The sequence below is a fragment of the Arachis ipaensis genome, chromosome B7 (assembly GCF_059453495.1).
Source record: "Arachis ipaensis isolate K30076 ecotype BB chromosome B7, ASM5945349v1, whole genome shotgun sequence".
Classification (NCBI taxonomy): domain Eukaryota; kingdom Viridiplantae; phylum Streptophyta; class Magnoliopsida; order Fabales; family Fabaceae; genus Arachis; species Arachis ipaensis.
Window position 1 is genome coordinate 123497415 of NC_142442.1, and position 72089 is coordinate 123569503.

At 34.9% G+C, this 72089-nt stretch overlaps 4 protein-coding genes, 2 non-coding genes and 1 pseudogene across 7 annotated transcripts; 1 reads left to right on the top strand and 6 right to left on the bottom strand.

The window, feature by feature from the left end:
* Positions 1-5369: 5369 nt before the first annotated feature.
* LOC148553984 (small nucleolar RNA R71) lies at positions 5370-5477 on the bottom strand. The gene has a single exon (XR_015892845.1). It is a non-coding gene; the product is annotated as a small nucleolar RNA R71 (small nucleolar RNA).
* A 5836-nt stretch (positions 5478-11313) lies between these two features.
* LOC148553985 (uncharacterized) lies at positions 11314-13659 on the bottom strand. Its single transcript, XM_088494937.1, has one exon. It carries the CDS (start codon positions 13657-13659, stop codon positions 11314-11316), a length of 2346 nt encoding a protein of 781 aa, XP_088351063.1.
* A 12585-nt stretch (positions 13660-26244) lies between these two features.
* On the bottom strand, positions 26245-27928 carry LOC148553986 (uncharacterized; annotated as a pseudogene).
* Positions 27929-29054: 1126 nt separating this feature from the next.
* On the top strand, positions 29055-31958 carry LOC107610128 (plasma membrane fusion protein). Of its 2 annotated transcripts, XM_016312209.3 has the most exons (6): positions 29055-29384; positions 29460-29567; positions 29669-29799; positions 30199-30299; positions 31205-31264; positions 31667-31958. In XM_016312209.3, exons 1-6 carry the CDS (start codon positions 29183-29185, stop codon positions 31749-31751), a joined length of 687 nt encoding a protein of 228 aa, XP_016167695.1. In that variant the 5' UTR covers positions 29055-29182; the 3' UTR covers positions 31752-31958. The 2 variants fall into 2 exon arrangements, with proteins under 2 accessions (XP_016167695.1, XP_088350132.1); XM_088494006.1 differs by lacking the exon at positions 31667-31958 and having other exon boundaries at positions 31205-31497.
* An 8409-nt stretch (positions 31959-40367) lies between these two features.
* Positions 40368-42475, bottom strand: LOC107608038 (Leucine carboxyl methyltransferase). Its single transcript, XM_016309930.3, has 2 exons — positions 41935-42475; positions 40368-41304 (listed from the first exon to the last, which is right to left on the bottom strand). The coding sequence occupies exons 1-2, from the start codon at positions 42326-42328 to the stop codon at positions 40652-40654; spliced, it is 1047 nt and encodes a 348-aa protein (XP_016165416.1). The 5' UTR covers positions 42329-42475; the 3' UTR covers positions 40368-40651.
* A 3699-nt stretch (positions 42476-46174) lies between these two features.
* LOC148553987 (uncharacterized) lies at positions 46175-47284 on the bottom strand. Its single transcript, XM_088494939.1, has one exon. It carries the CDS (start codon positions 47282-47284, stop codon positions 46175-46177), a length of 1110 nt encoding a protein of 369 aa, XP_088351065.1.
* A 22138-nt stretch (positions 47285-69422) lies between these two features.
* Positions 69423-69530, bottom strand: LOC148553988 (small nucleolar RNA R71). The gene has a single exon (XR_015892506.1). It is a non-coding gene; the product is annotated as a small nucleolar RNA R71 (small nucleolar RNA).
* Positions 69531-72089: the final 2559 nt, after the last annotated feature.

Below are 72089 nucleotides of genomic sequence, written 5' to 3' on the forward strand. Positions count from 1 at the left end.
TTGTTCATACCCACCCTGACAAGATCAGGGAGATCTTAAAGCTACCTTAGCTGAAAGATGATCCAGACTCCTTCAATAGAAGAATGATGATAACAGACAAGGGCCTGGATAAGATTCTAGAGGATATATGTATCCCTGGAGCCAGGTGGACCACCAGCACGAAGGGTGTCCCAAATCAACTCAAAAGAGAAGATCTCAAACCAGTCACCAGAGGATGGCTAGACTTCATTGGGCATTCTCTGCTGCCTACTAGCAACCATTCTGAAGTCACTATTAGAAGAGCAGTGATGATCCATTGCGTTATGATGGGAAAAGAAGTGGAAGTTCATCAACTGATTTCAACTGAATTTTACAAAATTGCAAACAAAACTTCCAAAGATGCCAGGTTGGCTTATCCAAGCTTGATTTCTATGCTCTACAAGGACGCTGGAGTAAGGATGGGAATAACTGAGTATATCTCAGTTGAGCGGCCAATCACCAAAGCATCAATGGAAAAACAACAAGCACAGGATGACCCCATCAAGAAGAGAACACAGGAAATTCTCCCAGAAATCCCTCAATCTGAATATTGGGCGTATCTTGAAACATCTATTACCAAGATGCAAGAAGCTATGGAACAAATAAAGAAAGAACAGAAGGAACAAAGTAGCATTCTTTGCTATTTGCTTAACGAACAGGAGGAGCAAGGGCGTGATTTAAGGGAATTGAAGCGCCAGAAATTATCTCTTGAAGGACCAAGCACCCCGCAGATTAGAGGAACATCCACTTCCCAGAACACAGGTTGTTAAATTCCAATCTTAGCCTTAACTCTGTGATAACTGTTTTTATTTTAGTTTTACCTTAGGAGTCATATAGTAGTAATTAGTATCTATATTTTTGATTTTATCTCCAATTAAGCTATAATTTAATTTTATCATCATCATTAAACATGAATAAAATAGAAGAATTTCTTTAGAATAAGAGGCAATAAATTTCGAGTTTTTTTTACAAGAAAAATTCTAATTATTTACATGTGGTGGCAATGCTTTCTGTCTCCTAAATGAATGCTTGAACAGTGCATATGTCTTTTGAATTTGATGTTTAAGACTATTAAATATGTTGGCTCTTGAAAGAATGATGAACATGAAACATGTTATTGATAATCTGAAAAATCATAAAAATGATTCTTGAAGCAAGAAAAAGCAGTGAATACAAAAGCTTGCAGAAAAAAAAATTTAGAGAAAGAAAAAGAAAAAGCAAGCAGAAAAAGCCAAAGCTCTTAAAACCAAAAGGCAAGAGCAAAAAGCCAATAGCCCTTAAAACCAAAAGGCAAGGGTAAAAAGGATCCAAGGCTTTGAGCATCAGTGGATAGGAGGGCCTAAAGGAATAAAATCCTGGCCTAAGTGGCTAAACCAAGCTGTCCTTTACCATGTGCTTGTGACGTGAAGGTGTCAAGTGAAAACTTGAGACTAAGCGGTTAAAGTCAAGGTCCAAAGCAAAAAGAAGAGTGTGCTTAAGAACTTTGGACACCTCTAATTGGGGACTTTAGAAAAGCTGAGTCACAATCTGAAAAAGTTCACCCAATTATGTGTCTGTGGCATTTATGTATCTGGTGGTAATACTGGAAAACAAAGTGCTTAGGGCCACGGCCAAGACTCATAAAGTAGCTGTGTTCAAGAATCATCATACTGAAATAGGAGAATCAATAACACTATCTGCATTCTAAGTTCCTATAGATGCCAATCACTCTGAGCTTCAATGGATAAAGTGACATGCCAAAACTATTCGGAAGCAAAAAGCTACTAGTCCCGCTCATCTATTAGAATTTGAGCTTCACTCAAAAACTCTGAGATATTATTGCTTCTTGACTTATTAGTAGTCTATTTTATTTATCTAGTTGCTTGGGGGCAAGCAACAGTTTAAGTTTGGTGTTGTGATGAGCGGATATTTTATAAACTTTTTGGGGTTAATTTCATATAGATTTTAGTATGTTTTAGTTAGTTTTTAGTTTATTTTCATTAGTTTCTAGGCAAAATTCATATTTCTGGACTTTACTATGAGTTTGTGTGTTTTTCTGTAATTTCAGGTATTTTCTGGCTGAAATTGAGGGAGCTGAGCCAAAAATCTTATTCGGCTGAAAAAGGACTGCTGATGCTGTTGGATTATGACCTCTCTGCACTCGGAATGGAATTTCTAGAGCTACAAGAGTCCAAATGGCGCGTTTCCAATTGCGTTGGAAAGTAGACATCCATGGCTTTCCAGCAATATATAATAGTCCATACTTTGCTCAAGGATAGACGATGTAAACTGGCATTCAACGCCAGTTCCATGTTGTAGTCTGGCGTCCAGCGCTAGAAACAAGTTACAAGTTGGAGTTCAACGCCAGAAACAGGTTACAACCTGGCGTTGAACGCCCAAAACAGCCCATGCACGTGAGAAGCTTAATTCTCAGCCCCAGCACACACCAAGTGGGCCCCAGAAGTGGATTTCTGCACCATCTATCATAGTTTACTCATTTTCTGTAAACCTAGGTTACTAGTTTAGTATTTAAACAACTTTTAGAGATTTATTTTGTATCTCATGACATTTTAGATCTAAACTTTGTACCTTTTGACGGCATGAGTCTCTAAACTCCATTGTTGGGGGTGAGGAGCTCTGCTGTGTCTCGATGAATTAATGCAAGTATTTCTGTTTTTCATTCAAACATGCGTGTTCCTATCTAAGATATCCATTCGCACTTCAATATGAATGTGATGAACGTGACAATCATCATCATTCCTCCACGAACGCGTGCCTGACAACCACTTACGTTCCACCGTAGAATGAATGAATATCTCTTAGATCTCTTAATCGAAATCTTCGTGGCATAAGCTAGATTGATGGCAGCATTCAAGAGAATCCGGAAAGTCTAAACCTTGTCTGTGGTATTTCGAGTAGGATTCAGGGATTGAATGACTGTGACGAGCTTCAAAATCGCGAGTGCTGGGCGTAGTGACAGACGCAAAAGGATAGTAAATCCTATTCTGGTACGATTGAGAACCTGCAGATGATTAGCCGTGCGGTGACAGCGCACCTGGACCCTTTTCACTGGAAGGATGGATGGTAGCCATTGACAACGGTGATCCACCAACACATAGCTTGCCATAGGAGGACATGCATGCGTGAATCAGAAACAGAGGAAAGGAGAATTTCAGAAGACAAAGCATCTCCAAAACTTCAACATATTCTCCATCATTACATACAAGTATAATTTGTGTTCTGCCCTTTTATTCCTTGCAATCAAATTTGATAAGTGAATTATTTTATTGTTTTCCTAACTAAGAGTTACAAGATAACCATAGATTGCTTCAAGCCAACAATCTCCGTGGGATCGACTCTTACTCACGTAAGGTATTACTTGGACGACCTAGTGCACTTGCTGGTTAGTTGTGCGAATTTGTGAAGAACTGTGATTTCCAATTTCGTGCACCAGCTAGTAAGCCATGTCTAATTCCTGGACCGGAGTTTTAGACTAACATTGCATGATTCCTGGAATTCTTATTAAAAATTTTGAATCTCTTTATTTTCTTTTCCTTATAATTTTCGAAAAATCACAAAAAAATTTATAAAATCTTAAAATCAAAAATATTTTATGTTTCTTGTTTGAGTCTAGTGTCTAATCTTAAGTTTGGTGTCAATTGCATTCTTCTAATTTTTGAAAAATACATGCATTATGTTCTTCATTGATCTTCAAGTTGTTCTTAATGATTTCCTTACTCTGATCTTTAAATTCTCTTGTTTTGTGTCTTTTGTTGTTTCTCATATGTATTTTCAAATTGTTATAGTCCTTAGTATACAAACTTCTAAGTTTGGTGTCTTGCATGCATTGTTTGTTTGATCTTAGTTTTCATGATTAGTTGCATTTTGATTATTTCTCATCATTAAAAATTTCAAAAAAATTTTAAATTATGTCTTCTCAAGTCAATAATACAGAGATTTGAAGATTCAGAACATACAGCAGAGGAATTACACAGAAAAAGCTGGGCGTTCAAAACGCCCAGTGAGGAAGGAAAACTGGCATTTAAACGCCAGCCAGGGTACCTGGATGGGTGTTAAACGCCCAAAAAGGTAGCATTTTGGGCGTTTAACGCCAGGAGGACGCTAGAGGGAAGATTTTGTTTTTAATTCAACTCTTTTTCAAATTTTCATAATTTTTCAAAATCAAATCTTTTTCAAATCATATCTTTTCAATCATATCTTTTCAAAATCAATTTCTTTCCATGTTTTTAAATTATTATTATTTTCGAAAATCCTTGCTACAATTAATGATTTAACTCAAAATTTTCAAGTTGTTACTTGCCTATTAAGAAAGGATCAAATTTTAACTCTAGAATCATATCTTTTAATTTCCTGTTAGTCAAGTAATCAACTTTAATTTTAAAAAAATTTCTCTTTTTAATTTGATTCTCAATCATATCTTCTCAATCATATCTTTTCAATCACATCTTTTTCAAAATTAATTTTCAATCATATCTTTTTGAGTTCTAATTCCAAAATCTTTTTCAAAAATCACTTAATTTCTTTCCCAATCTTAGTTTTCGAAAATCATTTACCAAATTTTCAAAATTCTTTTAATTATTTCAAAATCTTTTTACTTTAATTTCGAAAATTCTTCCCCTCTTCTCAAATCCTTCTATTTAAAGGACTAACACTTCTCCATTTTTAGCAATTCGAACTCTGTCCCTCTTGATAAGTTCGAATTCTCTCTTCTCTACCTTATCCTTCTATTTTTATTTTCCTCTGACACCTCAAGGAATCTCTATATTGTGACATAGAGGATTCCATATTTTCTTTTCCCCCCTTTTCATATGAGCAGGAGTAAGGACAAAGACATTCTTGTTGAGGCTGATCTTGAACCTGAAAGGACCTTGAAGAGAAAGCTGAGAGAAGCTAAAGTACAACTCTCTGTAGAGGACCTAACAGAGCTTTTCAAACAAGAAGAAGCCATGGCAGCCGAAAACAACAACAATGCCAACAATGCAAGGAAGGTGCTTGGTGACTTTACTGCACCTACTCCCGACTTCTATGGGAGAAGCATCTCAATTCCTGCCATTGGAGCAAATAAATTTAAGCTTAAGCCTCAATTAGTTTCTCTGATGTAACAGAATTGCAAGTTTCATGGACTTCCATTAGAGGATCCTCATCAATTCTTAGCTGAATTCTTGCAAATCTGTGACACTGTCAAGACCAATGGGGTTGATCCCGAGGTCTACAAGCTTATGCTCTTTCCCTTTGCTGTAAGAGACAGAGCTAGAACATGGTTGGATTCACAACCTAAAGAAAGCCTGAACTCTTGGGAAAAGCTAGTCAATGCCTTCTTGGCAAAGTTCTTTCCACCTCAAAAATTGAGCAAGCTTAGAATGGAAGTCCAAACCTTCAGACAGAAGGAAGGTGAATCCTTCTATGAAGCTTGGGAAAGATACAAGCAATTAATCAGAAGGTGTCCTTCTGACATGCTTTCAGAATGGAGCATCATAGGTATCTTCTATGATGTTCTGTCTGAACTGTCCAAGATGTCATTGGAAAGCTCTGCTGGAGGATCTCTTCATCTGAAGAAGATGCTTGCAGAAGCTCAGGAACTCATTGAAATGGTTGCAAATAACCAATTCATGTACACTTCTGAAAGGAATCCTGTGAATAATGGGACGAATCAGAAGAAATGAGTTCTTGAAAATTGATACTCTGAATGCCATATTGGCTCAGAACAAAATATTGACTCAGCAAGTCAATATGATTTCTCAGAGTCTGTCTAGAATGCAAGCAGCAACAGGCAGTACCAAAGAAGCTTCATCTGAAGAAGAAGCTTATGATCCTGAGAACCCAACAATGGAAGAGGTGAATTACATGGGAGAATCCTATGGAAAAACCTATAATCCTTCATGAAAAAATCATCCAAACCTCTCATGGAAGGATCAACAGAGGTCTCAACAAGGCTTCAACAATAATAATGGTGGAAGAAATAGGTTTAGCAATGGCAAACCTTTTCCATCATCTTCTCAGCAACAGACAGAGAATTCTAAGCAGAGCCATTCTGACTTAGCAACTGTAGTCTCTGATTTAATTAAAACCACTCAAAGTTTCATGACTGAAACAAGGTCCTCCATTAGAAATTTGGAGGCACAGGTGGGTCAGCTGAGTAAGAAAGTTACTAAACTCCCTCCTAGTACTCTTCCAAGCAATACAGAAGAGAATCTAAAAGGAGAATGCAAGGCCATCAACATAACCCACACGGCCGAACCGGGAGAGGAGGAAGAGGCAGTGATCTCTACTGAGGAAGACCTCAATGGACGACTGGCCTCCAAGGAGTTCCCTAATGAGGAACCATGGGAATCTGATGCTCACACTGAGACCATAGAGATTCCATTGAACTTACTTTTGCCATTCATGAGCTCTGACGAGTATTCTTCCTCTGAAGAGGATGAAGATGTTACTGAAGAGCAAGTTACTAAGTACCTTGGAGCAATCATGAAGTTAAATATCAAGTTATTTGGTAATGAGACTTGGGAGGATGAACCCCCCTTGCTCACCAAAGAACTGGATGACTTGACTAGGCAGAAATTACCTCTGAAGAAACAGGATCCTGGAAAGTTCTCAATACCTTGCACTATAGGCACCATGACCTTTGAGAAGGCTCTGTGTGACCTACGGTCAAGCATAAACCTCATGCCTCTCTCTGTAATGGAGAAGCTAGGGATCATTGAGGTACAAGCTGCAAGACTTTTACTAAAGATGGCAGACAACTCAAGGAAACAGGCTTATGGACTTGTAGAGGATGTCTGGGTAAAGGTTGAAGACCACTACATCCCTGCTGATTTCATAATCCTAGATATTCGAAAGTGTATGGATGAATCCATCATCCTTGGTAGACCCTTCCTAGCCACAGCAAAAGCTGTGATTGATGTTGACAGAGGAGAATTGGTCCTTCAAGTGAATGAGGACTCCCTTGTATTTAAAGCTCAAGGATCTCCCTCTGTAACCATAGAGAGGAAGCATGAAAAGCTTCTCTCAATATAGAGTCAAGCAAAATCCCCACATTCAAACTCTAAGTTTGGTGTTGGGAGGCCACAACCAAACTCTAAGTTTGGTGTTGAGAAGCCATCATCATGCTCTGAGTATCTGTGAGGCTCCATGAGAGCCCACTGTCAAGCTAATGACATTAAAGAAGCGCTTGTTGGGAGGCAACCCAATTTTACTTATCTATGTTAAATTTCTATTTTCCATTGTTTTTTTATATTTTCTGTAGGTTGATGATCATGTGAAGTCACAAAAATAATTGAAAAAGCAAAAACAAACTGAAAAACAGAATGAAAAACAGCACACCCTGGAGGAGAAGCCTACTGGCGTTTAAACGCCAGTAAGGGCAGCAGAATGGGCGTTAAACGCCCAGTCTGGCACTATTCTGGGCGTTTAACGCCAGAAATGGGCACCAGACTGGCATTTAACGCCAGAAAAGGGCAAGAAGCTGGCGTTAAACGCCAAAAATGGGCAGCAACCTGGCGTTTAACGCCAGGATTGGCAGCAAAGGGCGTTTTGCAAGCCTAATTGGTGCAAGGATGAGAAATCCTTGACACCTCAGGATCTGTGGACCCCACAGGATCCCCACCAACCTTAACTCACTCTCTCTCTTCTTCACACCTTTTCATAAAACTTTTCCCCAAATACCCTTCACCAATCACCTCAATACCTCTTCCCCAAAAACCCCTCACCTATCAAATCCTACCCTCTTCTCCATAAACCCTTCACCAATCCATATCCATCCATCATAAACCCCACCTACCTCACCATTCAAATTCAAACCACTTTCCCTCCCAAACCCACCCATACATGGCCGAACCTTACCCTCTCCCCACTCCTATATAAACCCATCTTCACCCCTTCATTTTCACACATCTTAAACACTACTTCACCCCCTTGGCCGAAACACTACCCCCCTCCATCTCCTCTATTTCTTCTTCCTCTACTCTCTTCTTTCTTCTTTTTCTCGAGGACGAGGAAACCTTCTAAGTTTGGTGTGGTGAAAGCGTTGCTTTTTATTTTTCCATAACCATTTATGGCACCTAAGGCCGGAGAAATCTCTAGAAAGAGGAAAGGGAAGGCAAAAGCTTCCACCTTCGAGTCATGAGAGATGGAGAGATTCATCTCAAGGGTACATCAAGACCACTTCTATGAAGTTGTGGCCAAGAGGAAGGTGATCCCCAAGGTCCCTTTCAAGCTCAAAAAGGGTGAATATCCGGAGATCCGACATCAGATCCGAAGAAGAGGTTGGGAAGTTCTCACCAACCCCATTCAACAAGTCGGAATCTTAATTGTTCAAGAGTTCTATGCCAATGCATGGATCACCAAGAACCATGATCAAAGTGTGAACCCGAACCCAAAGAATTGGCTTACAATGGTTCGGGGGAAATACTTAAATTTCAGTCCGGAAAATGTAAGGTTGGCATTCAACTTGCCCATGATGCAAGGAGATGCACATCCCTACACTAGAAGGGTCAACTTTGATCAAAGGTTGGACCAAGTCCTCATAGACATTTATGAAGAGGGCGCTCAATGGAAGAGAGATTCAAGAGGGAAGCCAGTTCAACTAAGAAGGCATGACCTCAAGCCCGTGGCTAGGGGATGGTTGGAGTTCATCCAATGCTCAATCATTCCCACTAGCAACCGGTCTGAAGTTACTATAGACCAGGCCATCATGATCTATAGCATCATGATTGGAGAGGAAGTAGAAGTTCATGAGGTTATATCCCTAGAACTCTACAAGGTGGCGGACAAGTCCTCTACTTTGTCAAGGTTAGCCTTCCCTCATCTTATTTGTCACCTTTGCAATTCAGTTGGAATTGACATAGAGGAAGACATCCTCATTGATGAGAACAAGCCCATCACTAAGAAAATGATGGAGCAAACAAGAGATCCCACTCATGGGCAAGAGCATGAGGAAATTCCTCATCATGAAATCCCTGAGATGCCTCAAGGGATGCATTTTCCTCCACAAAATTATTAGGAGCAAATCAACACCTCCCTAGGAGAATTAAGTTCCAATATGGGACAATTAAGGGTGGAGCACCAAGAGCATTCCATCCTCCTCCATGAAATTAGAGAAGACCAAAGAGTTATGAGAGAGGAGCAACAAAGGCAAGGAAGAGACATTGAGGAGCTCAAGCACTCCATAAGATCTTCAAGAGGAAGAACTAGCCGCCATCACTAAGGTGGACCCGTTCTTTAATTTCCTTGTTCTTTATTTTCTGTTTTTTGAATTTTTATGCTTTATGTTTATCTATGTTTGTGTCTTTATTACATGATCACTAGTGTCTTAGTGTTCTATGTCTTAAAGCTATGAATGTCCCATGAATCCATCATCTTTCTTAAATGAAAAATGTTTTTTAATTGAAAAAGAAAAAGAAGTGCATGAATTTCGAATTTTAAAAACAGTTTAATTATTTTGATGTGGTGGCAATACTTTTTGTTTTTCTGAATGAATGCTTAAACAGTGCATATTTTTTGAGTTTGTTGTTTAAGATTGTTAAAATTGTTGGCTTTTGAAAGAATGATGGAAAAAGGAAAAATGTTATTGATATCTGAAAAATCATAAAAAAATGATTCTTGAAGCAAGAAAAAGCAGTGAAAAGCTTGCAAAAAAAAAAAAAAGAAGAAAAAAAAAGCAAGCAGAAAAAGCCAATAGCCCTTTAAACCAAAAGGCAAGGGTAAAATAAAAAGGATCCAAGGCTTTGAGCATCAGTGGATAGGAGGGCCCACAGGAATAAAATCCTGGCCTAAGTGGCTTAACCAAGTTGTCCCTAACCATGTGCTTGTGGCGTGAAGGTGTCAAGTGAAAACTTGAGACTGAGCGGTTAAAGTCGTTGTCCAAAGCAAAAAGAGTGTTCTTAAGAGCTCTGGACACCTCTAATTGGGGACTCTAGCAAAGCTGAGTCACAATCTAAAAAGGTTCACCCAGTTATGTGTCTGTGGCATTTATGTATCCGGTGGTAATACTGGAAAATAAAATGCTTAGGGTCACGGCCAAGACTCATAAAGTAACTGTGTTCAAGAATCAACATACTGTACTAGGAGAATCAATAACACTTTCTGAATTATGAGTTCCTATAGATGCCAATCATTCTGAACATCAAAGGAAAAAGTGAGATGCCAAAAATGTTCAGAAGCAAAAAGCTAATAGCCCCGCTCATCTAATTAAGACTGATCTTCATAGATGTTTTTGGAATTCATTGTATATTCTCTTCTTTTTATCCTATTTGATTTTTAGTTGCTTGGGGACAAGCAACAATTTAAGTTTGGTGTTGTGATGAGCGGATAATTTATACACTTTTTGGCATTATTTTTAGTATGTTTTTTAATATATTTTAGTTAGTTTTATTATATTTTTATTAGTTTTTAAATAAAAATTATATTTCTGGACTTTACTATGAGTTTGTGTGTTTTTCTATGATTTCAGGTATTTTCTGGCTGAAATTGAGGGACCTGAGCAAAAATCTGATTCAGAGACTGAAAAAGGACTGCAGATGCTGTTGGATTCTGACCTTCCTACACTCGAAGTGAATTTTTTGGAGCTACAAAAGCCCAATTGGCGCGCTCTCAATTGCATTGGAAAGTAGAAATCATGGGCTTTTCAGCAATATATAATAGTTTGTATTTTCTCGAGATTTGATGGCCCAAACCGGCGTTCCAAGTCAGCATAGAAATTCTGGCATCAAAACGCTAGAACTGGTATAAAAGATGGAGTTAAACGCCCAAACTAGCACAAAAGCTAGCGTTTAACTCCAAGAAAAGTCTCTACATGTAGAAGCTTCAATACTCAGCCCAAGCACACACCAAGTGGGCCCGAAAGTGGATTCTGCATCATTTACTCATTCCTGTAAACCCTAGGTTACTAGTTTTCTACAAATAGGACCTTTTGCTATTGTATTTTAAGACTTTTTTATACCTTTACATACTTTCATAGACCTATTCACGTTTGAGGCTGGCCTCACGGCCATGCCTAGACTTCTTGTTCTTATGTATTTTCAACGGTGGAGTTTCTACACACCATAGATTAAGGTGTGGAGCTCTGCTGTTCTTCATGAATTAATGCAAAGTACTACTGTTTTTCTATTCAATTCACGCCTACTTCTTCTCCAAGATATACACTCGTCCTTCAACTTGATGAATGTGATGATCTGTGACACTCATCATCATTCTCACCTATGAATGTGTGCCTGACAACCAGTGACGGATCCAGAAAATTTTTTCAGTGGGGGCAAAATAAAAATAATAAAATAATAATTCAAAATAATAACAAATAATTTAGAATTCCATTCTTCTAGGTTTCATATTTTGAAAAGATTGAATAATCTTTTCATTGTCAATACAATCAAATGTCTCTCTTTCTATGTATGTCACTAAACAATCATTTAAAAATTCATCTCCCATACGGTTACGAAGTCGACTCTTTATGATGTTCATAGCAGAAAAAGTTCTTTCAACTGATGCAGTTGCTACAGGCAAAACTAAAGCCAACTTTAAAAGAAGAAACACTAATGGATAAACAATATTCTTTCGAGTCTCAACCAACTTCTGAGAAAGAGCACCAATTCCATTTAAGTCCGAGAAATGATCATCAGAACGCACATCTAGTATGAAGTTCTCAAGTTGACTATCAAGTGCCAAAAGTTGAGTGGAAGAAAATTCTAATGGATAAAATTGAGCTAACTGGATCAACTTCTCCTTATCAAATGCAAAAAATGAGTGTCTTGGATTCAAACAAGCTATGCAAAGAAGCAATTCAGTATTCACCTCTGTAAAACGATTATTGAGTTCTTGAAGTTGTCTATCAACTACTTGATAGAATATCTCAACTTGAAAATGATGCAAATTTGATATCTTTTGAGCTTTGCGTCTTGATCTTCCTTGTGACACAAATATATCATCCATGATTGGAACAATAATATCATGTTTGTCACAAAACAGTGAGACTTCATCAAGTAAAAGAGACCAACCATCATCTCTTATATTTTGCAATCGTTGTTTAGACACTTTGACTAATGCCATAGCATTTACAATATCTTGATCATTCCTTTGTAACGCCTGAGATAACTCATTAGTAACTCCCAAGATATTTTTCATCAAGTGCAAGTTGAAAATGAATTCAAAGGATTGAATGACATTCAATAAATGGCATGCTTCAGCTCTTTGTTCTGAATTATTTCCATCTTCCTCAACATATTCAAGAACATTAACCACAGAAGGAAATAAAGAAATTAATCTAAGTATAGTTTCATAATGTGAACCCCATCTAGTGTCTCCAGCTCTTTTTAAAGCTGTTTCTTGATTCAAACCACGCCCACTAGAAATTTCTCCACTCTTTAATGCTTCAATTGTCTTAGTCATCTGACTATCACGAAGCATATCTCTTCGTTTACACGAAGCTCCAACAACATTGCACAAATTGGTTAACAAATTAAAAAGCAAAGCAATTTCAACTTGTTTTTTTGCAACCGTTACAAGAGCTAACTGAAGTTGGTGGGCAAAGCAATGTACATAGAAAGCATAAGAATTTTCTTTCAATATCAAAGTTTTCAAACCATTAAATTCTCCTTGCATGTTACTTGCACCATCATATCCTTGTCCACGTACTCTTGATAAACTTAAATTATATGTTTCTAATAATGACTCCAATGCTAATTTTAGAGATAAAGCATTAGTATTAGAAACATGAACAAGACCAAGAAAATGCTCCCTAACTTGTCCTTCTTTGTTCACATACCTTAAGCAAACTGACATTTGCTCCTTAATGGAAATGTCGCGGGCTTCATCAACCAATACAGCAAATAATTCATCACCAAGATCATCAACAATAACTTTTGTCGTTTCACTTGCAGCAGCTCTTACAATGTCTTTTTGGATTGAGGGTGCTATTAGTTTAAGATTTCCACGAGCATTTTTGAAAGCACGATCAATCTCTTCATTATGTTGCGCAAGAAAGTTTAGAAGTTCCAAAAAATTTCCTTGGTTAACAGAATCATCCGTCTCATCATTACCACGAAAGGCCAATCCTTGTCGCAAAAGAAATCTAATACAATCAATTGTTGCTGTCAAGTGAATTTGATAATTCTTTTTAGCTTGCTCAGATTGTTTTTCAATAGCAGCAGTGATGTGTTGTTTTGGTCTCATAAGTGCTTCACATTTTCTCCAAGCCTGATTATGAGCGCTATCATGAATCCCAACATGAATTTGTAGTCTCTCCTTTTTTTTCCAATTTGAAAAGCCATTAGTTACAAAAGCATCACCACCTTCAGTCTCGGGTTTCATAAGATAACAACAAAGACAAAAAACAGCATCTTTTGATATACTATACTCTAACCAGTTGCCATAGTCATCAAACCAATTAGGATTAAATCTTCGAAAGGAAGAACCATAAGCAGTTTGTGGAAAATCATGAGTCCTTGGTTGACAAGGACCTTTTTGCAAATATGCACATCTAACTTTGTCTCTGTCATTCGGGTGATAACTTGAAATCTTTGGTCGTTGTCCTGGATCTGCTATAAGACTCTCTACTTCGAATTCTAAAAACCTCCTTTTATTAGAAGAGGTCGATGAATTATTTTGAGATCCAATCTCCAATGACGAGGTTCTTTTGAAATACTTCTCCATTACTAATAAGATAAAATTATAAATCTAAGTTAATTAATTAATAAAAAAGTTCACAATTCTACACAAATTAAAAATTATAAATACACAAATTAAAAATTATAAATACAAAATTGATGTACATATGTCATTTAATTAAATTTCCAAGTTAATATTACTTATAAGCCTGCCTATAAATGCCATCTAAGTCAATAAGGTAATATTACTCATTGAGTCATTGTTCAACATTACTAGAATAGTAGTCCAGACTCCAGCAACATAAATTGAGCATATAAACTTATTTCAAAGGTCCTGTAAATTTATTAGTCTTCATTTTTTCCCATCTTAAGCAAGTAGGAAAGACCAAAAGACACCATTTTTATATATCGAAGAAGAAAAAAAAGGAGTACAAAAGGAGTACAGTGTAAATGAATAAAATTCAATCCCAATTCACAAATTAACAAACAAATTAATCCAAGAAGTGAATAAGTGAATTAACAAACAAATTAATCAAACTAAACTTGCAAAGTTGCAATTACATCAGAACAAATTCAATCACAAATTCACAATTAACAAACTAACTAAATCAATTATCAAACAAATTAATCCAATTAGCAAATAAGTGAATAAACAGAATTGCAGATTGCTGAATCATGATTCATGAATGTACCAAGAAATAGAATAATTTAATATTGAATCTGAACAGCTGAACTCTGGGAACTAAGAAGCAAAAGTGCAGAACCCAATAGGCAGTAGCGGTGCGGGCTGGGCGTGCGGTGTTCAGCGGCAGCAGGACGAAGACGAAAGGTAGACGTTCTCTACTGAAGTCTGAAGAGTGAAAACCAAAGAGAGAAGAGGAACTCAGATTCGCAGATTCGCAGTATTCAAAGAAGAAGAAGAAGAAGAAGGAGGCACAAGGCAGAAGCCAGAAGGGGATGCGGTCATTCGGAGACGCGGCACCACGGCAGCAGTGAGCCAGTGACTCTGGACTCTGGAGACATGAGGGCGGAGACGTTAGCGAGGAGAGAACCGTGACACTGTCTGAAACGCGGAGTGGTGGGCTGGTGCCTGGTGGCATGCAACACGGCAACTGGCGGCTGGAGCTTGGAGGGAGGGCTGGAGGCTGGAGCAGATGAAAAGGATTGGGGAAAAAGAAGGGTTAGGGATTAGGGATTTAGTTTGAAGTGGGATCTGGGTCCTGGGGTCAAAATTAATTATATATTGGGGGCAATTGAGACATTTCATTAAGAACTACTAAGACATTTTTGGAATTTCACTGGGGGCAGTTGCCCCCACTCTCCAATGAATACATCCGTCCCTGCTGACAACCACTTCCGTTCTACATGCAATCAAGCTTGAATGTGTATCTCTTGGGTTTCTAATCTAAGATTAGAACCTTTGTGGTATAGGCTAGAATCATTGGCGGTCATTCTTGAGATCCGAAAAGTCTAAACCTTGTCTGTGGTATTCCGAGTAGGATCTGGGAAGGGATGACTGTGACGAGCTTCAAACTCGCGAGTGTTGGGCGTAGTGACAGACGCAAAAGGATCAATGGATCCTATTCCAACATGATCGAGAACCAACAGCTGATTAGCCGTGCGGTGACAGTGCATTTGGACCATTTTCACTGAGAGGACGGGAAGTAGCCATTGACAACGGTGATGCCCAACATACAGCTTGCCATGGAAAGGAGTATGAATGATTGGATGAAGGCAATAGGAAAGCAGAAGTTTAGGAGGAACAAAGCATCTCTATACGCTTATCTGAAATTCCTACCAATGAATTACATAAGTATCTCTATCTTTATTTTATGTTTTATTCATCTTTTAATTATCAATTCTCCATAACCATTTGAATCCGCCTGACTGAGATTTACAAGGTGACCATAGCATGCTTCAAGCCGACAGTCTCCGTGGGATCAACCCTTACTCACGTAAGGTTTATTACTTGGATGACCCAGTGCACTTGCTGGTTAGTTATGCGGAGTTGTGACAAAGAGTTGAGATTACAATTGTACGTACCAAGTTGTTGGCGCCATTGATGATCACAATTTCGTGCACCATACGCTAACTTATGACCTGTGTGATAGTATATATATAGTATGTATGATATATATTATCTCTATCTTTGATGTTCGTATTATTTAATCGTACTTATTTAATTATTTCAGTTTTTCCAAAAATTCGAACGCGCGCTAATACGATTATAGGCTTAATAATATATACTTAGTTAATTTTTAGGAAAGCAAGTTAGTGATACTTGATTTTCAGTATGATCATAACGTACTGAAAATTGGGTCGTTACATTTTTATTAAAAAATATTTTTTTTTAATTTTAAAAATTACTAAAGTACTAAACAATATTGCCATTCTGTTTTTATATATTTTAAAATTAGAGTAATTACCCAAATTAGTGCCCGAAAATTTTAAAAGCGGACATTTTAATCCCCAAAAAAATTAATACACACATTAATCCCTAACGTTTGTCTCCGTCAGCCAAATCAGTCCCCAGTTCAGTTTTCGGCATGACCCATCAATGGAAACTGCTGAGTTGGTACGTTCAGTCGCACACGTGGCACTTAAGTGTCCATGTATGCTAGAATGACAAAATAGTCCCTGCACAAGTATGAAAAGTGATGTCGTTTTGGTGTCCTCTCCTAAACATCTCGTTGCAAATAAATCGAAATTCTTCATCTCTTGTAAACCCTAGTTCATCATAAATTCCATTGTAAACCCTACTTCATCTACAATAGCAACAAGCAAAGGAAGCTCTTCTTCGTGGAATCACCGAGGAGGAAGATATCGTGAAATGATTCATTTATTCGTAAAGAAGGGTGTTCACTGTAGTTGCTTGGAAGTTTCTGATTTTTGTCCATAACTAGAATATCAATCTCACTTATTTATGGAAGATGAACCAATTTTTCCAGAATTGCAGGATGCAGCTTTGATTTCTGGCGAGACGAAATAGGCCTTACTCAAATCGGATTCAAGGGTAGATCTTGCAGCTTGGAGTTATGTCTGCTTATGGCCATCAAATGGAGGAGAACTATTTTGCATGGAGTCTCTTTGGTGGTTCTGGTATGTAATGCTAGCTTCATCCCTCTTCTTTGTTACTAATATTTTGGCACAAGGGAACGGCACCGTGGATCCGTGCACTTTCAATTTTCAACACTTTTTTTAAATATTATTTTTTGTTAGATCGGCACTACTGTATCTAAGGACACGGACTCCTTTTTTTTATTAAAGTTAACAAAGGAATGAGTATGCATGATCTGTACCTAGGTGTATGGTGTATTTACCATATATACAAGACTATAAGTTGGATCAATATAACAATAATGCACTGTATTCATACATCAAATTAGTAAAAAATATAAAAATATGCAAAAAAAAAAGTTATCAAATCTATATATATATATATATATATATATATATATATATATATATACAAAAATACTTTATCTTTCTCCCTTAAATTATCCTTTTGGTTATTTTGGCACAATGTTGATAATTATCTAAATTGTTTATTTCTTGATAACAGAGTTGAGAATTAGTTATGTCCTGGAATCAGGATTCTACATCACTTTTTTCGCAACAACAATCTTGATTATCTCGCTTGCTACTATTGGCCTCCTAATGATTACTATGCTGGTTACTCTGGCATTTTACCACTGAATCCTAATTCATCCAATCTATATCATAGGTAACATACTAATTTTGTCTAAATTTATTCTTTTTGTAGTTTATCAAAACTTATTTTAAAATAACTGATAGTTTATCATGTCCTGAAAAAAGAAAAGATTTTCTGTGTATCTTTAAATACTCTTTTCTGTTGTTCTAACTCCAAGCTAATCTTCAGCACCAGTTAACTTGACATGATCTTATTGGTGTAGGTTTCATGATAACATCATTGTCAATTGTATGTTTGAGTTGCAAATTTTAAAACGCAATCTTATTCTAGGATGTTGCAATGGATGGTGGTAAGATTGTTGGTAATGTTTCACACATATTTGCTGCTGACACTACTAGTGTGGAGTATAAAGTGATGGAGTTGCAGAGTAAACTAACATGTTAGAAATTCATCAAAATGTAGTCCCAGAAATTGAGTGTAAGATGAGATTTTCAATGTAGAATTTGTTATTATCGTACTTGCATTGTTAGTTTTGGTCATGGGGTTGCAATTGCTTCTTTGTAACTAATATATATAAGCAATGATTCAATTCAAGGTTTGAATGACATTTGTATTCTGTTTTCTTTGTGAATTGAATCAAAGTTAGATGAAACAAAATATTCGCAATATATTAGTGTTTATAAGTTTTATAAAAAAATTTCCTGGATGTTCATTATAAGATAATTACACAATCATATTTGTATGTGATCTAGCAAATTATTGGCTTAGTACCAACGCAATTAGTAAAAAAATAGTAGTGTTTTCATAAATTTGTTCCCTGGACGTTAGTTTATAAATTCATATACACATTGGATGTGATATAACAAACTCTAAAGATACTAGCAAAGAAATTAACAAAAAACAGCACTAATAATTGCAATATCAAATATGTTGCTCTAACAACTTTAAAATATAGTAGCTACTTAAACCAAAGGTAACATTCATGCACACATTAGTCTAATCATGATTCAAAAACAAAAGAGAATTTTTTCCAAAACAATCTCTCATCCTAAGGAGCATTATCAGTATTTCAAGTTTTCTCTATAACAAAAAAAAAAGATTAAATTAAGACATCAAAATAGCCTAATCATTTGTCCTTAGTTTGCAGTTCTTCATCACTTCTTGCTCCACACTTTCATCACTCTCTTCATCACTTCTTCTTCAGATGCATGAAACCAGGATTTGGAATATTCTGGAACATTCTCGATGCAGTCCCCTTACTTGTACCTGCAACAGTTTCTGCTGAGATCCTGTGAGTGGTTCTAGGTGGTGGAGTAAGAGGTGGTATGCTAGAATTGATTGGTGCAGGATGATGAGACCTAATGATAAGTTGCTTGTCCCTTGCACTTGGTGGATTAGATGCTCCATATTTACTTGCAACTTGACACAATATAGTTGGGACAGTGTGCTGCAATGATTAAACAAAGTCATGTTTGTAAGAACCGCGACTAATTAACCATTTAAGTAAATAATTAATGTTGCCCAAAATAGGATCTGAAAATTTAGAATGAGAATTTGAGGATTTAAATAGGATTTTTGGACTCAGTAGATTTTTCTGAGTCAGAAAATGTATTTCCTGCGAAAACCCAAGTAAAATCACGAATCGGTCGAACCGATTTAAGTCTGTCCGGTACTGTGCGAGAAAAATTAAAAATAGTAGAAAACCTTAGGAAAATATTTAAAGTCAAAAACCGAGCGTTAATTTTAAAAGGTTTGGCCCAAAGTTAGGCCAAACGGGCTAAAAACACTAACAGGTTGGACCGGACCCAAGTTGGGCCTAATCTTAACATATATATAGGGTCATTAATAAATCCATTTAGCCTCATCAACACAAAAACACAACACATTGCAGCTGAAAGGGGAAGAAGGAGAGAAACCCCCATTAACACTATTCATCCTCATCTTCCCAAGCTCATATCTTGAGCTATAGAGCTCTGATCACCGCACCGTTTGCGGCCACGCGATCCTCACGAAGAGCTCTACAAAACCTACCCAAGAAACGGGTAAGAAAATCACGAAATTCCTCTCAGTTCTTCCTTCCAAAATTTTGAATTTCTAGGATTTTGGATTAAGTGAAATTTTGTGATTGTGAGTGTTTAGGTGCACTCTAGCCCTTGATTGACATTGGATTTGGCTTCCAAAATTGTTAGGTAAGGTGATTTATTCTTGAACCCTTGTAAATTGATTAATTGTGAGTATTAGATTTTGATTCATATGAAATGTGTGATATTAGCTTGAATATTGGAGCTTATTGGTGATTGTTGATGCTTGTTGGGGTTGATTGGTGGCTTGAATTGTGGATTAGAAGCTTAACTTGTGCTCAATTGGGATTTTGGTACATATTAGGAATCGACTAAAGTATGATTTTAGTTTCCTTTATGTAATATATAATATTTCTGGACACTTAGGCTAGTGACCCATAGGATAGGTTTGAATCGAAATGGTTGTTGAATTGTTGAATGATGATTTATGATGAATTATGATAAGTTGATGATTTTTGAATACCTTGATGAATTATGATGTTGAAATTGATAAATATGGTGTGAAAGATTTAGATTGAGATGAAATGAGATTGATTATGATGCTTGGTATTGATAGATTTATGATTGATGAATGTGCTGGTGGAGGATTGATTACAATGTTATATATTTGATATTGAGGTTGAGAATAATGAAGTGTGAAGAAAAATTTGGTATAAATGGTGGAATGTGATACAAAGGGTGAGTTATTATGTAAATTGGAGTTGGTGTGGTTTTGGTTTGATTTTGGTTGAGGATTGTGGAAAGTTGAGAATTTGTGACTTTTTGGTAAAAATGAGTTTTGGGCTAATTTTGACGGATCATATTCTGAGCTACGGTTATTGAAATTTGATACATTTTATATCAAATGAAAGACAATTTAACAAGCTTTAAAATGGTTTAAATTTTATAGAAATCTAAATTTTGTAGAGAAAAATATGATCATGCAAAGTTTGGTGTCAAAATCTGAATTATGCAATGTTACAGAATTTTGTGATTTCTAGTTTGTGTGTGCATGCACAGCCTTGTGCGCATGCACAATGATAAACCACTATTTTATGATTTATCTTGTGCTCAATTGAGTGGTTTTTATCAACTCTTTACCCACTTATTCATACTATTTGCATGGTTTTACATTTGCCTTCCTAATTATGTGCTTTGATTGAAAACATGCTTCTTTGGCTTTAAATTACCAAATATTAGTCCTCTCTTATTACCATTAGATGCCTTGATATATGTGTTAAGTGTTTTCAGAGATTACAGGGCAAGAATGGCTTGGAGGATGGAAAGAAAGCATGCAAAAGTGGAAGGAATACAGGAAACTGAAGGAACTGCTAAAGATGTCCAGCCTGACCTCTATGCACTCAAACAGTCATAACGTGAGCTACAGAGGTCCAAATGATGTGGTTCCAGTTGCGTTGAAAAGCTAACGTCCGGGGCTTCGATTTGATATATAATTTGCCATAACTTCCCCAACGTTAGGCAACACGAACGCGTAAATGACACGCCCGCGTCGCATCTGCGAACTTCAATCCACGCCACCGCGTGGACGACGCCTCCGCGTCACCTTCCCGCGACCTGAACGTAACAGAAATTGCTCCTAGAAATTTCTGGGCTATTTTTGACCCAGTTTTCAGCCCAGAACATATAGATTAAAGGCTATAAAGTGGGAGAATGCATCCATTCATCATTAGGCTCTCATAATTCACTTTTGATAATTTTAGATGTAGTTTTTAGAGAGAGAGGTTCTCTCCTCTCTCTTAGGATTTAGTTTTAGGATTTAGGATTATTTTTTCTTCATCACAGGTTCAATATTCCTTTTTATTATTTTCTCAATTTAATTTATGAATTCTTCTACGTTACAGATTACTCTTTAAATTAATGTTATTTGAGGTATTTCAGTTTACAATTGCTCTCTTTTAATTATGTTACTTTTATCCCCAATCTGAAGACATTTTTATTCCAGTAGATTTACTTTTCCCCTTTTGGTCTTGGTTAAGAAATCAGTAACTCAGGAGTTATCAAACTCAAACATGATTGATAATTGTTATCTTTGCCAATTGAATTGAACTTCAATAATCCCAATCTTTTCTTAGGAAATAAATAGGATTTGAAGATCTAACTAATTAGTCACTTGACTTTTCTTTACTTTAAGTAAAGACTAACTGAGTGAAATTAAGATTCAATCTTCATCATCATTGATAAGGATAACTAGGATAGGACTTCTAATTTCTCATACCTTGCCAAAAGTTTATTTTACAGTTATTTATTTATTTTACAGTCATTTACTTATTTTAATTGCAATTTAAATTACTTGTTCCCTACCTTCAAAACCCTAATTTACAATCTTCATAACCAATAATAAGAACATACTTCCCTGCAGATCCTTGAGAAGACGACCCGAGGTTTAAATACTTCGGTTATCAATTTATTTAGGGGTTTGTTACTTGTGACAACCAAAATGTTTGTAAGAAAGGTTGATTGCTTGGTTTAGTAACTATACTTGCAACGAGAGTTTACTATAACTTCTAAACCGTCAATCTTCAGTTCTTCACACAACCCGTGAATTTTTGAACCTGTGCGCATGCACAGCCTTGTGCGTACGCACACACGGGGATGTGGATATTGGTGAGAGCGCTAGCACGCTCTGTGCGCACACACAACTAACGAAGTTCTGCAAGCTATGCGCACGCACAGCCCTGTGCGCACGCACACGTTGGAAAGTGCATTCTGTTGAGGGAGTTCGCACACCTTGTGCAAGCAAACAGAATTGTAAAATTTTTCACTTGTGCGTACGCACACTTTTTGAAAAATCTCCTGGGCGTGCGCACGCACACCCCTGTGCGTACGCACATGCCCTATTTTTCAACTAAAACTTTGTTTTCAACTATTTCACCTTCCCAACAAGTTTGTAAACTTATGTGACACCTATTTAATACTTTTTGGCTTATTTTGGATATTAAAACAAAGAGAAACGTCTTAGGTGGAATTAATTGGCATTTTCCTTGAAAGTAGAGAACGGAGGCTTAGGTTTTTGGTGTACTGAGGATGGGTTTGGTAGAGTGAGAAGGAATAGAGATATATGAATTGAGGAATTGATGAACCAATGAGTTCGGAAAGAAAATTTTGAATTGTCAGTGGTTGAGATGAGTCGAGGACTCGGAATGAAATGATGGATCCATGATATGCTGAAAAATGTTTTTCTGAAAACCATTGAATTACTGTTTTATACTGAGATTGTTGAGACGCTATGCGCCCAGCAGGGACGACGGTTGGATCCCGCCTGTCAAGGTAGCTGCGGCAGCTTAGCGTGGTGGTTCATCCCGCTTGCGTTGAGATGTGAGGTCCGTGGCAAGAGTATCCCGCTCGCATCCATTCGGATCACTAGAGTGTGCAGGCACAAAATCTTGGACGGTGTTTCGAGCACCATATCTCGGGGGTTCCCAATCATGATTCCAAAGGGCGACATCTCCATGGAGATGTGTCGGGTTGGCAGTTGAACCGACAATGTGATATCACAGCTAGTAGGACAGGCATTCATCATATGCATCTTCTATCTGTTTGTATGCTTTGTCGACTTGTAATTGCTTGCCTAATTGTATAACATGCCTAATTGCCTATATTGAATTACTTGATATACATGCCTATACTTGTGTTTTACTTGCATTGAAATTAATTGTGCTTTCTGCTGGGATTGAGGAGGCTCAGAAGGCGGTGGCGATGGGATCGCATGGAGGAGAGGTTGGTGAAGGCTATGGGACAGTAGAGAGTTGTTAGTTGGAAAATTCACTAAGTTAGATTACCTTTTTATTATGTTAAGGTTTTAAGTTATGCTTTACTATTTTAGTTATCTTTTAAGATGAATCTTATGATGGATATGAAGTTCTAGAATTGCCTCTGGCATCCCGGAGTCTTATATCTTACATCACTGGGCACTGTTACCATACTATGAACCTCCGGTTCTCATACCATATTCTGTTGTTGTTTTTCAGATGTAGGTCGCAACCCACCTCGATGAGTTGTTTCGATGGTGACAAAGCGGAGGATCCTGGATATATTTTGGAGTCTTTTGCTTCTTTTTTATTAGTTCTCTCATCTTTTGTATTTAATTTTTCCTAGAGGCTTATTTTGAGAGGAAAACTTGTATAAGTTGTTTTTAAACTTTCAGATTTCTGTATGGTCTGTATATATAGCTAGCCGGCTTAAACTCTGTGAGTCGTGGCTAGATCTTCATACTATTATACTCTGATATTTTGTTATATTATATCTATATCTTGTGCGTTAAGTTTGTAGCTTTGTGAGTACGTTTTGCGCTTTTCAAATCCTGTTTTTGAGCTATATCCTTCATCAGGCTTCTAGACTATATTAATTCTTTCTATATATTATATGTATGATCTTAGAACTATCGTAACATTTGATTAACACTTACTTTACGACGCGAGGTAAGGCTTAGGGTAATTAGGGTGTTACAATGTTAGCATAACTATCAGTCTAGTAGTACAATGTGAATACTTAGTAGCAATTTTACTCATAACACTAGTCACGAAACCAGATGAATTTGTTGCTGCCTGAGTTGGTTGGGGATGCTCAACCACATTCTAAAACAAACAAAAATATATTCACAAAAAAGTCCTTGAACTATTTTAAAATGATAATACAGTCCCCATAGATTGTTAAAATACTCAGTATAGTCCCTATGGAATATTGCTAAATCCTATTTAATCCCTTCAAGAGAGATGCAACAATATGTTCGGTCGTGGTTATTACCTGCACTTGGGATGCTTATTGGGAGATATGAGTCTCCTTTGCCGGTTGGGTTGAGGTTCCAAAATTTGCTCTAATATGTGTTATTCTTTTGTTTGAATTAGCTGGTCTTCTAGTTGTTGCTGTTGAAGGACCCTTGCAAGTCTTGAAATTGTGACCAGTTTCTCCGCACTTGCTACACGTAACCCAAAATATTTTCTTAACCTTGTTGCCATCAATTCTGCTAGCTTTTTTCTCCGATGGATCTTTTCTCCTCCTCTTTACTGGTCTACCTACTGGCCTCTTTAGCTTTGGAGGAACTGGATTCAGGTAATTTGTTTTCTCCCAATACTTCTCAGAGTTAACAGGCTGGAGGTAGTGTTGGTATGTCGCTAAAGCTGATCCAATCTTCAGAAGTGGATGTACATATGTTTCAGGTCTATCACCCCTTCTAGCTATGGCAGCAAGTGCATGGACGCACGGAAGACCTACATAAAGGACATACTTTTAGCAACTAAAACACAATAATTTCATAAATGAAAATTAACTGACAATGCAGTACCAATTAATTGCCAGGCATTACAGGTACATTTATTCTGAGACAGATTAACCGAAAGCTTCTTAGACCCTTGTTCGGCCTCAAATATTCTCCTCTCATCATCACCAACCCAAACTGGATGCCAATATCTAACATCCTTCATAATGTCGTCAAGCCTTTTTTGTTGAGTAGGAGCCACTTCGGATCCCATGTGGGTCTCCAATACTTGTTTGTATTTCATCATCCTCCTCATAATATAGCACTAAAGCTCCTCACACATAGTCAAAATGGGTTTGGACCGATAGTTAACTATTTTTGCATTCCAAACCTAGCACATATTGTTGATGAGGTTGTCACACTTGGGCCCGTGACTGAAGTGAGCTTTGGTCCAGCAAGCTAGGTCAAACTTTGCAAGGTAGCTCCATACATCTTCATTTATCCTTTTTAACTTCTTCATACTTGTCTGGAACTCGGCATCAGTAGTGCATTTAGCACATTCCAACACAATATTCTTAACTTTCTTGTCTTTGTATCAGTTTGTGAAGTTTTCCAGATATGTCTGACACAGTTATGATTATGTGCATGAGGCATCACCTCCTTTAACGCAGGCAACAGACCTTATTTTAGACCATCAAAGAAAACGCACACAATTAACAGCAACTCACATAAATCATTAACAACTAATAACAACTCACACAAAATATCTATCCTTTCCTAACACAGTTTTAGGGATTTTTTTATTATGTTTGTCTCATTTCTTTTTCTCATTCAAAGTATCTATCCCTTTATTTTTTTAGAAAGGAGAAAAAAATGTATGTACTATAGTTAACTTTTTTGTCCTATATGTGGAAATATGCATAAGATAAAGTCAATCATGAACAAATACACCTAAGATAACAACAATATGAAATATCATAAGACCCTGTCGTGAGACAGAATTCATATTTTATTCAAAAATTATGAGTTCGTACATACCAAGTTATTTAATCATAACATTTAAATAAATAAACTATGATATTAAGTTGTTCTTAGAATGTAAAGTGCATTTAACCAATCTTAACAAAAACCAGAAAAAGGGTTTGGCACCATTAACAGGAAAAGAAATATAATAATGATAACAATTCAAAATATGCTTTAAAGTAGTGCCGGGTTATCCACAAAACTAAAGAGCCAGAAAACGAAACAAGAAGGAAAAAAATCAATATATTAAAACTAAAATCAACTAACTGAGAAATTAGCAGTTTAAGAGTGTTAAAACTCTAACCAAGAAATCAGTAGTTTAACAGACATGTTAAATACTTATCAAAATATTAAAACTAACCCTAAATTAACTAATAGCTCATATATTTTGAGTATTATTACTAGCGTACTAAAACACATTTGGCATTGGTAATATTAAGCTAAATATAATTTTACCTTTTGTTGGTCCGAAATAAAATTTCATCCATGGATATATTGATCCCCAAGATCTTTTTGCAACAACATGAGAAACCATTTCCAACTTTCTTTAGTTTCACTATCAACAACAGCAAAAGCAATCACATAGAAGTGATTGTTCGCATCCTACTTACAGCTGATAGGAGCTGTCCTCCGAAATAGCCCTTCAAGAAGCAACCATCAAGTCCGATCAGTTTTCTACACCTAGCTTTGAACCACCTTTTTACAAGCATCTAGAGAAATGTATAGCTTATTGAACAATGGAGGGGACTGAGGCATCGGTGTCACATCTAGTATGGTGGAGCTTCCTGGGTTACTCCTAAGGATCTCACTCAAATAATCCCTCAACTTACTATACTGTGCTCTCTCATTTTCAATCACATGCTCTCTTGCTTCTTTGAGGGCTCTATACACCATCTTTCCATTAATGACAATATTGTAGTCGATTTTGATGTACTCATAAGCCTCACTTAGAGTAATATGAGGCTGAGTTCGGAGCCTCTTCTCCAACTTATTGGCTAGCCACTTCTGATCAATCATATTGCTGCCAAATTCTCTGGCACAGGTGTGTTGAGGTATATAAGTCTTGATTTGATAACTCTTCAGCTGATTATTCCATGTACAATAAATTAGTCATAGACAAAGATTAAGTTTGATAGCACCATCACCCACAACAACCACATCAGTAGTACCAGCATCCACTTCTACGGCCTCAGTAGTAACAGATTCAATAGAATCAATTGCAAAAGTCATAGCCTCTTCATTTGAAGCCTCTGCATTCTCGTTAGTAGATGCCTCCTTGGCTCCTTTTGGCTTTCTTGGCTTTTTTATCCTCTCCACCCCATGCTCACAATCACATCTAACTCTTCTTTGATCGTTTTTTATATACCTAATCTTCCTTCCCTCATAAATAACATTATCCTTCAGAGCAGTCTTGAAAGATTCAATTGTGGTAAATTCCATTTCCAATTCAAAATACACCTCTCCAAATCTGGCAGCATCATTAAATTGTGAAAAATCCATACCTCTCTTTTTCATCTTTAGAACTTTTCGATGTCAATAATGACTTTGATTCATACTCAAAGATTGGATCTTCTTCCTCCACATTTCCTGCACTTTGTTCATCATCTTCACCAGAATTTGCATCCGCTGATCTTGAAATAGTAGCTCCTCTTCCACCAAAATTTGTCCCAAATGAAGTTAAGCCAGCACCCCTTTGTGCAGTATTTTTGGGGTTCTTGGAATTAGCCTTAGCACCATAAAATTTTGGGACTCCAGCACTAGTAGGCTCAGCAAATTTTGGCCCTCTAACACCAATAGGCCCAGAAGATTTTGGATCTCCAACACTAGTTGCTCCATCAGACTTTGCATTAGCAAATTTTTTGTCACCTTCAGTTGACCTAGAACTTGGCCTAGTAGTATATTTATTATCAACGGTTGAAGCCTTCTTTTTCAAATTAACCATCTTTGAACTTTTCTTTCCCATCCCATCATCACTGGACTCTTCCTCAACATCTGCATCAATGTCAAAGTCCATGTCGAGATCCTCGGGAGGAGTAATCATTATCAGGTGATCAAAATACAAATAAAACTCCTTCAAGTCCTTGTTCTTTAGTTTATTCTCACGCAGCTGATTAATTTTCAAGTCTCCTTTTATAGGATGCAGCCCACTCTCTAAGTCAGGTGCCATAGGATCAAACCAGTACATAGTCTTGTAATCCAAATAACCCAAACCTTTGAACAGAGTTTGCAGATCAAAGAAGCATATCATGTCAATATCCATCTTATTGAATTTGTCAACTCTTCCATTAATATATCGAATAACTCCATTGTTATTTCTCACAAAATGTCCACCATGGTGAAAAACAGGAATCCCAAATTCCTCCATTTACCTGTATGAATAAATACTTATCATCAAGAAACACAATCATATAAACCAAGCTCTACTGTGACAATTTTTTTAAAAAAAACAAATAAAAAAATATTCATTCAGCACATTTAGTAACTGTCAAGGAACATGCATACAAAATCAAAGAGACTTTGAAGACATAGCATTGTGCTCTGTAATGCAACATACACCGCAAAACAATATATCATTCTAACAACTATAAACATATTCGAACACGGTCTCACCTTCTTCAATGTGCGTCTTCAATGGTGATCAAATCCACTTCAGTGCCTCTTCCTTGCGAATTAGTGCTGATGCATCCAGGAGAGACGTCTGGGTAACAGAATGCTAACGTCGATGGATGAAATTGACAACATCTGTCACGATCATGATGTTGGAGATGAGGTGGGTGGTGATGAGGCAATAACGAGGTAAGACTCTCTGTAAAAACTGAAGAATGTTTGGTGTTTGAGATCTTTTTGCAGTGAAAAGGGTTGAAAGGAAGGAGAAGAAATGTGATTTTTACTCTCTCCTTACAATGCTACGTTTTTACGTACTCAAATTAAAACGGCCTTGTTTTGCTTATTATGATGGGACCAATTTGTCCGTCACGGACACCTGTGTATGTTATTGGCCACGTTGGATACTAAACGTGCCAACTCAGCAGTTTCCATTGATGAGTCACGTCAAAAATTGGATTGGAGACTGATTTGATTGATGGAGACAAACGTTAAGAATTAAAATATCCGCTTTTAAAATCTTTAAAGACTAATTTGGATAATTACTCTTAAAAATTATTAAAATAGAAAACGTCGTTGCTGTTTTATTTTTTTTTTTTTAAATAAAAAATGGCATCGCCGTTTTGTTATGTTAACAAATTCAAAAAAATTAAAGTTGGGGCACTTTCATAGTTTAGTATAGTAGTATAGTACACATAATGAGTCATTTTACAGGATAACACTTATTTGAATTCAATATTAAAAAAAAATTTAAAAACGTTTAGATGCCTAATTTTATTTAACTACAAGAGGAATAAAATAAAATAAAATAAAAGAAAAAGAAAAAAAAAATCAAACTTGTAAAATTAACTTTTTAATCAGGACACCTTATCTCATAATCTCATAAATACTTTTTCTATTAAATCTGAAATTATTTTTATGCATGCATTAAAATTAAGTCTTAAGTTAACCGAAAAAATAGAAAACTCAAGGTAAGGTAGCTGAGCTAAAAAAGCAGAGGGGAGTAAACAAAACAATGGCGGTGGCGGCAGCGGCAGCAACTACACTTTCAGCTCTCTCTATTTCCACCGTTAGCGCGGGCTTTTCATTCCATCCAAAACCCATTCATTCAAAAACCAACTCCTTACCCACCCGAAGGGGCGCCGTTTTACTCTCCTTCCTTGCTCACACCTCCTTCCTCTCTTTAACTCCAGCCTCCGCCATTGAATTCGGCATCTGTATGTATGCATTAATTATTATGCAACTACTCTTCGAAGCTTGAAAAACCCTAATTCCTTATCCTCTGTGCACAGCAGGACCTAAGGATTGGCTCAAAGACCAAAAGAAGAAGGCCTACAAGTTCCTATTAGCCCCCGTCGACGCCTCGCGCGAATCCCTTCGTTCTGCATATCTCTTGCTCAGTGCGTATAGTTCTCTCTCTAACTACGTTCCTCCGCACATTTCTTTTTATGCAGATTTTGTTCGGTTATTTTTCTTTTCTTTTCTTTTATTGTTTTTTCAGTGGAGCCCGAAGCTGTGTATTCCGAAGAGGATTTGCAGAAATTTCAGGAGCTCTTCAGATCCGCCGCTAGGGATTGCGTTCCGCAGGAGAGGAATTCCTTTGTCAACTTCCAAGCCAACACCGGTGTAGAGGTTCGTTCCTCCTCTTTACTGTATCGCAATACATAATTTGGACGTTTTTGAAAGTGACGAGCAGCGATTTGATTGAGAAAATAGTTAAAGGAAAATAATGCTCCTAAACTGTAGATGGTTATTGAGTATCAAATGCTTTGAAGTGGTGAAACTGTAGATTCATCCTTATCTGAAGTTGGATATTTAATATTTCGGGTGATTGTATGGAATCAATTATCAAATGATACCGATAAGTTACTTGTTTAACACGATTCATTTATGGTGATGTCATTTTGTTTGGTTAGGGTGGATGCTTTGTTCCTATCAATTTCGTTTTTCCCAAAAGGCATTGATACCTCAAGGGCAAAGGAACTTTAAAACAGTTACAGAATTCAACTTCACTGTCTTTTTCATGCACAGGTGTGCACGTTTCGGTTGATTGTGAAGAATGCAGCCTCTTTGCTTGGAAATAAGGATCCTGTAAAGTTGAAAGCTGAAGACTTGCTAGATAATCTTATAAGGTATCCCCCTTTATAATATCCAGGCATTGTGATGTTTCTGTGCCAGCTAGTGTTCCTCGAATACTTTTCTTTACATATATTGATGCTAAAACATTTGAGAAGCTTCTGCTTTTATTATTTATTTATTTTTTTTTGGAAAGGAACAACTTGAAGTGCAGTGGAGTGGCAACATGGCTTCTTTGTTATAAAAGTTTATCCGGCACATGTTGTTTTGCATTATCTGATTCTTTTGTGGATGACATTTTATTCCCAGCATTTTAGCTTCTATTTATTTCTCAGAAACTCTTAACGAGGTCCTTGTTCTCTTTCCAACTTCATTATTTTTATCAATACAATGCAGGTCAAATATTATTATATTTTTGGTTTAGATGAATGTCATGGTTTCGTAGGAATTAGTATTTACAGATATGAGTAAGCTATTTTAAATGGTTTTGCGGTAATTTTGGTAGAACTGTATCCCTGTTAGAAATTTGCAATTTAAATTAAAACATTGTTCACTATTTCTTACTTTTACCAAACTATTTTCAGCTGGCCCATATAAGTGGTTGCCATGTGACAATGGATTTAAAATTCCCATTCCAGTTAGAATATTATGAACTATGAAGGGATTTTCCTTGTCTTGTGGACTTGTAAACTTCAGAGCATCTATTCTACCCTGTAGACACTTTAGGTTGTCCGCTAAAACAATACCTAGTTTTTCATTCTTCCATTTTCTTACACGCTATCTTCTACCAGTGTAATAGTTAATGCATTATCTGCACTCTTCCCCCTCCCCCTTTTTTCTCTTCTTCTTCTTCTGTCTTTACTTTCCCTTTTCTTCGTTTGACCCAAAATGCAAGCTGATTATTTTATTGTTAACATCCGATGATAAATGCATTTTTCCTTTATTGCTTCATATTATGCAGATCTTTCACCTCTGTCACTGGGCTGGCAAGCAAAGCTAATATTCAACTCTCATCAGATAGGTTTGCCTTTAATAATATGTCATCATCATGGAGAAGACATATTTTCCCCCCTTTTTGTGTTTTAAATAAAATAATAATAATAGCTGATGTTCTGTAGCAGCTAATGGACTTGTAACTTTAGTGTCTCCAAAAATCAGGGGACTGGTAAATCGTGTTCGAAAAATGTTAAATAAAAGCAATAGTCAAGCTGTTAGAATTTCAGCAGATCGAATTCATTAGCGGACCTTTCTCAAGATTTATTGTTCTATTTTTAACAAAATAGATCAGATACATTTGCACTTTGGATTGAATGGGTACTTCGTCTACAGTTTTGGTGTCTTGTTTTTCATAATGATGATGATTATATGTTCGTTATGTCCTTGAACTGATTGATCGCCATTTTTTTTACTCTTATTGTTACAGAAGAAAGATGGCTGACGCTGTATCGGAAACCATATCTTCTCTTGACAAATTTGAGCAGGGGATCAGGGATTGCCTTGAAATCTAACTTTAAAAGGCAGCCTGAACTCCATTTTGAAGTGGAAAGTGGATTATTCAGAAATCATGGAAGTATGGCTGCTGCCTATATCTTTTAAATCCAAAGTTTTGTTATGTCTTTTCCTTGATTTTTCTGTTTTGATTAGGAGGATTTCTTCTCCACCCTTCTCTTCTGTAATCTTTTCTTCAACTTAATGAATTTCTGATTGTATAAAAATTGTTATCTACTTTCTTCGATTTCGAAAAAAAAAAAAAAGCGAGAACTTGCTTTACTTAATAGTCATTAATTATTCATTAGTTACAACAATTAATGAATGCTAAATAAGATAAGTTTTGGCTGCTTTTGGCTAAATTTTTTTGTTACCAAACATTTTTTATTTAAATTAATATTAACGCTACTGTGATAACGAGAAAGGTTGGCACTATTTATCTATAACAATATATAATGGCAATACATGAGTTTGATGTCCAAGATTTCTTTTCAATATTACCCTTTCTATTAATTTCTCCATTACGTGGCCATTTTGACATCACTTTTATCTGTTATCTTTCACCTCTCATCCGTTTATTTCTTCTCATCTCTTATTAATATTATTGGATGCAGATAAAAATTTTTTATTTAATTTACTTTTAATCCAATTTATCTTTATTTTAAAGATATCATAAACAGAAATAGACTCATGCCCATAATTATTACCGTTCAATATTTTAGTTGAGGTATTCCATCTAAATTAATTATTATAAATTATAAATAATAATTTTTTCGTTTTGATCTATATTTTGATTATTACAATTTTATTTTTTTTATTCTTAATAGCTATGATTTATATAAGAAATTATTTTATTTTTGGTAAAATTTAAAAATAATATATATCAATATATAATGGGGATACACATGTTTAGTATCTAATTCTTTCTTCCTCTTTTGCTCTTATTTTTTTTTTATTAAAAAATTTATTTATTCACATAGAATTTAAAAATTGAACCACTTTTAATAGAGAAAACTGACACTACGTACTTAGGAATACCAATATATAATGGGATACACAGGTTTAGTATCCAATTCTTTCTTTCTCTTTTGTTCTTGTTTCTTTTTTATTAAAAATTGAATTTACTCACGATAGAATTTAAAAATTGAACCACTTCTAATAGAGAAAACTGACACTACGTACTCAGGATACATAATATTTTGAAATTAAATTTATTAATTATATTTTTATCTTTAATTTTTCATGATATTTTTTAAAACTTATTAAAATATAAATAATTAATATAAATAACGTTATACTATAATCATAATATAATAATATAAATAAAATTACGTCAACAAAATATTAATTATTTATTATTTTTTATAAGTATTTTTTATACATAATAGCCCATAATACAATAGTATATAAGTGATCAATATATCATCATAGTACAATAATTGAAAGTATATAAAATATATTTATTTTATTAATAGTTATTTCAATGGGATAATAGTATTTAAAGTATAAAGAAAAATAAATCATTATTAACTAAACTCATTGGAATAATTAAATCTACAACATATGGTTTATATATTTTTTATGTCCAATATTTATTTTTTTAAAAAATTACATATAAAAGTGTACTCATTAATCAAATTTATACCAATACAATATATAATGGACTATACCAATATATAATAGACTATACCAATGTATAATAAGAATAAGAAAATTTGGTATCCAATTTTTTCTTATTATTTTATCACTGTTTATTTTTTTGGTTAAACATTGTATTCAATATAACAAAATGTCGTCCTCCATATTTTTTATTTTTTTATTAACGAAAGAATTTATCCCACGATAGAGTATCAAACTGATTCACCATCAACCCACGACATATTTTAAAATTGGAAAAAAATTGCTACTACTACTACGTACTCATCTTAAAAACTAACTCACTTTTAATAAAAAACTGTTCCACAGTCATACTTAGGCTTGGTTTGGTAAAGCTTTTTGAAGAGGTGCTTGTGCTTTTTAAAAGCTCAAGCTCCTTATTTTGTGTTTGGTAAATAAAAAAGATCATGTACTTATGTTTGTAGCTTTTAAAAAATCGGAGTACTTTTGAAAGCACTTAGGATAGAGCTTTTCAAAGTTGGCTTGTGCTTTTCAAAATTTAAAAGTCTAATATAACCTCATATGTTAACTAATTTTTAAATTTAATGTTTGCGTTTATGTCTATTATAGTATTTTTAAATTTTAAAAGCTATTTTACCAAACACAATTGATGTTGCTTTTAATAAACACAATTAATCTATATTTCTTTATTATAATACAAATAATTTTTTCTATACTTCTATTATATTTTTTTATAGTGTTTTTTTTAAAGTTTGAATCTCGTCCATTAATAATATGCATTTTTTTATATTTTTTTATAGTGTTTTTTTATAGTATTTTTTTTTTTTGATGAAGTAGAAGGAAATACAAATAATCTATATCAACAAGAATATCTTAACTCGATCTCCACAGGTGAATTGACACCTCATATGTTGAAGGTAAAAAAAGGTGCTCCTCTGATGTTACTGAGAAACATAGATCCTCAGGTTTATGCAATGGCACAAGGCTACTGTGTCGAGGAACTTTTCAAAACATGTTAGACGTGGAAATTTTAACAGGCCATCACTCTGGAAAAAGAGCTTTTCTGCCTCGGATAAAACACAAAACAAATGAGAACTCAGGATTACCCTTTGTGCTTATTAGAAAGCAATTTCCTGTAAGGTTGAGTTTTGACTTAACGATAAATAAATCACAAGGGCAAACTATCCCTAAGGTAGGGATCTATCTCCTTAAACATGTGTTCAGCCATAGTCAATTATACGTTGCTCTATCTCGAAGAGTTTCTCAATCAACCACAACAATCTTAGTCAAAGAAGGAACAGTAGATGGAAAAAGGGGACAATTCACAAAAAATATGGTGTTCAAAGAAATTTCGTTACCTGCACCTCAGGTAATTTATGTGCTTGGCAAATACGTGAGCCTTTTTACAAGTATAATCCGTATATTATGTAATTTTATCATTACAATATCAACATTGGAATAGATAGTTTTGTTCACTAATTTTAACAACTAATGACTAATATTTTTAACAAATAAATTGATATCAAGAAAGCTCATCAGCATATTAAAAGAGATAAGCGAAAGGAACTGAAACCTCTACTTTACCCAACAGGTATGTACCAACTACGATTCACATATAAATTATAAAAATTATATCATACATCCTTAAAATATATCATTATTGGTTTTTTAAGAAATTATAGTTTGCAATGTTTATATTTACTTTGAAAAGAATTCAAAATTTGATTCTTTAAATGTTGCTATCAATTTTATAATTTTAGCAATAAAATTATAAAAATTAAAATTTTAAAACCAATAAAAGGTAGAGGTATGTCTTATTTGGGATGTATCACTAAATTGTGATATATATGCAATAAATTACAGGAAACAGGATTCCAATCGTTATGGAGTACATGAAAGGATGAACAATCAATTGCATCAATGAGACCAATCGACAATAAATTAAGGATTACAGCATTAATAACAGTGACAACTGCATTGATGATACATATTTTTGTTTGTGTTATTGATCAAACGTGAAATTGACTCAGGTTCATCCAATCAAAATTTATTCTATTGGTTGGAGAAGTACAGTTAAAGCAGACAAAACTCAATTATGGAAGATGGTAAAAGGAGAAATATTGGATCAAAAGAATAAAAGGTAATGCAATAAACTTTTATTACATAATAAATATTTCTGTCTATTTCGTCCTATATACCAATTATGTTAAAACTTTAACTCTATTTTTTCAGCCTTAAACTTAGAAGAACACAACTAACTCATTTCAATACAAAACAATATCATTGCAAGTAATTGTTATTAAAAAAAATTCCTAACAAAAAAGATGTAATATCATTTAATTTATATTTTGTCAATGATAAACAAGGATTAATGTCATTTCTTTTGTCCTTTCAGAAAGTTCAATGCAAAACAAGATATCACAATTCTACAAGTTTTAATTGAATTCTTCTCTATAATAAGCAATCAATTTAATTGAATAAACCTGATGCGTTTATATGGTTATTTTTATTGTAAACAAAATCTGACAGTTTTTCACATAGTTATCAGAACCGAACCAGTAATCAATCCGGTCATATGATCGGGTCACTGGGTTACTGGTTCAACCGGTAGATCACTAATTCACCCGGTTAACCCGGTCATAATTAAAAAATATAAAATTATATAAATAAAATTAAAATAATGTTCTAAAACTTAAAATGTAAGTCTTTACAAACATTAATAATCTAATATCAAGTCTTAAACATAACTAATAATCTAAAAAAAAGATAATAAACTAGTTTTTAGTACAAAATATGTTCTCAATTTAAATCAAGAGCAAGTGAAAGATAACACAATCATTAAATTAAGTCCAAGGGTGAGCTTAAAGTCGGCATCAACATTTTCATAGGACAAATTTGGAGCTTGATCAACATTTTACTCATTTTGATTTGCATCCATACCTTCTATAGCATTATTATAAACTCTTTTAGTGGCAAGATCATGGGAAAGAGTTGCTAATGATGCTTGTTCTTGAGATGGTGGTGTTTCTGATAGTGTTTGAGATGAAGACATTTTTAAAATTCTAGCAAAAAAAAAAACAAAAATATTTTCAGCAACAATAGATTTACTTAAGTCAGTTTTTAAATAACACATCAACCACCACCATTCCCCCAAAGTTCACTGACTTTGTAATTCAACAAAGTTAACAAACAGCAACTCTAAAAAAATCTAGCAACAAACAACAACAGCTCTAAAAGACACAGCAACTCTAAAACACGGCAACCAGCAACAAACAACAACACCAAAAATCTAAATGCAACATCAACAGCCACCAAATTCAAGTTCAACAATAATTCTAACTAAAGTAATAACCATCAGATTTAATAACAACTCTAAAAAATCAAATACAATAGTAATAACTATCAGATTCAATAATAATACTAACTAAAATATGCTCAGCTTCAACAACTCTAAAATTTAATTACAACAGTCAACAATAACCACCAGGTTCGGTATTCAACAATTCTAGATTTCTGGTGAAAGACCAGGGTCAAAAACTTGAAGGGAGCTCACCTGGATAACTGGTTCCCAGACCACGACCAAGAAGACGACCACCACCACCTGACTGACCCGAGGGAGCAGATGCAGAGATGTTGCTTGATTTCTATCTTTTGTGAGCTTTCTGCCGCCAACGAAATGAACGCAGGGCAGGATTACGGGACCACGACGACGACGACGAGGTGAGGAGACGAGGTGAGGCCGTGACCGTGAGAGACCGAGAGTGACGAGGTGAACGGAGAGGCGATGAAGTAACGAGGTGAGGGGAGAGACGTTGGAGTGACGAGGTGAGGGCGACTGGGCGAGGGTGAGCGACTGCCGAGTGCCGACAACGAAGGAGCAGAGAGATCGGAGACGAGCGCTGGAGGGTTCCACACTTCCACTGGAATCAGATTGATTTGATTTCTCATATTAGGGGAAATGGGGAGGGGGGAATAGCCATTAGGGTTCGTCGAAAGGGGAGGGGGGATCTAAAGCCAAACGACGCTGTTTCTATTTTTTTTTAAAAAAAAAAAAAAAAAGCACGACCCGGACCGGGTTGAATTAACCGGCCAGGTCACCGGTTTTAACGTAAACCCATTGGGTCAAACTGGGTTTTACCGGGTTCCATGCATAATCGGTTCGACGAGTGGCTCGACCCAGTCAGGTGACCGGGTTTCTGGTCGAACCGGCCGGATCAAGCCGGGTTTGATAATTATGATTTTTCTTTTTCAAGATGCAAGAAGTTATTGACAATGAGATGTATGATAAATTACGAAAGATTTTTTCTAGGTACACAATCTTTGTATACTCCTAATTTTTTTCATTAATACTCTTATAGTTTGATATTTAAAAACGAACAAAATAAGCATATTCATTTCTTCTATCCTTTCACTATTTGTAGGAAAATGAAGGCCTCTTCAAATTCAGAATCATATTTTGGCCTACCACTTAAAAAAGAAGAAGACAAACATGAATATCCATGATAATTAGGCAAAATTAATCTTTTGTAAATAATTATCATGCATTTGGGTTTATAGATATACTCTTTTTAAATTAGGATAACATTTTTGTCGTTATTTCTTGAACTATACATTTTTCTGATAATATATACATATATTTTTATTGTGTGCTTTTATAATTTAGCATTTTAAAGGTTTTCTATAGTAATTTTACTCTCAACAAAATTTCATATAAATAAGGCTACGTTAATTTTAAAATGATGAAAAAAATACTTATCTGACAAATTTAAAGGGTAAATGATATATTAACACCAACACTAAAATATGATATAAATAAGATCACGCCAATATTAAAATTAAAAAAGATAATCTAATAAATTTGAAAAACGAATAATATATTTTAAAAATAAAATTAATTTTTTCAAAATAATAGAAAAACACCTAAAACGTGCCTGTTGAGCCGCTAATAATTAATAATAAGGATGAGTACTATTTTGGTTTTTAGGTTTTGAGGTCAAAATTAAAATCGTTCCTAATTTTTTTTTATTTAAAATGGTTGTTAAAATTGTTTTTAAAATCATCTTTTTGGTCATTTTTCTCTTAACTCAGTAATTCTACCCTCTCATCTCTCTGACCCAATCCAATCTTCATCTCCGTCAACCTAATCAGTCTAACCATATTTTTCTTCTAAAACACGCACATTCAGATGAAAAAAAGAAAGAGAAGCAAACAGAAAAGGGAGTAGGAGTAATAGAGGGAGTGCCACTGTTGCCGCTCTCAAGAGGAAGAGAGGAAGAGAAGAGAGCGTCAGCGGGGTTGAGTGCCACCGTTGTTGTCGACGCAGCAAACAGAGAGGGAGTAGGAGCAACAGCGATGGCAGTTTCAGATCTCCTTTTCTTCCCTTTTTTTTTTGGGCGGCAGTTTTGAAGAGGAGTAGCGCCTGCAGTTTCGACGGTGGTGGCAGTGGAGCTAGAGTAAGAGAAATAGATCTCAGACCTCCTTTTCTTTCCTTTTTCGGCGAGCTCTCTCTCTCTCTCCCACGTTCTCCCTCTCTTCTCAATCTCTCTTTCCGGTGACTCAACCAGCGGCAATGGCAGCGAATTTTCTCACCGTCAATGCCCAACTCTCCCTTTTCTCGTTCTTCTTTCTTCTTTTTCTTTCTCACTGAACTCACTGCATCTCTCTTGTCTCTCTTTGTCCTAAAAATATGAATGATTGTGATACTGTTGTTGAATTTGAAGGATTAGATGCAATGGATGATGTTGGTGTTTTTGAATTTGAATGATGTGTCGTTGATGATGGATTCTTGAATTTGAATACTTTGTTGATAATGGATGAAATGGATGGTTGCAGTAAGGAAAATGGCGGGTAATTGGTGGGAGTAAGGGAACGGTGGTGGTGGTGGTGTTGTTGGATGGTAGTTGGAATCAGAATAAACATAAAGATAAGGGTATTTTTGTTTAAAAACTTTTAAAAGTATTTTAATTTGAAATGCAACGATGAATACTATTTTAAATAGAAAAAAAAATGATTTTAATCCCAAATCTTTTTGGACCAAATCAGGAACTTTTTAATTTTAATATGGAGAGAGGGTTGGTGTATAACAGAATTATGAAGGTATATGGTGTTTTACCAAGGTATGAAAACTGCACAAGACAAATTGGACCGTCCAATTTGGAGGTACTGAAAATCCTGGGTTCGATTTGTGTACTGACAGAAAATTCTGGGTTCGATTTCAGTATCTACGAAATTTTACTCCACTCCCTCTCTCTCTCTAATGAAATTGGACCGATTTCTTTCCACTAAAATAAAAAATTGAATGCCGTCACAACTGTATATATCTTTTGGGAAAGTATGAGGAGCCAATGAAATATTTATACAATGTGTACAATGGAGGTTTAGGGAGTATTAGAGATATAATCATTAGTATTACCTTTTCCCATCAGCTGAAGTTTTTAGGATGGGTGGTATCATGACATGGTATTAGAGCGCTAGATCCGAAAGGTGTTTATTATCGCTAGTACTCGAATGGTTATTCTAGATAGTATGGGAATGTTTATTTTGTAATTCAATAGCCTATTGTACATATTGTACAAATAGTCCATTCTCTCCCTAGCGGAATCCATATCTTTTTAATACTCCATAACTCAGCATAACTCACATGTCAACTTCATATAAAAAGAATTAGCCCCAAATCAGATCTAATTCCTTAATAATACTTTGGTAACGAATTGAGCTATCAAGTCTCATTTCTATTTCGTAGTTTTATTAATAAATAGATAATAATGTCATTCTTGCCGCCCAAACAGCCAAACTACTAGCCAGCTCACTATCCAAACTAGAGTTTGGGCATTATTTGTTTCTAAGACTTTCCTTTGTTCCCCATGTAATCTATTTGTCAGGCAAAAATATGTACAATAAGCACTCTATCAATATATATGGCTATGTTTTTATAATGCATTTGGTTTATTGCATCGTTTTTAAGAGAATGCATATGCTTTTTAAAATGTTTTACTCTTGATATAGTGTCCTCCAACAGATTTAGAAGTTCTTCAATAAGTCTATTCTTTAATAATTTAAGTTAGAGATGCCCTTGAATTTGATTATCAAATGACAAATGTATTAAAAAAAGCTTGAAAATAATTACTTTAAGGTTACTTGCCTTGTAGCAATATTACGACTGAACGAGTGAGATTACACGGGAGAACACCTATTAGAAGAATTTGCCATTAAAATGTGACATGTACTCCTCATGTGCTATATACTATACTATAAACAATGGGCCAGCATCAAGAAAAATAGAGGACATGATTTATATAATTAATCATGGGACACTCGTTGGAACATTAGGAGCAACATCTTGTTTAGGTGAACCAGAAGCTTCAACCAAGTACAAGCGACAGCATGGCGTTCCATCATCTGGATGGGTTTCTATTGACCTAGGCAACTTGCGAAGCTTGTTGAAAAGATTCAAAGGATCATTCAATAGTCCAAAATGGGCATCTGGGTCTCCAATTTGAGAAAGCTTTACATGAGTGAACCCAATGGAGGGCAAGAGTTGGTCTGGCCAGTCGCTATAAAACTGGAATGCGGAGTTAGACAATGTAGTTGATGGCTTATTCATGAAGTCTGCTAAAAGGACCGTGTGAGTTACACAACATTTGTTGGCCAAAATCCTTAACACTTGCATGGCCTGTGAATGGGTGAGGTAATACAGTAGACCTTCTAGAACCCATATCGTGTTCTTGTGTGGCAAAAAACCTGCAGTTCGAAGCTTCTCCAGCCAGTCATTTTCTCTTATGTCAGCAGCTACCCTTGTTAAGGATTTAGCCATTGACCGTACGTGTTCAAATTCATTTGTCGATTCCTTAGCTGCTTCTAAAATAGTGGCTTTTACTTGTAATACTCCTGGAAAATCAACCTCAAATACATCGCTGTCCTGTAAACAATTTAAACGGTATGCCCTTGTGTCCATTCCTACATAAGAGATTACAAGCTCATCTCAGCTATACTTTTAATTTGTCTGTTTTTGAAATTATACTTTTTAATCTATTTTCATTTTTAAGGGGGGCACAAAAGTTTAGGATATGTATTCCCTTGGCTAGTACGTAGTTATAGGAATGAGACTTAAATCAGTTAATATAGATATAGTTCTAATTGTTTCAACAGAATTTGGTTATTTAAAAAATAGGTCAGAGTTCAGTCTCCAGTCTTTAGGTGGCTATAAAAAAAACTTTATGCTTTGAGTACTAGTAAGTAAGAGTACGTACTCTCTTCAATACAACAAAAAATCTTTTTCGATCTTTCTGTTTTCTTTTCTTTGTTTTTTATTGCATAAATGTATATCTTAGTTTTATAATAGCTTTCTCAAGATTTGAGAGATTGTGCTTTAAATATCTTATAAAATGATATTTACTGCATGTTTAATTTATTCTTAAATATAATATCATTTACTAATTCATAAAGTAAAACTGATTAGCAAGTAATATCACTAGCTAAGATAAAGAGTGACACAATCAAATATATTTTAGACATAAAAATATCACTAGTTAAGATAATCTATTTAAAATGATGATGAAAATATCTAAATATGGGTTCAAGATAAACCTGCACCAAGGAGAACAACTTGTGATTCTCTGCCATTTGGTGAATTAAGGGCATCTTCCAATCTAGAATCAAACCAAAGAGTTCTAACAGCTAGAATAACTCCAGAAATTTCACGTGCATTGTTGAGTCTGTCTTTCTTCATCTTTTCATGAAGACTTCTCAAATAAGACTCCCCTGCCAGCAAATAAGCCAGTGGATCATGGATGACATGCTTCCACAGAGCCCTTCCTGCTGCTGTTTGACAAGCTGACCTTTGAAGGAAATTCCATTCTCTCTCAATGGTGGCGTGCACTTGCCGAACAGCTTCACTCTGTAACAACAAGTTTGGAAGTTTTAGCTCTTGCCATTCTGTATCATCATCATGCAAGTCATTGTTAGTAACTTCGTGTGACATGATCGTGTGTGTTTGTGTGTAGTACAAAAAATGAAAAAAAATGTATTAAGAGAGATTTTTTAAGAGGATAATGCAGGTTATTTATATAAAAGATTTTGGGCAAGAGATAAGGAAAAGAGAACCACACAGAACCAACGCTTGAGGGATACTTGAATCGTATCTAGCTTCGTGACCTTAATGAAAAGCGAGGTAACAATTCGGTCCACGACTACCACAATTGCAATTGCATAATCCTGACCCCTTCAATTTCCCTATCTTCGTTGTCTTTTTTTTCTAAGTTCTAATAAAGTGACATTCTGTGGTTCCCACTGCAAATGACTATCATATTCTTTAGTTGTGAATTAGTTAAAGTAACAGTTTTAAATTAATGCTTCGCTGTAGGTACTCCATTATTTTTTTTTTTCTTTTCGTCTTCCTTTTCAATCTCTCTTATAGGTGGATTTGCTCTTCACCGTAATATTTTTTGTATTTTAGAGTATATGTTGTTGCTAAATATTTAATAAACTATTTGAAAATGGATTCCTATAAAATTTGAGACTCTATATTATCAAAAAAAATGTAAAGATTCTAAAAATATTAATATTCTAGTGATTTTAACCGTTAATTTTAATTAATATACTCTCAACATATTATTAACTATTAGATCTAGACAATTTCTAAATTGAAATGACTTTGACATTTGTTTTAACAATATATGTATTTTAATACTTTTTTAAAATTTATATACTAATCCTCAAATACTAGTACTACCTAATAATCTATCTATTCTATTATATAAAAATCGGATTTCTGCACTTAATGATGGAATGATAGAACTGACATGGCATGCTCTGAAGAGTATTTTCCGATTTAATTATTTTAACTCATTCAATACAATTTATTACCATGACTTAATTATATCAGCTAATTGATTTGATTAGATATTTAAATATCAATATAATTTATTATAATATATATTACTTGATTAATTTTACTACATTAATTGTAATTTGTTATATTAGTTAATTATTGTATTCATTTATAAAGTTTCAAATAAAATAAATAATTTGTTGTTTATTCTAATTGAATTCATTAAATTTAATTATACATTATGTACGAATTAATAATAATTTATAAATCACTCTAATTTATAATATTTAATAAAATAATTTGTAAATTACTTTATATTATATATGTATTAACGAAATATTATATATGTCTTAATGTGTTAATTAAATATTATATACGCACTGAAAAATAAATATAAAGATGATTTATATGATATTGATAATATTATATTAGTACGGTGATTTTTTTTTTGTTTTGATATCATGTAGTATTTTTTTTTTTGAAACAAAGGAAGCTCAACACATTAAAGTGGAGCAAATAAAAGAAAAAAGAAGACACATAACTAGCTACCAACAAATAAACCAACCCCTACTATCCCCAGTACTCTCATCCTCCCCCAGGATCACCACCACTCCATTCCGTGTAGCTCATCAACGTCCTTATGTGTATGACCTCCAGGCTTGCTCTTGCATTCTTGAAGATTCGTGCATTCCGTTCCAACCAGATGTTCCAAATCACTGCAAAGAACACTGACATCCACATCTTCTTCCCCTGTTGTCTATTATGCATTCCATGCCAACTCTCAAACATTTCTTTAACAGTTCCGGGAATCACCCACTCCCTTCCTAGTAACCTCAGCCACTTGCACCACACCTGCCATGTTACCTCACACCTAAGGAATAAATGCTCAACAGATTCTAATTCCTTGGTACACAGTACACACATACTATCCCCCAGAATGTTGACTCCTAGTTTAGTCAGCCGCTCCTTGGTGTTAACTCTACCCACTAGCACAAACCACCCAAAGAGCTCAATTCTCGGAGGAACGAAACCTTTCCAAATGGAACTCGTGAAGCTATAACTCGTTATCTCAGCTGATAATGTCTCCGCTTGTATAGCCTGGATCACAGAACTAGTAGAGAAAATACCTTTATTTTCAAACTTCCACACCACATTGTCCTCCCTACCTGATGACAACCTCACTGGCCTTAACCTCTCATGCAGTTGATTGACAAGCTCCAGCTCCCATTGGAACAGTGCCCTCCTCCATTGAAAATTCCAAATCCAATCAAGCCCATCCCAAAAACCACACTCCCCGATGACAAGTCCTTGCTGACTGGAAATAGAGTAGAGTCTCGGATGACTTCCTTTCAGAGTACCACCTTGAACCCAGTTATCTTCCCAAAATCGAGTCTGCATACCATTGCCTACTTCCATTGCCAGTCCACTTACCACTTTATCACGAATCCGCGGTTCTTTTATATTCAGCTGACATATGTCCTTCCAAGGGCCACCCTTTACTGGTAAAGGCTGAGTTGCTAACATGACATCCGGGTTCAACTTATTACACGAACACACAATCTTCTTCCACAGCGGGCAATCCTCCTTTGAAAACCTCCACCACCACTTAAACAGAAGCGCTGTGTTTCTCAGCACTGCATCACCAACCCCCAATCCCCCAACCTTTTTTGGAGCCTGAACTATCTCCCACTTTACCATAGGTATACCATAGTTCCCGTTCTCCCTGCACCACATAAAGTTCCGTTGTAAAGCAATCAGCTTGTCCGCTACCGCCTTCGGCATCTTGTATAGACTAAGGTAGTAGATGGGGAGACTATTCAGCACCGATTTGATAAGGACCAGCTTACCTGATTTATTCAAAACCTTGGCTTTCCACAAACTCAGCTTCTGTTCCACCTTATCAATGATTGGTTTCCAAGTCTTCACCAAGCGCGGATTCGCACCTAGAGAAACTCCCAAGTATCTAACCGGTAGAGAAGCTTGTTGGCATCCCAGCAGTCCACATGCCTGATCAATCCATCCTTGCTTACAGTTCACCGATATCAGATTCGATTTATCAAAGTTAATGCTCAGCCCAGACATCAACTCAAAGCACCGTAACAGTCTCTTATAGTTTACAATTGTTTCAGTCTCCGGCGGGCAGAATAAAATAGTGTCATCTGCAAATTGTAGGTGTGACAGTTCAATAAGATCTCCCCCTACCAGCAGTGGAGCAATGCGGCCATTCCTCACAGCCTCCCCCAACATCCTATGCAACACATCTACAACTAATACGAATAGCAATGGAGAAAGTGGGTCCCCTTGTCTTAGTCCCCTCTCCATCTTGAATGGCTTGGAAGGTGCCCCGTTTACCAAGACTGCCATGGTGGCCGTAGTAACACACTCCTTCACCCAGCTCCTCCATTTTTGGCCGAAGCCCATTTTCTGTAGCACAATGTCAACAAAATCCCATCTCACTCTGTCATAGGCCTTCTGAAAATCCAGTTTGATAATGACTGCTGACTTTTTCCGAGTCTTCAGCCAATGAACCGTCTCGCAGGCTATGAGTGCACCATCATGAATTTTTCTTCCCTTTACAAATGCAGTCTGAGTCTCTCCAACCAGTCCCGACATCACAGATCGCATCCTGTGCACCAACACTTTCGAAATCACTTTGTACACACACCCCACCATACTAATCGGCCTAAAATCCTTCACCTCCTTTGCACCTTCAAACTTTGGAGCTAGTGTCACCCACGTTACATTGACATCCTTTGACAATTTCGCACTTTGAAAGAACCCCATTACCGCAGCAGTGAATTCCGGCCCAATGTCATCCCAGCATTTCTTTATGAAGTTCATGTTAAACCCATCACTCCCTGGGGCCTTGGAAGATTCGCAGTCCCACACAGCCTCCTTAATTTCCTCATCCGTCGGCATCACTTCTAAAGCTTCAGCCTCATCCCTATGGATACACTTTACTAACCCATCTCTGATTCCAATCCTCGGAACATATTCCTATCGATATAAATCCTTGTAGAACCCTCTAATCGCACCTTTTATTCTCGCCTGATTCCGCACAAGTCTTCCATGTAACATCAGAGCATCAATCCTGTTATTCCGTCTTCTGGCCGAAGCAATGTTATGAAAGTATCTGGTATTCCTATCCATGTTTGCAGCATGCTTAGACCGAGACATCTGTTTCCAGTGCATTTCCTTTCTAATATACCATTTTGAACAAAAGCTCACAAGCGCCTTCCTTCTAGCCTCCGTTGTACCATCATAAACTCCATCACTGACTGAATTGTCCAGCTTGGTGAGCTCCTCCTCAAACCTCATGAGTCTCTTATCCATGTCCCGGAAGTTATCCTTGTGCCATTGCCGCAGTTGTATTGCTAGAGCCCTCAGCTTGCACGGGAACTGCGTTTCTCCGAGGCTTCGCCACTCATCCTTCACCATTCTCAGAAATCCCTCATGCGTAAACCAGGCGTCTAAACTTCTGAATGGTCTAGGGGGCCCCGTTACTCTTGTTAGTTCCATGATCACTGGGCAGTGATCAGACAATCCCCTTGGGCCACCCTTAATCCTAATATCCGGAAACACCTCAGTCCATTCAACATTAACCATCACCCTATCAATCCGACTACAGGAACGCCCCCTAAACCATGTATACTTCCTATCAGTAAGAGGCAAATCTATCAACTGCATGTCTCGCACCCATTCCTTAAATTCCTCCGATGACGCCATCAAGCTAGTAGCTCCTTTACGATCCTCTACTTGTAAAATTTCATTAAAGTCTCCGAGAAAACAGAAAGGAATCTGACACAACCCCGCCACATAGCTCAGTTCCTCCCACACCCCCCTCTTTGCCTCCCTCCCATGCGCCCCGTACACCAAACAGAAAGCACATCGGAAGTTGGTCTTTGTTAAAACGCCTTCAACACACAGCCACCTCTCACCTTTATACCTTTGATCTACTTGAAACACTCCTTCATCCCAAATTAATAGCAGACCCCCCGCCATTCCTGCAGATTCCACAAACTCCCAACCAGCAGTACTAGATCCCCAAAGCCTTGCGACCTCATATTTAGTAATCACTTCTTTTTTTGTTTCAAGCAATCCCAACATGTTCAAATTATATTTATTTTTCAAAGATTTCAGCATGCTTAATTTACCGTCCCCCCTCCACCCCCTAATATTCCAACAGCTCACAATCATTTAAATAAAGATTTGCTCACCTTATTTTTATTTTTTGGTCGACTCCTTCTCGCCTTTTCCTTTTGCTTCGCCAGTTTTCTCTTAGCTGCTATTTCTTCATTTTGTGCTTGCAAAATCGCCATAATATCTTCTTCCTCATCGCATAAAACCGCTCCTGATTCCACAGCCAATGCCCAGGTTGCTTGATTCTCCTGGCGCTGCTCTTCCTGTGTCCCCTCGCCTTCTAAATGGCTAACTGTGCCCAGCCTAGCCCCTGCTCCTACCCCCCGGGCATTGCCACAGGCAGCCACCTCCGGGACGTCCCTCACTGCGTTTCCCTGTGCTCCCGAGGTACCATCCTTCCCCATTAGGCAGCTCAATCCCGCTTGGGATCCCTCATCGTGCAAGCCGGCCTCACTTATCCCATCCTGCGCCCCTTGCTCCTGCCGGTGGACTGCCGCCCTGATTCCCGTCCCCTCCTGCGCAACCCTTCCCCCATCAAGCTCAACTCCCACCCCATCGATCGGTCCTCCGCCCCCCACCATCTCCTCTAGTTCCGGGTTCTTATCCACCGACGGATCCCCAAGTTTAAGCGGCGACCCTCTCGCCTCAGGATCCTTCTCCGCTGGTGAGCACCCCAGCCCTCGCAAACCTTCCATCGGCGCCGCTTCAAACAGCTCCCGTGGATCCCTCCGGATCCTCAGGCCGCCCGACCCGTCGTGGCCTCCAATGGAAAGAAAACCATACGCCGTTTCAGTTAGGAGGCCATCCTGGCCCAGCCCAACAACAGGCTCCTTCTCAATACTCATGTCCCTTACGGTCAGCCTCCCCCCTCCGTTCTTAGTTGGTGTTGGGCCAATTGAATGCGAGCCCATACTGTTACAATACTTCAACCGTGTCCCAGCTTCCCCTCCCCATACTTGCATGACTGTATTCTCCGGCTCCCCCTCATGAACTATCTCACATCCCTTCAAACCCGCTACTTCACCGTCCTTGGTACTAGCTGAATCTGGTACAACCGTATCCTTTTTGAATTTCAAAAAGGCAACGTCCACATCATTCAATAACACATCAGAGATTACTATTCTGTCCTCACCGTGCTCAGCCTCCGTAGGCCTACCAGTAACCAGTTCCGCCGCCGGGTCCCAACTACCCTCCCCCTTCTTCATGGCCGTGCCAGCGGTGCCAGAAACTTCATTCTTCGCATAGACACTTCTGCTTCTCCCCATGCTGACCGCACCGCCCTCCTGTGGTTCTACCTCCTTCACAAAGATCTCAAACACCGTCTTCCCAACAACAATTTGCATCCATTCTCGGATTACATCGAATACCCCCGTCTCAACTTGAATCCTCCCTGCTTCAAACGATGCTCCTTCCCCCATCATTACATCACACTGGACCACGTTGCCCCACTGCCCTCCTATTCTCTTGAACGTTTCCGGCGCCCATGCATGTAAAGGAATTCCGTAGCACTCCAGCCACGCTCGTCGAGTAATACACCGTTCCGATTCCTCCCAACGCGAGATCCTATGGAATACTTGCAACAAATTATCCATCTTGAATGTAAACACTCCCTCCGCATGCTGCACAGTATCAAATATTACCAGCACTTTGCACGGCCCGATCTCCCTAACATCCACAATGTTGGGCAGATTTTTAGACACCACCGTCTTCACTGATCTGAGGTCCACTGGGTGTAACGTGTGCCCCACTAAACTCCTCGCCAACCATTCCATATTTGCTTCGACTACCGGCACATCAATTCTTTTCACAGGTCCATTCCCCTCTGTGGCATTCTTATGGTCTCGCACTGGCTGTTCCTTCATAGCTTTGGCCGCAGCCACCCCATTCCCCTGATAAGAATCCACTGCTTCACCGCCATTGGGACTTGTTATTTCCTTCCGCACTGTGCCACCCATCTGAAACTGTCTTCGATACTTAGCTTCCCCGACGGTAATTACCTTCCCCCGTAATCTCCACTGGTTCATTTCTGCAATCGCCTTGAGAGCGCCCCCTTTTGTCGTGTACCGAACAAAGGCAAATAAATAGATCACACCACTCTTTCGTTTCCGGCCAAGATATATGTCGTTAATTCTTCCCGTCCAACAAAATAAGTGATACAGCTCCCTCCTTGAGATATCAGCCGGTAGATTATCCACAAACACAGAGAATGAATCATTTTCCAAACGATGATATGCCTCCCGATTCCAAATTCTAAGATCCTTTGGTGTTAACTGTACTCCTCTCGTACTATCCCTGGAGTACTCACCTCTCACAGCCTCTCTGCCTCCCATTTCAGTTATTGGCTATCAGCTAGGGTTTCCATATGGTGTCTCGGTAAGCTTATCATCCCATGTAGTATTGATAATGATAATATTATTATATAGTATTATATACATTTTTCAATATTAGTATCGAAAATTGGAAAATTATTCCTTATGGCAATCACTCTTAGTGAAATAGTGTGTCCCTTATATAGTATTGATAATTGTTGTTTAATTTAAAATAATTGTATGTTGGTATCTTCAATTTATTTTTCAATAATGATCTAAATAGATAAATCTAATTGAATTGAATGATTATATAAAATATTTTATATTATTAAAATACTAAAATTAAATTCATTTTTCATAACAGAATTTTATAGGTGAATTTAAGTTATTTTTTATTTTTTTTTGTTTTATCTGTGTTACTTTATTTAATTTTAAGTAGCATCGTATTTACAATTACTGCCAGTATGATATTTTATAAAATATGAAAATTAATTTTTTTCTAATTTAAATATCAATGTTTGAGTTAATTTTAAATTAACTTTTTTAAATTAACGTTATCTTTCATCTAGATCTTAATTAGTTTAAAATACAAAAATACTAATCTATCATTTTCTCTTTAAATAATAATAACTTTAATTTATTTACTGTCTTTTTTTCGTTTTATATTTTGTTTAGCAAAGATAATATATGGATTAGGATAGAGTTAAAAAACACTCTATGTGATGCATGTTTAGCACTGATAAATTTATATGAAATAGAAGAGAAGAAAATAGAAAGCTAAAGATCACCAAGTTAAATGGTGTAAACAGATTTATTGAAGCTAAGTGTCTGTGTGTTCTCATATCTCATCTCATTTTTCAAAGTTCAAACCAATGTTCTAAAAATCGGACCGGACCGGCCGGTCGAACCGGTTAAACCGGGAATTGGCAGGGAAAACGGTCCGGTCCAGCATGCAAAACCGCAAAATCAAAAACCGCTCAAGAACCGCTGAACCGGCCGGTTACCGGCAGGTCGGACCGGACCGGAACCCGGCCGGTTTGCATAAAACGACCTCGTTTCCTTCCTTAAAAGAGAAAAACTTGCACGCGTTATCTCCCATTCCCCCTTCTCCAACTCCTTCCTTCAGCAAACCCTAGCCTCCACCAAAGAAAGCAAACCTAGTCTCCACCAATAGTTGTCGCCGTCTGTCGGAGTGAGAGACTGCTACCTCCGTCCATCGCACTCAAGAACTTCCGTCTTCGTGCTCTCGGGCCTCTCGCCGTTCTCCTCTGTGCTCGGCTGCTCGCGCCTCCCTCCGCCAGTGAGTGCTCGAGCTGTGCGTGTTGGTTGCTGCTCGATTCTGCCTCCCAGTCTCACTCGAGTCTCGTCTCAGTCACTGGCATCTCGTGGTTCGTCTGTCTCGTTGCCGGCGGCAGAAGCAACTCGTGGGGTTGTCTCTTGCTTCTTCGCCTTCCGTGGGGTGGTCGCCGACTCGCCGTCGACCGTTGATGAGTCCCTGCACCATCGCTTCCCTGTTCTCTCTTTTCAGATTTCCCTTCTCCCTGTATTCTTGCATGTTGCTGAATTGCTAATCAAATTTGCCTTGTTGCTAATCTAAATGTTGCTGTAAATCGGGACTTTACTTGGATTTGTTAAATTTGTTGCTGTAACTTGAATTTGTTGCCGAATTTGTTGCTTCCCAGTCACAGAATCAGAACAGAATACTCAGTCAGTGCTTGGTTGATTGGTTTTGCTCACTGATTGTATTTGATGATAAATTTTAAATTGATAACTTTTAAATTTTAAATTTGCACTGCGTGTTACTGATTCACTGTTGCTTCAGTACTTTTTGTTGTTGTTAATCATTGTGATGAGCTTTATTAAAATTGGGTTGAAAACTGTTGAATCTTTTTTCATTTTTAATTGTTCTTAACTTCTGTAATTATTTAGTTGGATAACTGATATAATTATTGAGTTCAAGAGATTGAGTTTTTGATTTGCAAGGTGATTTTTGGTTGATTTTTTATTTAATTTGATAATGGTGTTTATGATTGGGGTTATCTGGTTTTCATTCTTTTTGAATTTGAAAATTCCTCCTACTTCAAACTGCTTATGCTGCTTTTCACTATTTCTGGTGTGTAACTTGTATACTTCTGCATGATTCTCTTTTGATTCCACACAAAGTTGATGAAAAAATTTGATTTTGTTATCTGGGGTAATCTTATTCTGTTTCTATCTATGTTTTCTTGCTAATGGAACATTCTAGTCTAGTTGTTTAGTGATCAGAATGTTATTCCTTCTTAGCTTCATGGAATGAAAGAGAAACTACATTGCATCCTCAGAGCAGAAGAATCAAAAACCATTAATTAATTTATATATTATTCATTTTAGTTTTATGATTCTATCAATTTGGTTGTGTACTTATTCTTCTTATTCAGCATAGGAATTTAGCTGTGTACTTATTCTTCTACATTGGCATGTTCATCTTCACTTTGCAATAACAAAAAGCTTCTCATTTGATGATCTATTAACTACCTCATTTTCTCGTACCATTCCTTTTGTTATGGCTTTAGCTGAAGAAATTGGAGGGGCTGGATGAGGAGACATTGATGCCTCAAAAGACATCTTGAGGTTTTGATGATTGATAACTCTTTATGTTGACATTTAATATTTAATATTTCTTTATACTATTTAACTTGAGTTTGTATATTAATAAGATTATATGAATTTGATTGATGACATTAAATGTAGTTTTTTAAATTTGAAAACTATTTTAATATTTATATTATACTATAATTATATTTTAGGATGTTTATTTATAATTTATTTATTATTTTATTTTAAAGCAGTTTTTCCGGTTGAACCACTGGTTAGACCGGTTGGACCAGTAAACCAGTGAACCAGTAGCTAGAGTGGTTTGATGACCGGTTCGGTTTTCCGAACCTTGGTTCAAACACATTTTGAATGTACGAATTTTAATTATATTTGTTTTTTTCCTCTTCAATAAATACTACCATCTCTTCCTATTTTTGTTATAGGCTCGTCTTTTATTTAAAAAACACAAAAAATATGTAAAAAGAAAAATCAAAGAAATTAAAACTGTTATTATATTTTAAAAAATTAAATGCTCTTTTAATTAAATATCTGTGTAATTTCTATCTAGATATAAATTGTATTTTAATATATTAAGTGGTAAATATAAAAAAATATATAATAGGTAAGTTAAAATAACGAATAATGAGATATCTATCTATTCTATTATATAAAAATAGAATTTTTGCACTTAACGATAAAGTTGACATGACATACTTCTTAGAATGTTTCCTGATTTATTTCTTTTAACTCATTAAATACAATTCATTACGGTAGATTAATTATATCAACTAATTGATTTGATTAGATATTTAAGTATCACACAATTTAATATTATGTATATCAATTAATTAAATATAATTGTTAGAGTATAATTAGGATCAATTAGTATTATTCAACATATCTGAATATTTATTATAGGATATCACATCTTTATTATTTCGATTCTCTTATCACTTATAAATACCCTTCTATATTGTATCATTCTACACAAATTGAATACTCACAAATCTTTTTTCTATTGCTCCATCTCCCCTTTCTAACATGGTATCAGAACTATGGTATCCTCCTTGAGTAGGATAAATTGATTTTCTTCTAGTGAAATCACCGTACTTTTCATATTTTTCTTCCGTGTCATTTTTTTCCTTCTCTTTTGTCAATACTTTAATGCTTTTCTGACCCCGCCGATTAGCTCATCCAACTACTTACTTATTCTCATGGAGAAATCATATATTTTTTGTCACCTTCCGATAGTTTAATTTGTCATCTCTTCGCGTTTTGTTACTTTTCAATAGTTTTCTGACAATTCGCCATCTTTTCAGCAGTTTTTCGGCAGTTGGCCACTCTTGTGACAGTTCTGTCTGCGTTCTCTTTTGCCAGTTCCATCTGTGTTTTCTTCCGGCAATTTCGTCTATGCTTCTTTTCGACAGTTCCGTCTGTATTTTATTGTGGCAGTTCTGTCTGCGCTTCCTTTATTTAGGCAGTTCCGTCTGCACATGTTCTTTTAGTTTATGTATTTTTTTTATTTAGTTGTTTCAAATAAGTTTCAAACTCAAGTTGTCACTTGAGTTTGAGGGGGATGTTAGAGTATAATTATGATCAATTAGATCAATTTAGTTGTTTCAAATAAGTTTCAAACTCAAGTTGTCACTTGAGTTTGAGGGGGGGATGTTAGAGTATAATTATGATCAATTAGATCAATTAGCATTATTTAACATATCTGAATATTTATTATAGGATATTACATCTTTATTATTTTGATTCTCTTAGCAACTATAAATACCCTTCTATATTGTATCATTCTACATAACTTGAATAGACACAAACCTTTTTTCTACTGCTCTCTCTTACCCTTTCTAATAATAATAAATACAATTTAATTTAGTTAGAAGTTTATTATTTTATAGTCTTCTATAAAATAATCTTTTTATCACTTTGGATATTTTAACTCTTTTTTCTTTTTTTCCTCTTTACATGTAATTTTTGTGCGTTAACTTTGTTTATTTAATGATGAAATATACTCATGTTAATTCTATCATATAATAGTTTGTTTTTCTCCTATGTATTTTGATTTGTATAATTATTATTGATCTTACTATTTTCGATCTTGCTGTTTTTGTTTTCTTGAATTGTTCTTTATTTTTTTATGACTTGATAAGTTTTTTTTTAAAAAAAAAAGCAACGAAAAGAAAAAAAGATGGCCAAAGACGAAGGTTAGAAGCCTAAAGCAGCAACATCATTCCTCAGTATTATTATTATTAATAGAAACTTTATTATTTCTTTTCCAACATTCTTTAATACAAGCTTCGTTTCTTTTTCTTAATTATTATTAATAATTTTATTTTTTTCTTCTCTAATTATAAATCTCCTTATAATAATTTTTTGATAGGATATTTTTTTGGTCTAATAAATTTTTTTCTCTATTTTTTGTCAAAAATAATTTATATTAGAAAAAAAAGATACAAATTAAATTTTAAATTCAAATTTAAATAAGATATGCAAAGGATAACTATTGAATTCATTTGGTCGATTTAAACACTTTGTATTATCGTCATTGAAAATTTTAAATACTATTATAAAATTCTAGATATTTTATTTTATTGTTCTTAAATTATATATTATATCGTGTATTTGAAGAGTTTCATCTTTTCTAAAATAAGTGTGATATTATATACTTTTTTAGATATAATAAATGAATAATAAAGTTAAAGTGAGTAACAAAATTGATTATATAATAAGATACAAATTTTTAGAATTTCTAGCACAATTAACAAATTTTTAGTTTCAAAATAAATGTTTACTCTATTTTTTTATCTTTTATTTGATTTTTTATAATTTTTTCCTGATTTTGTTAATTAATTATGATTATAATAATTCATCATAAATTTGTGTTTTGTAGAAAAAATTTATCAATCATAAAATACAGAAGACTTAATCTAAAATTTTAAAAAATATTGATTAATCACAAAATAAAAAAGTATAAATTGTGCTCTAATTATATTGTAAAATACAAATTGGGACTATTTAAAATTAGTTTTTTACCATTAATGTTAACTTCAATCATAATAAGGTAAAAAGTAAAAATTGTATATAATAATTTAATTTTATTATTTATACTACTAAAATTATTCTTTAATATATTATATCCTATTTATTTTTATTCATTGATGATCTTTAATTGTCTATTTTCAATAAAAATTTGAATTGATTAAATTATTTTTTTAATTAGTAATATAATTATTGTGATATTTACTTTGTTCAGCAATATTTTATAATTTATTTAATCTGATTAATCATCTCTTTCTTATTTTATACTAATTTAACTAATTAAAGTTAATAAATTTTAGTTATTTTAATTCTTGCAATTTTTTATTTTAATAATTTATTTCTATTAATGTATTAATATAATTTTAATATTTATATGTCATTAATAATAATAATAATAATAATAATCTCATTTTAAAGTGATATTTTATTTCATATATATATATATATATATATATATATATATATATATATATATATATATGTGTCTAATTATAGAAAATCTACTATTTCTTTATACGATTAGATTAGACATATTTATATTCAATTTATTTAATTATTTAATTAAAATTAATTATATTAAAAGATTAGATTAAGATTATGGTAGACTAATTATATTGTTATTAATCAATTATATTAAAAGATTAAGATTATGATAGATTATCATTATTTTATTATTTTTTATTTTTTGATATTAATTCAGATGTTTAGCTTCTTTTTATTATTATTTTTATTCTCTTATTCTATGTGTTTATTCCCATAAATCTTGCTAAATTAAATAAGGTACTGTATATCTTTTTTTTATTCTTCTTTTATATACACATAAAATTTATTAAATTATTTTTCTTTTGTTTAATAATTTTGTTTCTCTTCTATTTATATTTCTTTCCTTCAATATTTTATTGGTTCTTATTTTTCTAAATTTTACTTTAATTTATGTATTTGTTCTTACTATACCTAATTTTTTTTATTTATGTGTAATATATATTCTTATATATGTTATAGAAATATGATTTGATTTCATTAACTTGCCAAATTTTTTTGAAAAATCTAAAGCTAAAGCACAAAAATATATTTATAGATATTTTACTTTAATTTTTTAACTAAAAAATATAATATTTTTGTCGTATTTGTTGGAATTCTAAGTTAAATATGAATATTAATTTTTAAAATAGAATAAATATATTTTAAATTTTTTGCATCTAAAAATAATATTCTATCAATGTTAGAATTATTTAGATGGATAAGTAATAGTGAATATAGAATTATTTAGGATGGATAGAACTAACTACATCTTTTTATTGAAAATACGAATTTAAAAATATTATATTCAATTCTCAATATTCAACCTGTCATTGAACCATTGTATTTTCAAAAGATTTTTGAAAAAATAAAATAGTTTTATGTGTATAATTTTTGTAAAAATTTAATTAATTTAAGATATTTATTATCGTTGATTAAAAAAGTAAATTGAAATGACAATTTAATATTTTTATACTCTTAAAATATTATTTATTTATTTTTCTAGCATTCTTTATCATCCAATGATCAAATTAATATAATTTAATTCAATAAAATTATTTATTATCATTTGATTGAATAAAATTTCTATTTTAGCTAAAAATTTTAGGATTTCTCAACCTAAAGATCATCCATGTTAAATCATTAAAAAAAATAACTAAGAGCGCGGAAGCGTCTCTTCATTCGAGAATATGATTGAGATCAGAGAGTTTGGCTCTTGTGATTCTTTGATCTTTATTAATCAAAACCTTCTGTATTTTTGATAGGGCTGAATCACAATTTTACTGTGGAAAAAGTGCTACGAAGGCGAGTTTGATATGTTGGAGACTAAAATCCTGAAATCATTATTTATATTTGAGTGTGACACTCATTAAACCCTAAAACTCAAATAAAATAGTATCCATGATTTTAATCTCATTTATCCAAATCAAAAGTAATAATGACTTATTTAATTCAACATTTATGACAATAAATGAGATCAGCATAAGACATTTAATGTGAAATTACTTAATTTGTGATTATAATTAATATATGTATGTCCATAAATATATTAAGAAATAATAATTTTCTAACAATCTTCTACTTGGGTTATAAATATATATTTTTCTGAGATAATCACATCTTATAAATTTTATGCACAAATCTGAATGTTATTTCTCTTATTACTTTAATAATCTGGTCTATCTCATATATTAGTTATGAAATTATCAAAATTTTTATCATATTAGTGTCACAACAAAACCACGATGATTCCATACTAAAATACTCAACCACATAGATCAAATTTGGATGAGAAAATTCAGAAATTACATGCAAAAATGATCTCATGCATGTCTATTTTCAACTTGAATAAAAATTCTATTTTATTCGGTGACAGACTCAGATGAAACTGCAACGGCGACGTCCGAGCTCATAGCGACGGTGACTAAGTGATGAGTCTGTGGAAGAAGAAGAGAAGAACTTAACAGACTCACAATGAAAGAGAGAGAGAGAGAGAGAGAGAGAGAGAGAGAGAGAGAGAGAGAGAGAGAGAGAGAGAGAGAGAGAGAGAGAGAGACTCGGCAGGAGAAAGTGGCGACGGACTTAACAACGATGGTAACGGGATGAGCAGCGATGATGACATGAGCTGTGAACAGTGACGGACCCAGAAAAATTTAGTAATAGGGGCAAAATATAAGAAAATTTAGGTATAGATATTTTTTTTGCTTCCCATGATACACAACAAGTTAAGGACTAATCTGTCATGAATTTGAATTCCATTTAAGAATCTATGATTGACCAACAACGAGTTGCTATACATACAAGACGAAATTTGAACCCTCAATACTTACTTAAGCGGACGACTAAGTTGATCACTTGACCAATCCAAATTGGTTTAGATATATTCAAAATTTAAAATTAGAACTATCTAATACATATTGATAAGAACTAGAAATATGAACACAATCATTATTATAATATTTAAAATAATAAAAATATAATTTCATACACATAGTATAATATTTAAAATAACAAAAAAATATTTATAAGGATTTTTTTTATTTTTAATATGACTAAATATTATTTTTTATATATTTTTAAACAATTATTTTACTTTTTATTATCTCATATTTAATTGTCAAATCTACTTATTATAATTTTTATAGTGTAAATAAATTTTTTAACCAAAATAATTACAGTATATTAATATATAGATAATATATTTTTTTATCTTAAACAATTTTTAAAAAATTACTAATAATTTAAGTTGTATTTAATTAGAAAATTAACTTTTAATTTAATTATTAATTAATTAACTAATATAATGAAATTAATTATCACTAGTTTTTGAGTTTATATATTTATTTTTCATACTAAATCAAATTTAACAATATAATTATTATTATGTGTTAAGTTTAACAAAATATTTTTTAACATAAAATACAAAAAAATTATTTATATTTTATTTTGAGACAAATATAATATAATAAGTGGTATATATGTATATAAGTATTAATTTTAAAAAAAAAATTTGTGGGGGTAAATGCCCCATCTATATTAAACGTGGGTCCATTCCTGGCTATGAAGGAAGATGGGAGTTGTGAAGGGGTAGGCGGCAATGGACTCAGCAACAACGATGACGGGAGCTATGCGATTTTTTGTGAAGAAGCCGAGAAGAAGAAGATTTTGGTTGAGGATGACTGAGTTTATCTTGCATGGCTATAGAGTATAGACTGAAGCTATGAATCACTGAATCTGTGATGTGAGGCAAATTCTAATTTCTAAAAAGTGTTTATGTATATATTTAGGGCAGGTACACCATAAACCCGACCATGCCCTATCCTGAACAAAATCTGCCCTGACTCGGGTCAAGTTATTACCCTCTCCATCCCGGTATAGACGGGTCGGGTACCCACGTATTCGGAAACTCCTGCCAAGTCTAATCATGTATACTCCATTTATTAAAGGTTTATCGCTAGTAAATGAATTGTTATATACACAAGGCGAGATTCTAATTCCTAATAGTTGTTTAAGCGAACGAGTGAGATGATCACTTAACAAACTCAAATTAATTAAGACAAATATTAATTATTTTTAATATTAAAAATTCTGAGAGTTTGATTTTAATTATAACTTTGTAAAATATTTATAATAATAATTACTATATATATTATTTAATTTTTTAATAATTTTTTTATATAATTTTATGTATTATCCCGTACAGGGTACGGAAACATACACTGCTTTATAAGAAAATGTTAAACAATATAAAAATTATTATTACGATTTTAAAATAGGACAAAAATAATGAAAAAATCCATAAACATAATAGATAATTAAATATGAAATCTCTCATTTTATCTAACAATCATAGTTATTAGAACTGAATCGGTGATCGAACCAGTCACGTTATTGAATCGCTGAATCATTGGTTCAACCGGTGAGTTACTGTTCGAACTGGTTAATCCGGTATAATTAAATAATGAGTAAAGTATCGTTTTTGTCCCCAACGTTTGGGGTAAGTCTCAAAATTGTCCCTAATATTTCAATCGTCCTATTTAAGTCCCCAACGTTTCAAAATTGACTCAATGTTGTCCTATCGTTAGGGATCCGTTAATAAAATTGACGACGGGACAAAATTGAGACGATTTTAAAACGTTAGGGACTTAAACAGGACGAAAACGTTGGTGAAAAAAACGATACATAGAAATAAATTTTAATTTTATTCTTCAATAATATCAATTTTTTACTGTACATAGTATTCAATTATTTTTAATCACATTTACACTTAATCACATTACTTTAATTTTAAATAAATTTATTTTTTTTTACTTTACACTTAAAGTAATGTAATTTCTTTATAAATAAATAAATTTTACACTTTCATTCTAAATAAATAATGTAATGTGATTAGAATGAAAATGTAAAATTAAAAAAATATAAGTAATGTGATTAAGTAATGAAAGTAAAATTGCATTATTTATTTAGAATAAAAGTATAAAATTTATTTATTTATAAAAAAATTAGATTACTTTAAGCGTAAGATTATAAAAAAATAATTTATTTATAATGAAAGTGTAAAATTATAAAAAATATAAGTAATGTGATTAAGTAATGAAAGTAAAATTACATTATTTAAAATGAAAGTATAAAATTTATTTATTTATAAAAAAATTACATTACTTAAGCGTAAAATTATAAAAAAATTAATATTATAAAAAAAATATATAAGTAATGTGATTAAGTAATGAAAGTAATTATATTATTTAGAATGAAAGTGTAAAAGTTTTTTATTTATAAAAAAATTACATTACTTTAAATGTAAAATTATTAAAAAATATTATAAGTAATGTGATTAAGTAATGAAAATAAAATTACATTATTTATAATGAAAATATAAAATTTATTTATTTATAAAAAATTACATTATTTTAAGAATAAAATTATAAAAATATTAATTTATTTAGAATGAAAGTAATGTGATTAACTGTAATTTAAAAAATAATCGAATATTATGTATAGTAAAAATTAATATTATTGAAGGATAAAATTAAAATTTTATTTCTATGTATCGTTTTTGTCCCCAACGTTTTCATCCTATTTAAGTCCCTAACGTTTCGAAATCGTCTCAATTTTGTCTCTCCGTCAATTCTGTTAACGGATCCCTAACGGTAGGACAACATTGAGTCAATTTTAAAACGTTAGGGACTTAAATAGGACGATTGAAACGTTAGGGACAACTTTGGGACTTACCCTAAACGTTGGGAACAAAAATGATACTTTACTCTTAAATAATTATATAAAATTTAATTATCTTTTCTTTATTATAAGCACTTTTATGTTGTTTTTATAAAAATAATTATCATTTTCAAATTTTAAAACTTTATTAATTAGTTTATATTTATCATATTATTATAGGTGAAAACTCGCATACAGTTATTTTTATGTGAAGTTGATATTTAAGAACGGTTAGATGATTTGACAAGTTTGACTAAATATCATCTAACGATTTTCAATTATTAACTTCATACGAAGACAAATTGAATGTGTGTCTTTACCTATTATTATATACTACAAGTATTTATTGAAAAAATAATATTAATAGATATCATATAATCATGAAAAGAAAAAATAAATTGTGATTAATAAAATTTAATCAAAATACAGAAATAAAGTCCTAACTCTCCTGTAACCTCTATGAGGAACAAAATAATCAAGTTTCTTGGAGAGTAAGCTAAGTAAAAAGTACATATATACATAAATTGATAAACCAAAACATCCCAGGGACTACTCCGCTTCAAGAAATCCAGACGCCTAGAGAGGAGCCTCTCGACCTGCATCTGAAAACAACAACACATTATGGGGTGAGAACCGGAGGTTCTCAGCATGGTAAAGGTGCCACGCGTATAATAAATAAGGTCCTGGGAATGCCAGAGGCAATTCTAGAACTCCATCATACAATTATAGAACTTAATTTCTAAGCAGAAGCTATAAAAAGGGGTAGGTGATCTAAGCATTCCTAAACTTACTCACTTTTAAACCTAACATAAACACCAAACCATTCCACCCTTCCTCCGCTCCTCCATCATCCATGATTTAACAGAGACAAACAACCAAACAAATTCACGCACAAGTAGGAAACAGATAGTGCAAATAACAAGTATAACAATTAGCAAGATATATGTTCAATTAGGCAATCCCAAGTAATGCACAGCAGACAAACAAAAAAAGATGCATATGATGTATGCCTGTCCTATGGCTGATGAGGCTCATCTGTCGGTTATCCAGCCAACTCGACAAGTCCGAAAACCTTAGACTGTCCCCCGTTGCGCATCCCCATGAGTCTATGCATATATTTCACATAAATTCATCATTTAATCATTCATTCATATATCACTCAATGGGGGTTATCCATACCCGAAAATTTATACGTGTCCGGTCACCCTTATGACGTAGGGTCAACAGAGTATCGAGATTCAACCTGAAACACGTAGTGGCAAGCCACGGTTCTGTTACCCAGGGAAGCTCGTATCTCAGATAACATCATTCATAAGCCAATTCATGTTCATAATCATTATTTAATCATTCATCAAGCCATGGAATTATAACTTCTTTTAATATCCATTTTTTTTCTTAAAAATCCTCATGTTTTCCCTTTTCTTCATTCCCAAGTTACCCTATTTTTCTAACTTCACCTAACTACTGGACTTAGTACTCTACTTTATGTTTAAAAGGATGAAAATAGAGGTTTAGAAGTGAAAATATGGTTTAAAAACACAAAAATCCAGTTTTGCAGCAAGCAAAGGCCATGCGTGCGTGTGGGCCACGCGTACGCGTAGGTGAGAACAGCATGTCATGCGTACCCGTGGTCATGCATGTTGGCTTATAACACGCACGTTTGGGCTACTCGTGCGTGCGCGTAGATGTACGTTTTTCCAAAAAAATAACAGAATGTCCAGAAAGCTGCAAAACCAGAATTTAACCACCTGCATACACATTTTTCACACCCAACTTCCGTCGTCCATAACTTTCTCTATAAAATTCTGTTTTTCACAAAATTTATATCATTCAAAAGCTTGCAAAACCATCTTTCATTTGAAACAAACTGCATTACCATCCAAAATTTGAGGAGCAAGTTATAGACTACCAAGGTACATCAAAAACCACTTTTTACTAAAACATGCCAAACCCCATTTTTCACAAAATTCACTCATCAACATCCACAAAACCTGCTCATATACAACATATCAAGTCCCATCTTATTATCACCAACCACTAGCACATTAATACTCATACCATTTCATAAAATCCATACAATAACTCCAATATTCACCATTCCAACCACAAGCTACAACTTAAAAAAAATTCTTTAACTTACTTCTTTAATTCATTAACAACAACCCATAAATCATCATTAACCAATCAACAAGCCATAACCACAAAATCTCATCAACATATACCAACAACATCATCAACTCACCATTATTAATTCTAATAACACATATTCATTAACACCAATAACTCATTCTCATTAATTCCAACATAAGCTCAATCATCAATTTGCCCATTAACATCACACAACTAATCATTCAAAGTATTTAACCATTTCAACTTATCCTATAGTTTTCTAGCCTAAGTTTTCACACAACCTTAAATATTAAACGCGCGAAACCAAAATCAAACCTTGGCCGATCGCTATATTTAGTCCAAGGCAGCCACACTAGCTATACATACAGCCCCCACAAGCTTGAGAAATCAACCACAATCTTAGCACCAATCACCACCAAGCTTCCAAATGCCCACTATTCAATTCCAATGCATATATATATATATATACTTAATTCACACCTAATACACATATATATTCTAAATTCAGATTTTACATGATAGAATCAAAATTGACTAGGGTTTAGGTGCTCCTTACTGTACCCGTACGCACAGCAACTCAAACCCAATGAGTTCGGTAAGCTAAATCGAACCTAGAACACCAAATTTGGCAAAATCTCATTACAAGGCTCAATTTCAAGAATCAAAAAGGGGGTGGAGATTCTAAAATAGAATTAGGGCTTACCGGTAAAATTGATCTAACAGAAATGTAGAGCTCAATGCGCTGGACGTGTGGCCACGAACGGTGCGGCGATCAGAGCTCGAACGGAGAAGTTACGGCGTTTGGAAATTGAAACAAGGGTTTTGTACCCTTCTCTTCTTCTCCCTGCGTCTAGTGCTGCTTCTGTTGTGTTCTTAGAGAAGAAAATGAGCTTTAGCTCATTTATATGTTGGGCCGGTTGGGCCCACCTGCCCGATTTGGGCCCGATTCAACCGGTTCGGCCCGTTTGGTCCAATCTTAGGCCGATTTCTTCGAAATTAGTGTCAAAATTCTCGTTTTGATGAGCTCTATCCTATTTTGATATTAGATTTGTATTTTTAATTTTTCTAATTAAAATTCAATTTATTAACTAATTATTTACTAATTTTAGCGGGGTTTACATCCTACCCACCTAATTAGAAATTTTGCCCTCAAAATTCAGATTCAGTTGTCTGAAAAGAGGTGTGGGTAGTCTTTCAGCATATTCAAAGTTTCTTGAAGCTGACCCCGTTACTCAAAACATCCATCTTCTTTCATTTAAACTGGCTTAGGTTGTAAGACATGAATTTGTTTTAGAAGTGTGTTTCAGAAGTTACGAGGTATGGAGTACGTCGAATAGGTTTGGAAGGTACGGCAGAAAATCGTTTGGCACGCCACTAACCATCAATGCTCTCCAAAACTCGAAATGGGCTAACTTGGTGGGGTTTAACTACTTAGTTTTTGATTGCTCATCCGATTCTAGTTTGTTGAAGTAATCTTCAGAAATAGGTATCCTCTTCCTTCCAACTTGAGAAGTCTTCCTCTTAGATCTGCCTAACTTTTTTGTCGGCTTTCATAGTGAGAATCCTAACTCAAATTTGCGTAATTTTTTCTCCGTTATCTCGGCTATCCAATTCAGAAACTAAGACGTTCGATGTTCCAGTTTCTGATTAATACAAAGATGTTTAGCGTACTGTGAAGTCTCACCTTCTCCCTGATATATAGTCTCGTTAATATTCCCAATGAGTAGTTTTCTCTAATGGACAAAACGGACTTGATCACTTGATCCACGATTTTCTAACAGCATCACCTTTTGTCCTAGACCTCGGCAATCTATTACGAAATTGATAGCTATTCTCTTTTACCTTTAATGAAAAACCATCGACGGTTGTAGCATTTCGAATGGCTTATGGTGGTCTCTCTTTTCCTTCTTATGCGTCAACATGTAATCACGTAGATTGCCACTTCGTTCTTCACTTCTGGCTGCCCAAAATATCTTCTTGGATTCGTGGTACGTTTTATTAAGTTCAAGGCCAATTCGAAAATCCTCTCTCGTAAGTTTCGGACAATAGTTCCTCGTCTCAACTTCCGATTTCGATACATAACTCCCTCTTGGTATTTTCTTGATTCAACAGGCTTCAATACTCTTAGTAGCTCCTTATCACCATTATTGCGCTCCCTAAGTCCTCGATTTTACGATCTCTATTTTGGCATTAGGCCTATAAATCTCTTCTTAATTCCCTTTTGTTTACTAGACTTCGTTATCTTTGGCGGCTCCTGATGAGCGGATAATTTATATGCTTTTTTGCATTGTTTTTAGTATATTTTTAGTAGGATCTAGTTACTTTTAGGGATGTTTTTATTAGTTTTTATGTTAAATTCACATTTCTGGACTTTACTATGAGTTTGTGTGTTTTTCTGTGATTTCAGGTATTTTCTGGCTGAAATTGAGGGACTTGAGCAAAAATCAGATTCAGAGGTTGAAGAAGGACTGCTGATGCTGTTGGATTCTGACCTCCCTGCACTCAAAGTGAATTTTCTGGAGCTACAGAATTTTAAATGGCACGCTCTCAACGGCGTTGGAAATTAGACATCCAGGACTTTCCAGAAATATATAATAGTCCATACTTTGCTCGAGTTTAGATGACGCAAAAGGGCGTTGAACGCCAGTTCTATGCTGCAGTCTTGAGTTAAACGCCAGAAACACATCACGAACCAGAGTTGAACGCCAAAAACACGTTACAACTTGGTGTTCAACTCCAAAAGAATCCTCTGCATGTGTAAACTTCAAGCTCAGCCCAAGCACACACCAAGTGGGCCCCGGAAGTGGATTTATGCATCAATTACTTACTTCTGTAAACCCTAGTAGCTAGTTTAGTATAAATAGGACTTTTTACTATTGTATTTACATCTTTGGATTATCCTTTGATCTATTGATCACGTTTGGGGGCTGGCCATTCGGCCATGCCTGAACCTTCATCACTTATGTATTTTCAACGGTAGAGTTTCTGCACTCCATAGATTAAGGTGTGGAGCTCTGCTGTTCCTCATGAATTAATACAAAGTACTAATGTTTTTCTATTCAATTCAACTTATTCCGCTTCTAAGATATCCATTCGCACTTCAACATGAATGTGATGATCGTGACAGTCATCATCATTCCCTATGAACACGTGCCTGACAACCACTTCCGTTCTACCTTAGATTGAATGAGTATCTCTTGGATTCCTTAATCAGAATTTTCGTGGTATAAGTTAGAACCCATGGATGGCCATTCCTGAGATCCGAAAAGTCTAAACCTTGTCTGTGGTATTCCGAGTAGGATCTGGGAAGGGATGGCTGTGACGAACTTCAAACTCGCGAGTGCTGGGCGTAGTGACAGACGCAAAAGGAGGGTGAATCCTATTCCAGTATGATCGAGAACCTCAGATGATTAGCCGTGCCGTGACAGAGCATTTGGACCTTTTTCACAAGAGGATGGGATGTGGCCATTGACAACAGTGATGCCCTATATAAAGCTTGCCATGGAAAGGAGTAGGACTGGTTGGATGAAGACAGCAGGAAAGCAGAGGTTCAGAGGAACGAGAGCATCTCTATACGCTTATCTGAAATTCTCACCAATGAATTACATAAGTATTTCTATCTTTATTTTTTGTTTATTTATTATTATTATTCGAAAACTTCATAACCATTTGATATCCGCCTGACTGAGATTTACAAGATGACCATAGCTTGCTTCATACCAACAATCTCCGTGGGATCGACCCTTACTCACGTAAGGTTTTACGACCCAGTGCACTTGCTGGTTAGTTGTATCGAAGTTGTGACAAATTATGAATTAAGATTAGAGCACCAAGTTTTTGGAGCCATTACCAGGGATCACAATTTCGTACACCAAGTTTTTGGCGCCGTTGCCGGGGAATGGAATGATCACGATTTCGCACACCAAGTTTTTGGCGCCGTTGCCGGGGATTGTTCGAGTTTGGACAACTGACGGTCCATCTTGTTGCTCAGATTAGGTAATTTTCTTTTTGTTTTATTTTCCAAAATTTTTCAAAAATCTTTCAAAAATCTCTCATCTGTTTTCGAAAATTATTTTAAATTTTTAAGAATGAATTCTAGTGTTTCATGAAGCATGTTGAAGCCTGGCTGGCTGTAAAGCCATGTCTAATTCTTTTGAACTGTGGCTTCCAACCATCAGCATAGAGGCAAGTTAATTGAAATATCAGCTGTTGCATGCCTGATTTATATCCTAAAGCTGGCTGGCTATTAAGTCATGTCTAACCCTTGGATTGGAGCTTTAGGCTAACATTGAAAGATTCCTGGAATTCTTATTAAAAATTTTTGAATTTCTTATTTTCTTTTTCCTATATGTTTTTTGAAAAAATATACAAAAAATCCAAAAAAATTAATAAAATAAAAAAATAAAAAATATTTAGTGTTTCTTGTTTGAGTCTTGAGTCAATTTTAAGTTTGGTGTCAATTGTATTTTTTCTAAAAATTTATGTATTTTTCAAAAATTCATGCATTCATAGTGTTCTTCATGATCTTCAAGTTGTTCTTGGTAAGTCTTCTTGTTTGATCTTGATGTTTTCTTATTTTGTGTCTTTTGTTGTTTTTCATGTGCATTTTTGCATTCATAGTGTCTAAGCATTAAAGATTTCTAAGTTTGGTGTCTTGCATGTTTTCTTTCATTAAAAATCTTTCAAAAATAAGTTCTTGGTATTCATCTTGACATTCAAAATGTTCTTGGTGTTCATCTTGACATTCATAGTGTTCTTGCATGCATCACATGTTTTGATCCAAAATTTTCATGCATTGAGTCTTTTTGATGTTTTTCTCTTTCATCATTAAAAATTCAAAAAAAAAAATATATCTTCCCCTTTTTCACTCATAAAATTTGAAAATTTGAGTTGACTTTTTCAAAAATTTTTAAAATCTAGTTGTTTCTTATGAGTTAAATCAAATTTTCAATTTAAAAATCTTATCTTTTTCAAAATCTTTTTCAAAAATCAAATCTTTTTCATTTTTCTTATTTTCGAAAATTTTAAAAATATTTTTCAAAAATCTTTTTCTTAATTTTATCTCATAATTTTCGAAAATATTATCAACAATTAATGTTTTGATTCAAAAATTTCAAGTTTGTTACTTGCTTGTTAAGAAAGATTCAAACTTTAAGTTCTAGAATCATATCTTGTGATTACTTGTGAGTCAAGTCATTAATTTTGATTTTAAAATTCAAATCTTTTTCAAAACTAATTTTAATCATATATTTCTATCATATCTTTTTAAAACATATCTTTTTCAAAAAAAAAATATTTTGATTTTAAAATATCCTTTCTAACTTCTTATCTTCTTATCTTTTCAAAATTGATTTTCAAATCTTTTTCAACTAACTAATTAACTTTTTGTTTGTTTCTTATCTCTTTCAAAACTACCTAACTAACTATCCCTCTCTAATTTTCGAAAATACCTCCCTCTTTTTCAAAAAAATTCTTTTTAATTAATTAATTGTTTAAATTTTAATTTTAATTTCAATTCTCCTTTAATTTTCGAAAATCATTAACTCTTTTTCAAAATTTAATTTTCGAGATTCTCTCTCCCATCTCCTTCTATTTATTTATTCATTTACTAACACTTCTCTTCATCTCAAATCACTGCTCTTATCCTCACCCTTGTGTTTGGATTATCCATTCTTCTTCACTCTTATTCCCTTTTCTTCTTCTACTAACAATAAGGGAACCTCTATACTCTGGTAAAAAGGATCCCTATTATTATTTTCTGTTCCCTTCTTTTTCATATGAGCAGGAGCAAGGACAAGAACATTCTTGTTGAAGCAGACCCTAAACCTGAAAGGACTCTAAAAAGGAAACTAAGAGAAGCTAAAATACAACAATCCAGAGACAACCTTACACGAATTTTCGAACAGGAAGAGGAGATGGCAGCCGAAAATAATAATAATACAAGGAAGATGCTTGGTGACTTTACTGCACCTAATTCCAATTTACATGGAAGAAGCATCTCCATCCCTGCCATTGGAGCAAACAACTTTGAGCTTAAACCTCAATTAGTTTCTCTGATGCAACAAAACTGCAAGTTTCATGGACTTCCATCTGAAGATCCTTTTCAGTTCTTAACTGAATTCTTGCAGATCTGTGATACTGTTAAGACTAATGGAGTAGATCCTGAAGTCTACAGGCTCATGCTTTTTCCTTTTTCTGTGAGAGACAGAGCTAGAATATGGTTGGACTCTCAACCTAAGGATAGCCTGAACTCTTGGGATAAGCTGGTCAAGACTTTCTTAGCCAAGTTCTTTCCTCCTCAAAAGGTGAGTAAGCTTAGAGTGGATATTCAAACCTTCAGACAGAAAGAAGGTGAATCCCTCTATGAAGCTTGGGAGAGATACAAGGAACTGACCAAAAAGTGTCCTTCTGACATGCTTTCAGAATGGACCATCCTGGATATATTCTATGATGGTCTGTCTGAATTAGCTAAGATGTCATTGGATACTTCTGTAGGTGGATCCATTCACCTAAAGAAAACGCCTGCAGAAGCTCAAGAACTTATTGACATGGTTGCTAACAACCAGTTTATGTACACTTCTGAGAGGAATCCTGTGAGTAATGGGACGCCTCAGAAGAAGGGAGTTCTTGAAATTGATGCTCTGAATGCCATATTGGCTCAGAACAAACTATTGACTCAGCAGGTCAATATGATTTCTCAGAGTCTGAATGGAATGTAAGCTGCATCCAACAGTACTCAAGAGGCATCTTCTGAGGAAGAAGTTTATGATCCTGAGAACCCTGCAATAGCAGAGGTAAATTATATGAGTGAACCTTATGGAAACACATATAACCCCTCATGGAGAAATCACCCAAATTTCTCATGGAAAGATCAACAAAAGCCTCAACAAGGCTTTAACAATGGTGGAAGAAACAGGTTTAACAATAGTAAACCTTTTCCATCATCCACTCAACAACAGACAGAAAATTCTGAGCAGAATCCATCTAGCTTAGCAAATTTAGTCTCTGATCTATCTAAGGCCACTGTGAGTTTCATGAATGAAACAAGGTCTTTCATTAGAAATTTGGAAGCACAAATGGGCCAGCTGAGTAAGAAGATCACTGAAACCCCTCCTAGTACTCTCCCAAGCAATACAGAAGAGAATCCAAAGAGAGATTGCAAGGCCATTGATATAACCATCATGGCCGAATCCAAGGAGGAAGGGGAGGACGTGAATCCCAAGGAGGAAGACCTTCTAGGACGTCCAGTGATCAACAAGGAGTTTCCCTTTGAGGAACCAAAAGAATCTGAGGCTCATTTAGAGACCATAGAGATTCTATTGAAACTCCTTATGCCCTTCATGAGCTCTGATGAGTATTCTTCTTCTAAAGAGAATGAGGATATTACTGAAGAGCAAGTTGCCATGTACCTTGGTGCAATCATGAAGCTGAATGCCAATTTATTTGGTAATGAGACTTGGGGAGATGAACCTCCCCTGTTCACCAATGAACTAAATGCATTGGATCAACTGAGATTGCCTCATAAGAAATAGGATCTTGGAAAGTTCCTAATACCTTGTACCATAGGCACTATGACCTTTGAGAAAGCTCTATGTGACCTTGGGTCAGGGATAAACCTCATGCCACTCTTTGTAATGGAGAAACTGAGAATCTTTGAGGTGCAAGCTGCTAGAATCTCATTAGAGATGACAGACAATTCAAGAAAACAGGCTTATGGACAAGTAGAGGACGTGTTAGTAAAGGTTGAAGGCCTTTATATCCCTGCTGATTTCATAATCCTAGACACTGGGGAGGATGAGGATTAATCCATCATCCTTGGAAGACCCTTCCTAGCCATAGCAAGAGCTGTGATTGATGTAGACAGAGGAGAGTTGGTCCTTCAACTAAATGAGGACAACCTTGTGTTTAAAACTCAAGGATCTCTTTCTGTAACAATGGAGAGGAAGCATGAAAAGCTTCTCTCAGTACAGAGTCAACTAAAGCCCCCACAACCAAACTCTAAGTTTGGTGTTGGGAGGCCTCAGCCAAACTCGAAGTTTGGTGTTGAACTCCCATATCCAAACTCTAAGTTTGGTGTTGGGAGTCTATAAAATTGACCTGATCACCTGTGTGGCTCCATGAGAGCCCACTGTCAAGCTATTGACATTAAAGAAGCGCTTGTTGGGAGGTAACCCAATTTTTATTTATTAATTTTATTTTATTTTTATTGTTCTTTCATGTTTTATTAGGTTCATGATCATGTGGAGTCACAAAATAAATACAAAAATTAAAAATAGAATAAAAAACAGCAGAAGAAAAATCACACCCTGGAGGAAGGACCTACTGGCGTTTAAACGCCAGTAAGGAGCATCTGGCTGGCGTTCAACGCCAGAAACATGCTGCATCTGGGCGTTGAACGCCCAGAACAAGCATCAATTCAACGTTTAAACGCCAGAATTGCATGCAAAGGCGTTTTACATGCCTAATTGGTGCAGGGATGTAATCCTTGACACCTCAGGATCTGTGGACCCCACAGGATCATCTCAGCATCTGTGGACCCCACAGGATCCCCACCTACCTCCACTCATATTCTTCCCTCTTCTCAACATTCATCCTCTCTTTCTTTCTTCTCTTGCTCGAGGACGAGCAAACATTCTAAGTTTGGTGTGGAAAAAGCATTACTTTTTTTCCCATAACCATTGATGGTCTATAGCTCAGTGGTAGAACATTTGACTGCAAATCAAGAGATCCCTGAGATACCTCAGGGGATACATTTTCCTCCACACAAATGGGACAATTAAGGGTGGAACACCAAGAGCACTCCATCATCCTCCATGAAATTAGAGAAGAACAAAAAGCTATGAGGGAGGAGCAACAAAGACAAGAAAGAGACATAGAAGAGCTCAAGGATATCATTGGTTCCTCAAGAAGAAAAATGCCACCATCACTAAGGTGGACTCATTCCTTGTTTTTAAATTTTCTGTTTTTCGTTTTCTTAT

Coding starts and splice junctions, on each gene's coding strand:
- LOC107610128 (XM_088494006.1), top strand. CDS start 29,183: ATGGCGGTGGCGGCAGCGGCAGCAACTACACTTTCAGCTCTCTCTATT. Junction 29,568..29,668: donor TTCTGCATATCTCTTGCTCA/GTGCGTATAGTT, acceptor TTGTTTTTTCAG/TGGAGCCCGAAGCTGTGTAT. Junction 29,800..30,198: donor AAGCCAACACCGGTGTAGAG/GTTCGTTCCTCC, acceptor TTTCATGCACAG/GTGTGCACGTTTCGGTTGAT.
- LOC148553987 (XM_088494939.1), bottom strand. CDS start 47,284: ATGTTGGGATTGCTTGAAACAAAAAAAGAAGTGATTACTAAATATGAG.
- LOC148553985 (XM_088494937.1), bottom strand. CDS start 13,659: ATGGAGAAGTATTTCAAAAGAACCTCGTCATTGGAGATTGGATCTCAA.
- LOC107608038 (XM_016309930.3), bottom strand. CDS start 42,328: ATGTCACACGAAGTTACTAACAATGACTTGCATGATGATGATACAGAA. Junction 41,305..41,934: donor AGTTGTTCTCCTTGGTGCAG/GTTTATCTTGAA, acceptor TCTCTTATGTAG/GAATGGACACAAGGGCATAC.